Source organism: Siphateles boraxobius, unplaced genomic scaffold (assembly GCF_051911475.1).
Source record: "Siphateles boraxobius isolate OS27281-9 unplaced genomic scaffold, OSU_SipBor_1 8, whole genome shotgun sequence".
In the NCBI taxonomy this organism is placed as follows: Eukaryota; Metazoa; Chordata; class Actinopteri; order Cypriniformes; family Leuciscidae; genus Siphateles; species Siphateles boraxobius.
In genome coordinates, this window is record NW_027509208.1 from 21,211,281 (window position 1) to 21,283,369 (window position 72,089).

The 72,089-nt window shown below is 39.6% G+C and overlaps 2 protein-coding genes and 1 long non-coding RNA gene across 3 annotated transcripts in view; 1 reads left to right on the forward strand and 2 right to left on the reverse strand.

The window, feature by feature from the left end:
• Positions 1-7,040: 7,040 nt before the first annotated feature.
• Positions 7,041-7,874, reverse strand: LOC143729692 (uncharacterized). Its single transcript, XR_013200047.1, has 2 exons — positions 7,796-7,874; positions 7,041-7,156 (listed from the first exon to the last, which is right to left on the reverse strand). It is a non-coding gene; the product is annotated as an uncharacterized LOC143729692 (long non-coding RNA).
• A 15,131-nt stretch (positions 7,875-23,005) lies between these two features.
• LOC143728712 (B2 bradykinin receptor) lies at positions 23,006-25,143 on the forward strand. The gene is made up of 2 exons (XM_077219556.1): positions 23,006-23,109; positions 23,688-25,143. The coding sequence occupies exon 2, from the start codon at positions 23,695-23,697 to the stop codon at positions 24,757-24,759; it is 1,065 nt and encodes a 354-aa protein (XP_077075671.1). The 5' UTR covers positions 23,006-23,109; positions 23,688-23,694; the 3' UTR covers positions 24,760-25,143.
• Positions 25,144-52,289: 27,146 nt separating this feature from the next.
• The window catches only part of kcnk10a (potassium channel, subfamily K, member 10a), a 23,116-nt gene continuing 3,316 nt past the window's right edge, over positions 52,290-72,089 (reverse strand). Inside the window, exons 3-7 of the mRNA XM_077219559.1 lie at positions 64,373-64,490; positions 63,020-63,180; positions 60,225-60,417; positions 56,469-56,611; positions 52,290-54,889 (exon numbers count right to left, since the gene is read on the reverse strand). Of these exons, the coding sequence (XP_077075674.1) occupies positions 54,233-54,889; positions 56,469-56,611; positions 60,225-60,417; positions 63,020-63,180; positions 64,373-64,490 (1,272 nt within the window). The 3' untranslated portion in view covers positions 52,290-54,232. The remainder of the gene's footprint in view (positions 54,890-56,468; positions 56,612-60,224; positions 60,418-63,019; positions 63,181-64,372; positions 64,491-72,089) is intronic.

The window sequence follows — 72,089 nt, forward strand, 5'->3', positions numbered from 1 at the left end:
GTGACAGATAATCAACAGGCATTTTGAATCGCCGGTACACATGTTTCATCAGGATGAAAACCCTCCACTGTAACAGTATGGCTGGTTTGCCGGAAGCGACACTTGTCTTATATATTGAGATGCAAGCCAGCAGCTTCTTTCTAGTTATTGTGAGACAGCTTGAAATGCTTTGTCACGTAGAGTCATGTCATCTCTGTGGATGGTAATGTCACTCAGGTAATTTTTAACCCCTGACAAGCCAGTCAGGATTATGATCATCATCTTCTGAAATGCTGCAGGCACTAAAGCCAATCCGTGAGGAACACAATAAAAGTGGAAAAGTTCGTCATGAGTAATAAAGGCCATGAGGTCACGACTGTCCTCGTGCAGCGACACTTGGTAGTAGGGCTGTTACGATGTCAGATTTTTCACTACATGGTTACCGTGGCCAAAATAATTCACAATAACTGTATATCACAATATCTATTGAAATCTTCACAACATAAGCAAAAAATAACACTAAATAACTTATATCAGTCAAATAGAAATTAAAAATAAATAATATTATTTTTTAGTATTACATACAGTGATAAAGGCTATGTCGATTAGCATTGCATTATAAACATACATTATCCTTATGAAAACACCTGAGATGGCTTGAAGAACACAGATAAACCATAATGATTCCACACAATAATCTTCATGTTTAATCAGTCAAAATATCTCCATTTGCGTTTTATTCAGCTACAGTGACCACCAGATGTCTTTGTCCATATTAGGGATTTCCTGGAACGTATTACTTGTGAGTCTTACTAGTGGACTTTCTCAAGAGGGCGCCCTTCGGCGTCAAGTATGAATGAAACATAAATTACATGTGAGAGTTTAGCTCACTATCGTCCTATTTTGGGTAAAAATAGGGGAAAAAATACTGCTCTCTAAAGATATTTGAAGTAAAAATACAATAATCCATAAGTTTATATCTGATTGAGCACACATTTGGACTAAAAGTCCAAAGGGATGTAAATATAATACAACACAGAAAGGTGTCAACAGTTATCAGGTTAATGTTACATTTCCTATTTCGGGACTAGCAAAATAATGGCAACTTTCTCTCTGTACAGTGGCCAAATCTGCAAAAAAAAGGTGGGTGGGTGAACAGGTTTCTAGTATTGCTCCCTTTTGTCCCGAGTTAACTATCTTGGTGTGTGGGAAGAGTCTTGTCTGTCATAATTTTACGCGGCAGTAGCATCTACCCACTGGGTCTGCTTGTGTTTTATGACAGGCGTCAACCAGAATTAAGGTGCAATACCAACACCTATTGTATGTTGGGAAGTCAACCAGATACTAGCGCTGTATTATTTACGTACCATATTATCATACGTGTACTATTCGTTTTAAATATTACGGTTACCGCCAAGATATATTGCGACACCCATAATTAACAAGATAACGATATTTCATTTTCGAATTATTACGGTTATCGTCAATACCGGTATATATCACGACACCCCTACTTGGTGGTAATCCTTAGTCATGGTTGATGGTAGAGAAAACAGTAGAACCCTTTAGAGCAGAGAGTAGTTCATCCATGTGTGGTAATGGAAAAGAGTCCACGATCACTGCTTTCTTTGGCTCTCTGAGGTCAACGCATATCCTAACTTTGCCTGATTTAGTCCTGTGTAAGGTATTCCAGAGGCGTCGATGTGTTCTATCACCCCTTACAAGCGTTCCTCTGACACAGCTCTACAAACCAAGAGTGGCAGACAGCAAAGTTTTTGGAGTACAGGTGTGACTGTTTCATCCAGCTTTATGCAGTGTATAAAGTTTTTAGCTCATCCAGACTCAGTTGACTCAGCAACAGTGCACTAAAAGACTGGTACAGGAGAAGCAGGGACATGAAGGGCATTAGGAGGCAGGACTTGATTTTTTTTAATCCTCAAGTAAAGTGCAGACATTAGGTCCCTCCCCATTACTCCACCACCTGCTTGACATCATTAACCAACATGATTGAACGACAAATTTGCAACAGTACAGTTTCGGGAAACAGTCGTGTCTGGCTTGTTGATTTCTTTAATGATGTATTGTACTATGGTAGTTATGTAGCAAGTTACGTTGTTGTACGGGAAACGCACCACAGACTTGCTGTGGACAGACTTGTCCACAGACAAGTACTTTTCAGTGTTGTGTCAAGGGCCTTAGGGGAAGAAGACACCAATTACTGTATGTGGTTACCTGATGAGGAATTTCCATACAGTCAACACCCCCAACTTAGAACACTTGACCCTGAAGATCACAAAAACAAAACATGGACTGTTTAGGAAAAATAACTATTAGAATCAACCATTTTTAAATATTTAGAAATGACAAAATGTTTGAAGAATGATATAGACAAAATATAGTCTATTTTTAAAACTGCAAATGTTAGGCCACAAAGGAGAAATGATTGCATGGAATGGTTGTGGTAGGATCAAAACACTTTTTGCCTTTTAACCTTATATTTTCCGGATTTAGATCACCTTGGAGATTTTGTTCTCTTGAAAGGGTCTTAAAGTCGCCATGAAATTAAAATTGGCAGTTTTTACCTGTTTCAACCATCCAATCAATTTTTAATGGACAAAATCAAATCCCACCCTACTTTTGTCTTGTTCGAGTAGTCATTTCACTCGCAACCTCTGTTTCATGCCAACTTCATGTGTGCAAGGACAGAAGTGAAGCAGGGCATGCTGTCTTCCCCCTGACAGTGATATGAGGCAGTGGATTGTGCAGACTGACGGTGACCTAGAGCAGAACCCTGTTCCTGGAGGCACACCAACAGTGCATATTTTGGATGTCTCCCTTATCGGACCCATCAATTTCTGGTCTTGGAGTCTCTACTAATGAGCTGATGAGTTGAATCAGGTTTGTTTGATAAGGCAGAGTTGGAAAACGTGTAGTTTTGGTGTGCCTCCAGGAACAGAGTTGGGAAACACTGACCCTGGCTGAGTCTGAAATCTTAAAAAAAATCTGCTATCGGAGAATGCATGCCAAGGTAGGAGGGCATCAAGGTATGTCAAAATCCAATGTTAGCTTCACTTCCTGCCTCCCTTGGTACCTTCATCTGATTGAAGGCTATACGTTCGAAAGCTTAAAAATGTTCCATTCAGAAGGATGCATTCCCAGGTAGGAAGGCATCAAGGCAAGTTTGAATCCAGTGTTAGCTTCACTTTCTGTCTCCTGAGAGACCTTCATCTGCTCGATATTTAAAGGCAGCATAGATGTATCCTTGTATCCTTCACTGTTTTTGATATCACAGAATCCTGTACTTTCCATTATATGACAGTTGAGCTGAAAAATAAAGTTTGAATCTGAAAGTTGCTGTTGGTGGTCAGTTTACTTGAAAGTGAACTTTTTTGACCAACGTTGTACACTTCCGATGTTATTTCTAGCGAGATATTACTATTATAGTTATTAAATATCCACTTAGTTATCACCAAAGCTCACTTTATTTTGTTGTACAGGTAGATCATTAAACTGGTATGCTGCCTCAAAAGTCTGTCCGAAATCAGTTTCATGGGGTACCTTCATGTGCAAATGCTGCCTGTAAAGTCATTGCCTTGTAAGCGTAAGAAGTGTAAGCTGCGTCCGAAATCGCGTACTATGCGAGTAGGTACTACATTTAAATTAGAACGTACTTCTCAACCGTTAAAAAAGTACGTTCTATATAGTATGAATCCGGGTAGTATGAATGGAGTCCGGACGTACTACATGCGCCATGTTGAAATAGTCACGTGACATATCCTGTCATAACAGAGCGTCACGTGACAGACGCTGTCATAACAGCGCGAAAAATTAAAGAGCCCATTCCACTGACTGCACCAACTTCGCGCTATGTTTTTAGTTTTGCTGTCCGTTTTCATCGGCGTTTTTATGTCGTTTGAGCTTACAGTCCAGAGGCGGCGTAGGTCAGCTACTCGCAGATCACGCCTTCGTCGAGAGCTTCTCCGGAATTTCTCAAATAACGTAAGTATCATCATTTATTTAGCTAATACATTTTACCTCAGAAAAAACACACTCACAAAAACCTGTGAACAATGACAGATGTTGATTTTTGGCAAGGACAAAGTAATTTATTTTCTTGTGATATTACCATCGATGAATAAACATGAATGAATCAATGGAGATATTTTTTTATTTTATTTATTTTAATGGCAATAGGTTATTTACAGTGAAAAAAACTGAAAATAAATACACAAGCTTGATCAAAATTACAGATGGCACTTGGAGTCTTTTACATCTGAAGTCTTCATTATGTATATTTTTTTCCCACTGTAAATAACCTATTGCCATTAAATAAATAAAAATATCTCTATTGGTTCATTCATGATATACATATATATATATGTGTGTGTGTATGTATATATATATATATATAGTGTGTGTGTGTGTGTGTGTGTGTGTGTGTGTGTGTGCGTGCGTGCGTGCATGTATGTATGTGTATATATATATATATACACACACACACATATATAAATATATACATACACACACATATATACATATATATAAATATATATGCATGTATGTATGTGTTTACATGTGTATATATGTGTGTAAATGAGTATGTATATATTCAAATACATCATGCATAAGAAATGGATCATATACATATAAATACATTATATTTATAAATAAGTCAACACAGGAAACAAGTGATTTGTTGATTCAAATTGTATTCTACAATAAAACTATATACACTTTTACAGATTGTGAGCCCTTCAACCTACTGCCACCTGAATCCTGCTGTACCAATTCTTCGGCTATATTTTGAAGATGGAGCTGACCTCCGCCCCAACCTCCGACTTTCACGGCAGTCCATCCAGTCCCTGATTGCTGCTGTGAAACCTGCTTGCGACCATGGCTGGGAAAAGGACGTCGAGGTGCTGGTGTTCCTCTACTGGCTGGCCCATGCAGCATCATACCGGGTAGTGTCACTCGCCTTTGACATCCCAAAGTCTACTGTGCACGACATTGTGCACAAAGTGAGTAAGGCAGTCATCGGCATTTTGAGACAGGTTATCGCTTTCCCCAGCGCAGATGACCTGGAGGCAGTGGGAGCAGGTTTTGCCCAGCTGGCAGGGTCTCCGGCTTTCAGTATAGTAGCTGGTGCTATAGATGGGTGTCACATACGCATCAAACCACCATCAAGTGACGTCCAGTGCTATTTTAACCGGAAGCTTTACAATTCTGTCCAGCTGCAGGCCATCACTGACCACCAGGGGAAGTTCCTCGACATTTTCGTTGGGTATCCTGGGTCGGTGCACGATGCCAGGGTGCTGAAGAACAGCCCTGTGTACACTGGCCGCCTGTTTCCACCTGCAGGAAAGTGCATCCTTGGAGATGGTGGGTATCCTTGCCTGAGTACGCCCATCTGCCTCATGACCCCATACAGAGAGCCTGTACAGAATGCTGTACAGGGGAGGTACAACAGGAAGCATTCTCGAGCACGGAACATCGTCGAGAGGGCCTTCGGGATGCTGAAAACACGATGGCGTTCCATTTTTTTCAAGGCCCTGGAAGTCAGCCCTGCTTTTGTGCCAGATGTTGTTGCATGCTGCACAGTGCTCCACAATCTCTGTCTTCTCAACGGGGACATAGTTGATCCAGAAGTTGCGGAGGATAACGATGACCCACCTGAACCCGGCAACACAGAAGCCAACGCAGGAGACAATCTGCGGGACAATCTCGCTGCAGCGGTGTCTGCACCAGGCAACTGTGTGCCTGCTCTTCATGAGCATGATTACCTGTAAAGACACTTCAACAGGTTAAGACACTAAAAATCAGTTCTTGTTCTCAGATTGACAGAGTTCCAGTTTTGTCTATGTTAGTTATATTAGTTATGTAAATAGTTAGGTGTGTGTGTGTGGGCACAGCCCACAGGGTGCTGTGATGCGTACAGCGCAGTATTAGTAGTTAGAGAGGTGTGCATGGCTATCTGTGTGCATCCCTCTGGCTTACAGCTGCTGGACAAAGCCTCTCCATCACCAAGACTCCTGTCGGGCCTCCTCGCGGCTGCACATGGTAACTGGGGATAGTGCAGACCCAGGCTAATCGACAGGGGATCTCGGAGCTACAGTGGTCCCTAGAGGTGACACACCAACCACTGGCACACTGCCTTAGGCGGTGTGTAAATTTGTATACCAAATATTTCAAATTCTAGCTACATATCACATATTTGAGCTTAATGTTGTACAATTTTTTTACTTCAAGTGGAAATCCAAAAATTGCCCAAGGGGCATTGTACACATGTGTTGAAAGAAACATATTGAATTATTTTAAAGTGATGCCCTACAAATGAGATTGCTATTATCAAAGTCCCTTTAGATCTTTAAGATACCTGTGAAAGTTACCTTACTGAAGCTGCTGAAGTTCATTTTCTTCCATCATGATGACACTATAATAAAAATGTTTAAATACTTTTCCTTTTGGTGTTGCTTTAAGCTCTATAATACTACTTTATGCCAAAGTTATGTGATTTTGTTTTAAGCTTTGTATTCTGTATCCATTTAAAATTTAAATACACAAAAATAAAGTAAATACATTTCAAAGGTGTCTGGAGTGCGTGGGTATTTCTCTACAGTGTGGCACTCATATTCAGACAATATATTTTTCAGATATACCTGCAATTTGCCTGTTTCAAAAAACCATCTGGAATCTGCTACAAAATACACACACAAAACACTTTAAAAATATTAATTACTCAATGTCACACATTAAGGACTTTACAACTGACAATTAGCTACTGTAAATCCCTGGGAATTAAGTGTTTTGTAATAAAACTTGCTAAAACAGCACTACACAGTGAACTTACTAACAAAAAATGAAGAGAGAGTGTGTATCATTTAATTTCTTTATTACTATTATTTTTTTGCAATTATTGCTAATAGCTGAAGGAATCTTTCCTCTCTCTCTTTTGTCTCCCTATCTCTCTCTCTCACTTCTCGGTCTCTTCTTTCTTCTCTTTCTCTGGCCTCCTGTTCTGGCCTCTTCTCATGCTCTCGTCGCTCTCTTTCTTTTCTTTCCTCCTTTTCCTCCATCTCTCTCCATCGCCTCTCCTCCCTTTCAATGGCATCTTGTTCCCTTTCAGCTTCCCTCTCCTCCATCTCTCGGATCAGCTCCTCAACTTCTTTTCTTTTCCTCCCTACTCTTACACGCTTTGACCTCACTGAGGATGGAGAGGTAACAGCAACATCTGGACCAGATGAGGCAATAAGGGTGGGTGGTGTGATGGAGGGTCTGCCCCCTATTGCCTCATCCATGGTAGAATACCATTTCCAGGACGCTGCTGTTAAACCCCCATCCTCAGTGCTCACCCCAGTCTGTGGACATTTCAGATCCTACACATATTTGAAAACAGAATAAAGACAGTCAATTATATTGTAAAACATATCCTTCGTTAAATTATTGCATTACAGGGCCAAACATGAGCATGATTCAATCATGACAGAATTCTCATTTTGGGGTGAACTATAATAATAAAAAAATCTTACTTTATATTTCTGTTTAAGGTTTTCCCATTTTTTTTATCTGCGCAGCAGACATTTTGCGCTCTAGCCTCTGCTCTGTGATAAAAACTCTGCAATAAATGCACAGAAATCAAGCATATAAGGAATGCAGTAAGAGCTCGAGTAGAAATGTTTACATCTACAACTAACTTACCATTGAATCTACAGCACTTGAAAAAAAATTACATATTACATTTGTCTTGTATACTTACTCAAAACCTTTTATTGCAGCATTTCGCTTTCCAGTGAAGAGGGCTTCATTAGCCACTCTCCACTCAATCAGAACACGCGTGTGTTCATCAGCCCCTGCAACATCAACACAGGATTTAACATTAGTGATGAACCATGGTCAATCTATTAATGTTACATGGACAAGCTGAGGTACACTTGTTAACAGTAACTTAGCTTGCTATGTACAGTTAGCCAACAAATATTTCATAATAACAACACAGGTAAAGGAGAAATAAGATCGTTGTAAAATAAAAAATAAAAGTTTTGAACGTCTTTGTTGAAAACAGAGTTAACGTTAGCTAGCTGACAGGCATTAGCTCGTTCTGTTCGGTAATAATAATAATGATAAAATTGTCATTTTGCAGCCAATTCGGAAAATTGTACCAGCGATTTTCATTATTTAAACGTTTAACAAGTCAATAGTTTACTTAGATGATGTTAAACAAACACAATTTAACCACAAAGAAACAAAAAGTGTTTCACGAGTTCACACTTACATCAATTAAACAGAGTAAAGATTATGCGTATTTGGCGTGCTGTCCGGGGGGAGGGCTCCGAGCTCGGAATTTTGCCCGAACCCAGAGTACCCCCCCCATTGTTGTAAGAGTACTAGGACTATAAGTGAGGAGATGGGGTGGTGGAGGGATGCTGTTAAACTGTCAATGAACGGAGGTTAGTTTGCTGTATATATACACAGCGATTAACTCATTGATTAAGCACCACTCTTGTCTAATTAGGTTTGATTATTTAAATGTGCTCCACGTGTGTTTAATTAGGTTTAATTATCTGAACGTGCTCCTCCCGAACTTTGTTAATAAAACATCATTTCACGAGTTCACACTTACATCAATTAAACAGAGTAAAGATTATGCGTATTTGGCGTGCTGTCCGGGGGGAGGGCTCCGAGCTCGGAATTTTGCCCGAACCCAGAGTACTCCCCCAAAAGGCAAAAAGAGCAAAGGACAGCCGCCAGACTAAAGACCCCCCAAAACGCAGAGAATTTGGCGGGCTGGCGTTTTGAGAATAAGCCTGGTTGCTTGACCAGGAGGGCCTGCTGGCTCACGAACGGGGAGCAGTCGTAATTTGGAACAGTTGGGAAGGCTCGCACAGTTTCTCGACGGGAGCAGCTCACAGCGTCAGACAGGTGAGCTCTACCGGCCGATGAACAGCGTGATTTATGCCGCCTGACCAGGAGGGCCCATGTTGCTTCTGGCGGAAGCAGCTCACTGCGCTAGGCGGACGGGCCCTATTGGCTGACGAATGAGGAGCAGCAAGATTTGGGAATGACGGGTGATCTCTGCCGACCGATGGGCGGGGAGCAGCGAGATCTAAGATGGCCGACCGATAGGGCCCATGTAGATTCCGACGGGAGCAGCTCACAGCGTCGGACTGGTGGGCTCTACCGGCCGACGGCGGAGTGACAAATTTTGGAAGCCCGGCCGGGAGATTTCTTGCTGTGTCTGCTGGGAAATCAATACCTGCTGGATGGGAAAGAGGAAACATAGATGAATGATACGTCTGCTGGGAGACCAAAGCTTGCTGGACGGAGAAGGAAAAACAGATGCATGCTATGTCTGCTAGGAGACCAATGCTCGCTGGACAGAGGAAGAGGAAACCTAGATGCATGCCACGTTCGCTGGGAGACCAATGCTCGCTGGACAGAGAAAGAGGAAACATAGATGCATGCGACGTCCGCTGGGAGACCAATGCTCGCTGGACAGAGAAAGAGGAAACATAGATGCATGCAACGTCCGCTGGGAGACCCATGCTCGCTGGACAGAGAAAACATAGATGCATGCGACGTCCGCTGGGAGACCAATGCTCGCTGGACAGAGAAAGAGGAAACATAGATGCATGCGACGTCCGCTGGGAGACCAATGCTTGCTGGACATAGAAAGAGGAAACATAGATGCATGCTAAGTCCGCTGGGAGACCAATGCTCGCTGGACAGAGAAAGAGGAAACATAGATGCATGCAACGTCCGCTGGGAGACCAATGCTCGCTGGACAGAGAAAGAGGAAACATAGATGCATGCAACGTCCGCTGGGAGACCAATGCTCGCTGGACAGAGAAAGAGGAAACATAGATGCATGCGACGTCCGCTGGGAGACCAATGCTCGCTGGACGGAGAAAGAGGAAACAGATGCATGCAACGTCCGCTGGGAGACCAATGCTCGCTGGACAGAGAAAGAGGCATCACGTAGGGGTTTTAACAGGAATATTAATTCTGAATAGTGAGGTACTGGAGAGGAGACATCACTGCTGCGGCAGTGGAGAAAATAGCCAGAGAAACAGAGCTCATGCGGGAGCAGAGACATCACTGCAGCGGCAGTGGAGAAAATAGCCAGAGAAACAGAGCTCCTGCGGGAGCAGAGGAGACATCACTGCTGCGGCAGTGGAGAAAATAGCCAGAGAAACAGAGCTCCTGCGGGAGCAGAGGAGACATCACTGCTGCGGCAGTGGAGAAAATAGCCAGAGAAACAGAGCTCCTGCGGGAGCAGAGGAGACATCACTGCTGCGGAAGTGGAGAAAATAGCCAGGGAAACGGAGCTCCTGCGGGATCAGAGGAGACATCACTGCTGCGGCAGTGGAGAAAATAGCCAGGGAAACGGAGCTCCTGCGGGAGCAGAGGAGACATCACTGCTGCGGCAGTGGAGAAATTAGCCAGAGAGACAGAGCTCCTGCGGGAGCAGAGACATCACTGCTGCGGCAGTGGAGAAAATAGCCAGGGAAACGGAGCTCCTGCGGGAGCAGAGGAGACATCACTGCTGCGGCAGTGGAGAAAATAGCCAGAGAAACAGAGCTCCTGTGGGAACAGATGAGACGTCACTACTGTGGCAGTGGAGAAACTTACCTGGAGAAAAAAGAGCTCCTGCGGGAGCAGAGACATCACTGCTGCGACAGTGGAGAAAATAGCCAGAGAAACAGAGCTCCTGCGGGAGCAGAGGAGACATCACTGCTGCGGCAGTGGAGAAAATAGCCAGAGAAACAGAGCTCCTGTGGGAACAGATGAGACGTCACTACTGTGGCAGTGGAGAAACTTACCTGGAGAAAAAAGAGAGCTCCTGCGGGAGCAGAGGAGACATCACTGCTGCGGCAGTGGAGAAAATAGCCAGAGAAACAGAGCTCCTGCGGGAGCAGAGGAGACATCACTGCTGCGGCAGTGGAGAAAATAGCCAGAGAAACAGAGCTCCTGTGGGAACAGAGGAGACATCACTGCTGCGGCAGTGGAGAAAATAGCCAGAGAAACAGAGCTCCTGCGGGAGCAGAGGAGACATCACTGCAGCGGCAGTGGAGAAAATAGCCAGAGAAACAGATCAGATTATTTTATTTAATGCCATGTCGGCATTCAGAGCTATTTTCATGGCAAAAATTCAATCACAAAAATACAAATATCATATAAATACAATAAAAACAAAGCAAATATAAACAAGTCATATTATATAATATATATATATTTAAATTAACATGATAAAAAATCCAAAACCTTTTCAGGCATAATCTCATTAAATATGTCCTTCAATGAAGAAACTTCATAAAAGAGCATTCTGCTTGCATGAAGGGCAGAACAATCTAATAAAACATGTTTGACAGATAAGGGAATTTTACAAAACATACACAAAGTTGGGTCTTCAACTTTAAGCAAAAAGCATGGGTCAAACTTGTGTCCAGAGAAACAGAGCTCCTGCGGGAGCAGAAAACTTACCTGGAGAAATGAGCTCCTGCGGGAGCAGAGAAGACATCACTGCTGCGGCAGTGGAGAAATTTACCTGGACAAATTGAGTTCCTCTGGTGTGAGGCTGAGCAAAGGGAGGAGTAGGTTGGGGCCTGGTGGGCCGATGCTCGTCTTCTTGCGCGTTAATCAAAAACGCGAAGAGGTGGTGAGAGATTAAATCCTTGCAGGATTATGCGCATCTGAAGTTTAAGTGGCCGAGCAAAGATAGCAGTTCGCGTTTTAGAACAGTGGGAAGGTGGACGAGATCAAAAATATCCTATCGATTTTTTCTTGTGCAGTGAGGCCTGGAAAACAACTGTATCCAAGTTAATGCCCAGAATTCAAATGGACGAGGCTGAACCCATGGTTTTAACCTGTGCAATTGGAATCCCGAGCTCAGCAGAAACTGTGCGGGGCTGAGAGATCGATTATTAAACGTACGAAAATGTTCTTATTTTCTCCGTTTATTTTGATCATTTCTATGGGTCATATTCCCTGCCGATTTGTTCGTTCGTTCGCTACTTCAAAAAAATAAATAAAATAAAAATGCATTTATGCTATAACTTTTAAGTTTCTAAGCAATTTTTGTAAATAAATTGCAGGACAGTGTTAACGAAAGGTTCTTAATGATTCGGTGTGCAATCTGCACGTAATGTGCGACCTATTGTTTACGTGTGAGTTTACCAAAAGGAAGCATCGCGTTAATGAACGGCAAATCATTTGTACGGAAACTATTTAAAACGCGTGTTCCCCCGATCAAAATTAGTATCCAGATAGCATAACTTGCTCGTGATTCAACAACTGAAGTGATACGAAGTTCAATTAGGGACAGAAAACGAAAAGGTTTTGAGCCAAGCACTCACAGAGTTGACCCGGCAGATGTTGAGTGTGGACTGACCGGGACTGAATCTGCAGCGCGGCTTACTTAGGGCCTGCTGCGGCGGCCTGACGCTGGAGGAAGACCCGTTCCTTCGAATTAAGAGGGCGGCATTGCCTTATGACCATTTCTCTATGGCAGGAATTATTGAATGGGACAGTTTAAAGAAATACGCGGAAGTAGATTGCTGATGTTTCGCCCGCGGTGGCGAGGACCCATTTGTTTGGCCTGACGCCCACGAGATAATACCAGAGGATTGTGGCAAAGATTCCTAATCCTGAAGGACGAAAGATTCTTCATCAAACGGGAAGCGCTCGATTCGGACATGTTAGGAAGGTACTGCGGGGCCAAATGCTGTTAAACTGTCAATGAACGGAGGTTAGTTTGCTGTATATATACACAGCGATTAACTCATTGATTAAGCACCACTCTTGTCTAATTAGGTTTGATTATTTGAATGTGCTCCACGTGTGTTTAATTAGGTTTAATTATCTGAACGTGCTCCTCCCGAACTTTGTTAATAAAACATCATTTATAGTACTTACTCTTGAAAACAGCCTCGTCTCCGTTTTCCGCCATTTTTCAAATATAACGACAACAACTCCGCTCCCGTGGCATCATGGGATAGTAAAGTGTCCATCGTATGCGCACTTCAGAATCTCGGCGGAAGTAGTAGGTCATCCGGGTACTTTTCGCCTACTGTTTTTCTAATTCTATGATTTCGGACATACTACTCTGCTCGCGTACTGTTTTTCGCATACTATATAGTAGGGAAGTACGCGATTTCGGACGCAGCCTTAGACGCTTCATTTAGCCGTTGTCACGTGACGTGGGTGTTTTGAATCACGCTTCGGATCAGTGTTTCGAATCATCTTTGCTTCGGGATCTCGCAAAGCTTCGGAACGTCTGTTTCGCGCCAGCCATCCTTAATTAAAAGCTGCATCTGGATCTAAACTTTCTTGTCTCAGTTCGTGACACCAGCATTGACCAGTCAAAACTGCCGCTGATGTTTACAGTGCAATATTTGACTGGAATGGTTGTAGTGATTCAGTAGCGAAGTTATTTTATTAATAAAAGTTCCGGGGCAGCGTTGACATGTTTCTTAGTGTGTGTGCACCTCAATCTCCGGTCTCAGTGTGAGTGACAAATGGCACACTTCACTTATGCACTGTGAAATCAGATACTGTCTGAGTAGGTACTACTTTTGAATTTACTTCATGACCGTTAAAAAAAGTATGTTCTATGTTCTATATACTGTAATATGAATGTGGGTGGAGTGAAATTAGAATTGTACTAAATCTGCCATGTTGTGACTGTCACTTGACCAACCAGCGTCAGTTACCTTGCTTCACTGCCATTCAAAAATCCTCTCCCATGGCCTCATGGGATAGTATAAAGTTCATCAAAAGTGCACTTCAGAATCTCTGTGGAAGTAGTAGGTCATCCAGGGAATTTTCGAATAATGTTTTTCGATTACTATGTATTCGGACATCCTACGCTTTTGGCGAACTGCTTTTTACATACTATATACCTGTATATAGGGAAGCATCCGAACATGGTATAAATACAACGATAGTGATGATAATGTTACAGTTATGTTTAATTCTTCAGTTCATTGTGCATTCAGTTTGATTTTCCCTGTGCCCGTATGCCTGGGTTCTAATTCCTTGTTTGTTTCCGTTGTCAATTAGTTCTACACCTATTCGGTTTTCCATTGCTCCTAGGTGTATTTAAGTCCTTAGTTCAGCCAGTTTAATGTTCAGCATTGTTTACGTGAATGTGTTATTACTATATCTATATCCTAGTGTTTTCTCTAAGTATTTTTGATTAATCTTTTCTCGGGGGTGTCTAACACGTTACAGATAAAGAGAATCTGATGATTATTGACAATGATTTGAGAATACCTTTATTTGAAATATTAAATCATCAAAAGTTAAATGTATAATTATTAATCATATTTATTTTATAGTATTTTTGCAATTAAATAACAAAAATGAAACTCAAAAATTGGAAAAGGGTAACATGCAAAAAAAAAAGAAAACATACAAAGTATTAACTTGGTAGTTCTGAAAAAAATACACAGAGCACAATTGAACCTCACACAATCGATCTTCATATGTTGTTTCCCAGCAAGGTGTTCCCTCCTTGTTTTCCCAAGAAATTATGTTGAAATCGGGACTCAACCCAATATAATTAGACATGCCACACCAAGCCTAGATCTGCTTTATTTGTTTTATAGAAATTTCCAATGTTGCAGATATGTAATCTTATGCGCTCCTGCCCCATGTTTTCCATGTTCTGGACAGTAAGATTTGATGATTAGGAGTCTGTTAACTGTCTTGTGGACAGATTTTCCTGAACGGATATTGCTGGTCTGTGTGTAATATTATGGACATCAATTTACAGGGCTCATATATGTCAGCCTGTTCAGCTCTGTTTAGTTTGTCGCTTGGTTAAATAGCCTTCTGTTTCTCTAATTCAAACAGATGATGCCCAGAATATAAATGTTTTAAAACGGGCACACATCAATGATTGTATTTGTAATATTTAAATATTTTTACTTGAAATTATTTATTTGAATAATTTAGGTTAACTGTTTCTATATATATTTTTTTTATTTTGTCCTAAATCTTATTCAACAAATAGTCTCAAGATTCAGAAGGTCAAAAACAATTTGTTTAATATTACAGTTTTAACATTAATACACTTTATTCCGATGGTTCACTTTAGACTGCTACAGTAACTATAAGAAACTTTGCAACCACATGCCAACCACCAGTCATTATAGTATTATTAGACTGTCTGCTTAATATCTGCTAACACTTTATTTTCATGGTCGCCCAACAGATATTCTACTACATGTCACTAATTCAACTAACCCAAACCCGAACAGTCTACTACTACTCTAATGAGAGTTAGTTGACATGTAGTTGCAAAGTTACTTATAGTCAGAATGTCTAAAGTGAAACATCAAAATAAAGTGCAACCAATATAATATTAACAAATGATTAGCATATTAACAATTTAATGTAATAGCAAATATTGCTTAAATCACGCAATAAATTAGTCAAGAAGTAAAAATTATATAATTAAGAATTTAGACTGCTGATACACGTGCACTGCTTGATACAGCTGCAGCATTCTGTCTTCATTTATATAACACATGAAGCCTATTTAAAAGTGTTCAAGTCTCCAGTAAGAAAATTAAATAAATCCTTGCTTGAGAACAGGAAACCACAACCACATAACTCAGACAAGACAGTACCAAGAACTGAAAAAAACAGGGAGTATAAATAAAAACACTAAATGAGATAATTAATTGAACGACAGGTGAACTGAACGATTAATCAAAAGAATCAGCTGGAAACTAGGGCAAAGGGAACACAGGCAAACAGGATCGGAACTGAGGGTACATTTACTAGACAACGATATGCTTAAAACGGAGAAGTTTTTCATTTAGAGTTTTCTGCGTACAGACGACACCATTGTCAAAATTATTCCCATTCACACGGATCCGTGAAAACGATTGAAACGACGAAACACTATAGACTGAAAACGTAATAAGCATGTCATCGTCTTCAGAGATTCGTGTTTTTGTTGTTTACACGGAGACTGTTTTCAAAAGTATGCGTTTTACGGCACCCAAAATGCTGTTGTCGCGTAAACAAACGGCCAAAATGCATACATTTTTTTTACGTTTTTAGTTGAAAACGATGTTGTGTAAACAGCCCCTAAAATATAATGCAAATGAGCCAAAATAGAAAAAACATGGTATGTACCATGTATGTATGGTATGGTAACACTTTATTTTGATGGTCCCTTTTTAACATTCTGTTGACTATAAGTAACTTTGCAACTACATGTCAACTAACTCTCATTAGACTATTAGTAGACTGTCTGCTTAATATCTGCTATTATCCTATTTATTGTGTTGGTCCTCCAACAGAATTTCTACGGACTATAAGTAACTTTGCAAGTACATGTCAACTTATTCTAACCCTAACTCTACCAGTCTACCAATACTCTACTAATACTCTACTAATACTCTACTAACAACCTAATGGGAGTTAGCAGACATGTAGGTGCAATGTTACTTATAGTCAACAGAATGTGTTAAAGGTTCCATCAAAATAAAGTGAAACCCAGTATATTTGATATGATATATATTTATATTATTTATCTTGACTGTCAATTGTATATACTGTTAGAAAGATAAACTCTAACATTGCTTATATGTAGGCAGAGCAAGCAATTCAAATTAAGCAAAATAAATAAATACATAAATCAAAAATTAGGATATAATTTAACATAGTCCATTGAAGTGAAATTAAAGCATCTCAGTTACACATCAGTTTTCTGGAACATTGTTCGGGCCAGTAATAGACCGGAACTAGTAGTCATGTAATACTATGTCACGTTTCCATAGTAATATTGATTTGCAAAATAGCCCTTCTGTGGGCCTCATGCTATTCAGGTTCACCATTTCTTGCTGTCTGACGGTGCTGCGTTATCCACATACCAGACATACGACAATCGGCCATGACACTATCCAGTAACTCTCAGAAGATTGTTGAAAGCAGTAGGAAAATTTAAACAGCTGTAGGATTTTAACTTTGTGCTTAATCTTTAATCCAGTAATAGCTACAATATGAACTAGATTGTTCATGGCAAGAAATCAGTTTTAGTGTGGCTTTTGTTACTCTCATTCTCTCTTTTTCTCTTTTTGTTTATAAAGTGAAATCTTTCTTCAAGAGTTTGACATTTCATGATCTAAACAGCGCTGAAACGCCTCTCCTTCATAATTTCCTCTTAATGCACCAGCTCTATTTAGGTCATGAAATGTCATCTAGATTCTTGAAGAAAAAATATTTAACTTAATGAACTCTGCTTATTCACTGCTCGAGTGTATGCAAGAATGCAGACAGAAAAGCATAATTTTACTAGGACCTTCTACTGTTTGGAACTATAAAAAGTGGCGACTGCCTTGATGAGGGATCCAGATAACAGATACAGATGGCTTCATGCACACCCCCACCCATGACCTCCTCTGAGCCTCCCAACAAAGTCTTGCTGCCACCAGCTTTAATTAAGCAATCCATCTCAGGTGAGAGCGGGAAGTGCTGATCATGGCACGGACTGTCTGCGTGACCTGCTTTTATGAATAAAGTAAGCCTGCCATTTTGCAGCGCATTGATCCCCCCAAAAAGTAAATGATAATAATATTATTATGATGATGGTTGTCATTGTTATTGATGATAATAATAATAATTATAATAATAATAATAATAAGAAGAAGAAGAAGAAGAAGAAGTAATTTAAATATTTGCTCACTCAAGTGTTTAAAGGGATAGTTCACCCAAAAATGAAAAATCTGTCAGTATTTACTCACCCTCATGTTGTTCCAACCCCGTAAGACCTTCGTTCATCTTCGGAACACGAATTAAGATATTTTTGATGAAATCTGAGAGCTGGATCACTCCTCCATGGGCTTCTTCAGGGATTGAAACTTGCCAGCCCCGAAAAGTTATTAAAGACATCGTTAAAATAGTCCAAGTGACTACAGTGGCTCAATCTTAAAGTTCGGTATTTTACGCTTAAAGCCCTGTTTTAAGATCGTTTCTGATGAAATAGAACGGTTAAGATTGAAATTTGGACAAATGCTGCTGTCCCGAGAATTTTAGGTTTTTGTGTTAGCACTAGGGTTGGGTATCGGTTGGGTTTTATCCGATACCAGTACCTACTCGGTATTTTTTAAATGGTTCTTGAAACGGTACTTAAGAAAACCAAACTGCACACACTTTGTCAAAAAATAATACCATTTTATTTACAGGGCCATACTGGACACAATATTAACTTAAATCTTTAAACAATATAAATACAAGTAACATATGGTAATAATAAACCAATATAAAATAAAAATTTACATTTACATAATGTCTAAATAAAACAATATTGTATAAAACATGTGTATCAAAACCATGTTTTGTCAGCTTGAACCAGTCATGTAAGTTATCTGGTCATTGTACTAGTTACTGCAGCGCTTAGCTTGGCGAGTTTGGTGTTTCGTTCCCACTAAACTTCCCACGTTCTTCGCTACACAGCGTTAAGTGAACCTATGAAAGAGAACGTCTCTGGTTACTGGTGCAACCTATGTTCTCTGAATAGCGAACGAGACGCTGCGTTCACTGCCATGCTCCTCGCGCTGTCGACAAGCTTCCTTTTTCAGCAGAGAAATCTGAGGAGCACATGGCGCGCGCGCACTAATATAATATGACGACGTAAGAGCGTCGTGGCGGCGCCCGCGACATCACCTCCTGGATTGATGTGATTCTATATTGCTTCAGACAATCGGCAAACACAGAGGGCGTTCTGAGCGTAATTTTACACGTGAAATGCAGCCAAAACTTGGAGCGTTTTGTATTCGGTATCTTCATTAATCCCCTCGCCACCAGCAGACGTTTCGGGAGTCTTCAGCATATTGATAACGGCTCCCTGATGCCCGCAAATTAGTTAAAATCTCCCTCAATCTACAGCGAGCGAGCAAGAGCGCGCATGCGAGACAGAATAGACTGTGCTCCAAACCGTATAGTGCGCGCACGGCGGAGAGAGAGAGAGCGAGAGACCTTGCATGTGTGCGCCACATGACACAGAGAGTCAGGCACCGATTTCTCCGCTGCCGGAAACGGAAATGGGGTTGTTTGTATTCTTTCTGTAGTCTTCCAGTCGCGGTATCGTAGGCTACGCTATCCAAACATTGGCAAAGGTATATTATCGCCACCAACTGGGCTGGAGTGTCTATTATTCAAGCTCTCAACGGAAGAATGTCCGGTTGTGAGGCGTTTGGAAAAGTAGGTCCACAGTTTTACAACGAATGGTAAAACACCTGTTGGAAAGCATCTTTTGAAGCGATTTTTGTGTGAGCATATCAGAGAACACCCCAGACCACTCAGTGAGTTTCACGTTTTTGTAAACTCAAGTTTATTGTGTTTTATGAATGATATTGTTCCAGTGCCCCTATGAAACCATTGTGGAGATGGGGGGGTGCTAACACAGAAACCGAAAATTCTCGGGACGGCAGCATTTGTCCAAATTTCAATCTTAACCGTTCTATTTCATCAGAAACTATCTTAAAACGGGGCTTTAAGTGTAAAATACCGAACTTGTCCTTTAAGTTTATCAAACGACGAGAATACTTTTTGTGCACAAAAAAAAAAAAATAACAACTTTATTTCAACTATTAATTTCCTTTTCTGTGGGCTTCGACTCAGTTCACTAGTATAATAGCTTCTGTTGTTATACGTCACACGCTTCACACACATGACCAGCGTCGGCCAAAATAGTGAGCCTACGTGTGACGTAGCTCTACGCTATTACAATAAGTTAACTGACTAGAGGCCCAAAGAGAAGGAAATGAATAGTTGAAATAAAGTCATTATTTTTGTTTGTTTTTGCATACAAAAAGTATTCTCGTCACTTGATAAACTTAAGATTGAGCCACTGTAGTCACTTGGACTATTTTAACGATGTCTTTAATAACTTTTCGGGGCTGGCAAGTTTCAATCCCTGAAGAAGCCCATGGAGGAGTGATCCAGCTCTCAGATTTCATCAAAAATATCTTAATTCGTTTTCCGAAGATGAACGCAGATCTTACTGGGTTGGAAAAATATGAGGGTGAGTAAATACTGACAGATTTTTCATTTTTGGGTGAACTATCCCTTTAACAAAACTATATGTACAGATAATTTGTCTAATTTTAAAAAGTTAAATTTGTTTAATAACCTAATAATAATGAGATAGATAAATAATTAGACAGCTGTGTACTTAAGATATACAGTACAGTTCACAGTAATTTCTTTTTGAAGAAAAATACAATAATTTATTTTCCCCTACTCTGAGACCAATTTGACAGTTTTTACTACTAAATAATTACTTTATATGAAAATATCATTAACACTTTAACCGCCAGGGGTCAATGACTGGGATATTTTATTGAATATCTGTTATGTACTGTAAGACTGGAAAAACTGTAAGGACTTTAAGAGAGTGCCACTCTCTGAGAAAACAAAGGAAATTAACATTTGAACGCCCCCTCATGCACTATTGAGACGAAGGTCTCACCTCCCTCATCCTAATTCTACATTTCTCTCCCCCATTCTTCATCCTGGCAGAGTTTAGGAATAACTGGCACACAAAGGAATGTGGTCTCTAGGCACTCCCAAAGGTGTAAATTCATGAATGCTAATTTCCACTGTTCTTAGCAGATGGTCAACTTCTACCCCCAGTAATGGTGGGGGAATACAGTAAATTTCCACTAAACTCAAGTTTTACATATCAAATAAGGTCTGGCTATATAAGGAAAATGCAACGAGAGCTCAGGGCTGTTTTTCTGTATTCAGATTAGCCCGTGTGGTTGAGGGGCTCGCGACTCTCAGCTCACGTAGCCATACAGTGTTAGGTAAAGGATTTTACTCTTTGTTCTAGAACATTTGATTGTTTGCATTGATTATCTTTCAATTGATTATGGAATTGTAATAATGCATTTACCTGACATAATAAATTGTTATATTTGATTATTCGAACAGACTTTGACTTTATTTTCATTGGAGTTAAAAGTAATAGTCAAACATTAACGTATATTTAATGATGCACAGATATCATTGAAAAACCTTTTAATTTTATGGAGTCAGATGAAACGAGTTAATACATAAGATAAAATGTATTGCATTTAACCAAAAATACTTTGCCGCGAGAAAAGACAGTAACACACAAAGACCTTCACCGCTAATTCGAATTCCGCCATTGGATCGAGTTAGACGGCCTTACAGTACATTTGAATAACGGTCAATTCTACCCCTGGCGGTTCAATTAAATTATATGATACTTCACAGATTGGTAGCTACTGGGCCTTCAAATATACATTTAACCCTTAAATGCATTAATGTTTCACCAATCATTATTACATATTCGGGTCTTTGGGGACCCAGATCTATATCTATATCTGGATCTCTACCTGTCGCGACAATATAAAACTCTCCTGATGAAACAATTATTACAATTACATAATAAAGAATATTTTGTTACCTTTTGTTGCTTGGAAGGGTTCAGTTTGAACAAATGTTTTATACCAACATCACTGTCCTCACCAGAGCTAATTTCTCAGTACATGCAGCAGAAAACTATAATTTTCAACATTTTCAAAATCAATTGTTTGATTGCTGACAGTTTCTTCACCAGATCCACCATCAAGTGACAGTGACACTAATTTATGATTGTGTTCAGTACCTGGCTAGTGTTCAATCACTGAGCCATTTTAAGTTTTGCTGATGATACTTCCTATTCTTTTCTTTTCTGCCTGCAGTAACCATGAGTGAAACGTCACTTCATTATTGTGTATCAGATATTTTCCACCTTCTGGAATAAGATAATAATTCCACCTAATGAATTAATTGTGGAATACTAAGAAAGTTTATGTCTAACCTTAAAAAATTAATGAGGAGGAGTAGTGATGATGTCCGGGATCACTGTGTGTTTAAGTGTTAACAAAGTACAAATCCAAAAATGAAATTTGCTTCTGTTTAATATATTTTCGCTTTTGTTCATATTCGAATGGCATGAAAAAATATTAATGTAACATTATACTTAATTTTTAGTTTAGTTCCTCATGGACTCTAAGTGTGAGTTTACATGAGAATGATGTACTAATAACGGAAACGTTTTACCTTCGCTTTTTTTGTGCACGGGCGTAAACAATGTAAAAATGACCCCCTTTCACACATATCTGTAAAAAACGACTATAAACACTGTTCATTATTCATGGCAGGCCAGTAGATGGTGATGTCACTTTGTAAAGAAACTCTATGCGCCCATAGACTGAACATGTAATACGCATGAGCATGACGCATGACATCACTATCGTTTTCAAAAACTTCTGAAAACAAAAATCTTTATATATAGGCCCGCGTTTGAAGTGTGCATTGTCCAATCTCGTCAATGTTTAATGGTTGTTCTTTTGCTGCCTTTTTTTGTATTTTAATCTCTTGAGTTTATTTTGATTTGAGTGTTTATTAATTAACCGCTGCGTTTAGATCCAGCCTCTATATGATCCTTGCCTCAACCATTGCTGACAGTTAAGCTTTAATGTCATTTGTCTTCTGAGTTCATAGTGAACATTAGAATTGAGGGGAAAGGAGTAGAGACTGGAACCGTTCTTTATTTATTTTCAATACTCAAAATCTAATAGCAGTTTCCATGGATCAAGGAGAAACACTTTATATAGTTTGGCCTGTTGGGTTTTACAAGATTAATGTGTTGCCAACTTAACATTTGTGTTTATTTGGTTTACGAGAAATAATTCCGTAAAATGTAGTAAAAATGGACATACATCTGGAAGACATTTAATCCCATATTGTGAAATCGTTCTGGAATACCAGCATACTATCTGGTTTATCTACAGTTGCTGTGTCATGAGCTGAAGATTTGTTATAAAGGCAGCGTCACGCTTGAGTCACAATGTTTATCTTCATATCAGCTTCATAACAGTTATGTGTGCAAGTGTTTTACTCACACGAAAGGCAGCCAGAGCATGAAAAATGGAAAGGGAGAACAGATCCAGGCTTCCAGTGACGACAGCCTCATAACGCGTTTATAAGAGCGCCTGTCTGTTCACACCACTGTCTTGTTGGAGGAGATTCAGCCAGACAACACATCGGAAATGAACGGATAGTGGCTCTGGATCTGTAATCTGGAGCTGTCACTTAACATGAAAGGTAGGAGAGATTCTTACAAGTCACTGGGACTTTAATAATAATGGTTATTCAAACAAACTTCATCACTAATCACAGTAACGGGTTATTAGACTTTAAGAGACTTTGTTATTAAATAATTAAATTGAATTATCTGATATATGGATATGAGAGATCAACTATTTTAACACATTTTGCCAATATTCCGAAAATGTGTAAAAATGTAATATAGCCTACTGAAGATACTTGGAATGTCCAGGTTTTGCTCAGTTAGGTGGATCAGTTCCAATAAATGACTCCCCTTCATTCCTAGAATTTGATTAGTTCTTTTTTATTTTATTTTTTTCGCCAAACAGGAAGGAAACTTTAAACTTCACCAATTTAGGAATAAACAGCAGGTTTTTGTGATTGTCCTCAACATAAATTTACACTGTTGATTATTGTCATCCATTTTACAAGAAAATACCATTTTAGTCGTTCTACTTCAAAATGTCTTGTTTAGAAATTAGAATAGTTATACAAAGAAATGTATAAAAACAAACTAATTGAAAATGGTTTCAAAGTAAATCTTAAAAGTAAAAAAATATATATATTTTTCACAGTGTCTCAATGGAACTAAATTCATCGAACCTCCTCTGCAACGACACAGTTGCCTGGATATGGCTGTCTTCTCTCCAGCCTCCCTTTCTGGCTCTTATCAGTATCCTGGGAGTGGTGGGCAACAGTCTGGTCCTCTGCGTGTTCTACCTCCAGCGGAAGTCGTGCAGCGTAGCTGATGTGTATCTGGGCAACCTGGCAGCTGCAGACCTCATAATGGTCCTCTGTTTGCCCTTCTGGGCGGTCACCGTCTCCCAAGACTATCAGTGGGACTTTGGTCATCTGCTCTGCAAGGTGGTCAACACCGCCATCTCGATGAACTACTACTGCAGCGTGCTTTTCATAGTGCTGGTCAGCGTTGACCGCTACCTTGCCTTGGCCAAACCCATGAATCCCAGTAGGCTGAGATGCCCCAAATGGGCCAAGCGTATTTGTGCGATGATTTGGGCAGTTGGATTCACCCTCAGCCTCCCAGCCTTGCTTTTCCGAAGAGTAAATTTCATTCCATTCTTAGGGGTGGAAGCTTGCTACCTAGCGTACCCTCATCCGGCCTGGGTGCTCCAACGAAACCTTACGACCAACTTGATTGGATTCCTGGTTCCCCTTCCGATCATTTCACTTTGCACCTTTCACATAGTCAAGGCACTTAAAAATCGTGGCCTAGTGATTCGACCGAGGGTGCGGACGGAGAGGAAGGCCGCTCAGCTGGTTCTGACGGTCCTAGCGGTATTTTTCCTGTGCTGGACACCCTTTCAGCTGGTGCGGTTCCTAAACACTCTCGACTACTTTCAGCTCCTTCCTGGGTGCCTTTGGGAGGACATATTGCAAATAGGCAACCAGCTGGCTTCTTATATAGGGTATAGCAATAGCTCAATAAATCCTTTCTTGTACGTTATCGTAGGGAGTCATTTCCGAAAGAGCGCTCGAGGAGTTTTTTTGAGACTTTTGCATCCTGGATGGAAGAGCAAATCCTCAGTGCTCACAAACATTACAGTTATTAGCAAGTGCGGTGACAGTCCCAAAGACAACAGAATAACACCGCTGACACTGAGAGCTGTGCCCTCACACTTCATATAGTGTGTAGGTCACTATGAAGATACAAAGAAGCTCAAATGGAGGAGTGGGAAAGAAACATTATGCCCAAGGTTTGAATCCCATCCAGGAGAAAAATATATACAGTACCTCTGATTTGTTTGATTGTGCAATCTCATTTACCTTTCCTCACTTCCATTCTTTCCGACTTTCCGACAGCTAAGGTGTGGAAAGAATGAGATGCGAGGAGGGAGGAATTGGTGGAATATTCAAGTGTCACGTCAACAATGATTTTGCACTAAAATACTTTGAAAAAAACATTTGTAAAGGTATAACTGAACATACGTGGACTGACGTATGTTTGGTTTTAATATTATTAGTAAACTGAAAGAGCGTATTTTATTGTTGGTCATTTACTGTTGCTTACTGTAACATTTAATTTTCACTAAAGCAAATTTAATAACCACAAACCTTTATTTATTGTTTTTTAAAAGAAAACCAAGACGCATATTCAAAGCCAAAGCTGCCTTTGAATATATAATGTATATATTTAATGTATATTTATAATATCACTGTATTTGTCTTATATTCATATAAAATTATTCAAATACTGACTTTAAATACTGTAATAAAACATTGTACTACTTTGCTGTGCTGTTATGTTGATGTAGCCATGCAGACATTTTGAATAAAGGAAGATGTACTGCTGCTTTTTTTGGTCGATTCAATAAACCTGTTCAGTAATCCAGAAGTGTAAAGAATGATTTTGGACACATAAAAAAAGACTCCAGGGAAGGATACACCTATGTTTCCTAGTTGCCCAGTCTCCGCTGGAAGCTTCCTCGCCTTATAGTGCGTTTAGTAAATTGATATATCCTTCATGATGGTGCTCGATCGATATCCGGCTCATGGAGCACAGAGCAGTGTGGAACCAGGGAGTGTTTAGAAGCACATCACTTTGGAAAAAGTGCCTGCCATATACCCTTTTCAGACATTTCTCTGATAGGAACATTCATTTCTTCTTTTGAATGCTGTACTTTGAATGGTTATGGTTAAGAAATTGATTGTATGTTTCACTTAGTACAAATACAGTATAAGCATATATGTGTACGTGTCAGTGTGGGTTATGTCTATTGGCAAACATGTTCTATAAGACAGAATTCTCTGTGTGGAGATCAAATAATTTTAGGCTGCATGACAGGCCTTCTTCTTTTAAAATAAATAAATACACTATTACACTATACTATTCCCATTTTTGTTACTTTGTTGGCTCACGTTTTAATAAATATAAAATATGGATCCTGAAACAAATTCAGTTGAGAAGCGCTGGTGGTCTTTACAGAAGTGAGTCAATTGTTTCAGTGAATCACATAAACTGAAGCACAACGTTTCCTAATCTCCTCATTTGTCTGACTCAGCAGACTCAACATGTAAATATCTCATAGCCATATTAGGCAGTTATCATGAATGTTGCAGTTACTCACTTGTGACAAAGTAGTAGACTTTAGCATACTTTTAAAAAGAATAATTTGTTTTAAAAGATTTTAGATTTTAAAAGTATATAAGTGCAAATTAAATGTTTTCAGACCTTAAGTATGATTTATTTATAAATATAAGTATTTATTATAATAAACGTGACATTTGCAATTAAAGGAAAATGTATTATAGTTTACATTTATATTGAATGAAATTGAACTTCGGATATTTTTGACATATTTAAGTAGGACTTAAGTACATCTGTGTAATGTCATAATTACTTATAATGCCGGGTGTACTGACAATGCATGTATGGTATATCAAAATATAATTTAATGTAATTTCTATTGAAACATGTGTGATGTACTTACATTTATAATTACACTTGTGTAATGATGATGATTTACTGGAATATTAAATAACAGTTAAAATTCAAAATCAAATGCTTTACATGTGCTTTAGTATATTAGTCAGCTGAAAATAAGTGTACTTTAAAGCATGTCAAAAAAAACTTTTAATATGACATTATTACAAAGTGCACGTTGTGTACTTAAGTGTGTTAAGAAACAGCCATGAAAGTGAACTCTCTTTCAGTACACTTAAATGTTTTTTATTTAATTTATTAGGCTGTTATATATTATGTGTAAGGACAGTTTTTTTTAATACATATATACTTTTAACAAGATTTGATACATACTTCGAATGCACATTCAATACAATTAGGCAAACATCTTTTTCCCAAGAGCAGCTCTGAGATCAGTCTTGTGTGATGCTGTCGCAGCCACTGGGGAGTCTATAGCCTTTTCCAGTTGAGTTTGTGCTGTGAGTTGTGTACATTGATTACAGTAGTCAATGTGGTGAAAGCTATCTAGCCTCCAGTATGGAAAGGTCACTGAGTAATTATAGAGGTCCTTTCTGAATTCTAAGCTGAAAGGGCAACACTGTCCTTCTGCTTTAACCACTTCAGAGAGAGTGCAGTGCTTTATTCACAGTAAAACAACAGTGCCCACTAATTAGTTATTAACAAGCTATTCAGGAAAATAACAAAGTATTGGCATGCTTGTATACTCTTTTGTGTTAGCTGTTACTTTTAAAAGTTTTAGAGATGACACAAGACAAACGTTTGGATGAAAAATAAATGTTTGGCTATAAGCTTAATGCTAAATATCCATCTGTACAGTATCAACTATCAACAGGCCAAAAGGTCAGCAAACAAACCCGCAGATAGAGACTTTCTTTTTTCTGTATGATATGAATGCATGACACACATGAAGATGACTATTCCATCTAAACTGTGTTATATGAATTAGCAATCTCAGACTTCCTCATTAGCCGTTAGCACGTTAGACCTGCTGCTTTTCCCCCTGTCTGAAATCCCTTAGGACCTTAGGATAATGTCTTTTCAACTGTGTTACACTATGTTTGGAGGGGTAAATGACATCTGGATGGTTCAGTAATCAAGTTAAAACCTCACTCTGTTGTTTGTCATTTACTGCATGCTAATTACATTGCATTAATGAGTTACATTTAAAAGACAAACTTCCCACAGATGCATACTCTAGATTCTAGAATACTGAATTGACTATGATATCATATTAACATTGTCTGTTGATTTAAATGGTTTTAAACTGGAAAAAGAGGTGTGTGATGTTGACCACTAGAGGTCAGTGCAAGACAACACATTCTGTGTGACTTCTTCCCCTAGCAATAGGCCCACATAAACGTTTGATCCTTTAATGTTCATAAACTTACCTTTAAATGCCATCAGTGTTTCTTGAAAATGTTTTAGTTGTGTTAATGTTTATAGTGTGGCCTATAAATCTAAAACCACAAAAATCTATAATTAAAATGTAAATGCAGATGAATAAGTAATTGAGCAAATCTATAACTTTTCACTCAAATTGTTATTCTGATAATGTAATTTGTAATAAAATCAATGTATTTGGAAAATAGCCATTTCAGACTGAACTCAGATGAACTCAACTGTAGAATTCAAAAGGACATACTGTACAGTGATATTTTTTTTTTTTGCATCCAGACAATCAGTCAGTTATAATAAACATTTTAATGAAAAAAAATACACAATGGTATTTACATAATCATGGAGTATTATGCTTCTGTAGTTTGCAAAGTTGCTGAGACTAATTAGAAAATACTAACAGAGTTACGTCTTTCAAAAACATTACAAAATCGTATATGATCTGGAACACAAAGAAAGATTACCACAGACAATAACAAATCTCATAGACACTACACTCTCAGTTTTTACTTATTAGATTACCCAAGAATAGGAGTCTGAAATTACATCATAAAGCGAAATACATTAAATAGTTTTCAAAAGAACTCTAATGGGCAAGTTACCATTATAGCCTACCTGTAAACATGTAAGACAATCTGACTTCAAAACATGTGTAATGGCAGCTCCAAGTAACCAAATACATTACATTATATCCTGGTAAGGGAGGACAGAGCTCAAGCCGAGGGCTTATTACTTGAATTTACGCAACAGCACTTTTATCATCCAGTCACTGGTAAAAATGAGTCATTCATTAATGTGTGTGTCCACTGTATTTGTTAGAGGAAATACACCGCATAGAAATGCATCATGAACAATCAATCGTAACCCAATTTGGAAGTGATAGAAAGAACAGCAGTTGGCCCAGAGAAAGCGGCAGGCCACATCTATCGTCGTGAATCAGCCAAACGGTGTCAGATAATCTGTCCGACTCCAGTAGAGCCACTGACGTCATCCCATTTTCCTAGCATTCTTTCCTTTCTCCCTGTATCTTCGTAATCAAACACAGCCTGAGATAATGCCATCTATAGTGCTCATAAGGACATTTTGCGTTATTGCATCACATTTACATGGTGGTTATTATTCAATAGTTATGAAGTAGTAATTATACATGTTTTCTTGTATTAATTTAGCACTACTGCATTATCAGTTAGTTATTGTGGCAATAAGAAACACAACAAATAATAATTAGATAATCAAATACAGTACGCACTTTCAATGTACTTACAGTTACCACAAAAGTAAGTAAGTTGTAAGGTAACTACATGGGTTAAGTTAAGGTTTAGGGGTAGGTTCTTGGGTTACCTGGTTATTGTCATTACAACAATAAGTACATAGTATGTTCATGCGAAACATGACTGTAAAATAAGTGATATTGGTAGTTAATTGCATTTTATAATTAGGCCTATCACAGTTTTAACTAAATTAACATTTTACATTACATTACAAGTTTAATAGACAACAAGATTAGGAAGAAAAGACATTAGAGCAGACATTTTGTCTTGCAAATTCAGTCATTTCTGAGAAATGATTAATCTGTCTTGATGATTTACTGATTTGTACCGAGAAATAACACTGTAATAACACAATTGTGGTCAATGCATCATAGATGTTGGCCCAGATATTAAACTGAAAGACATTTTTCTTAAGCCAAGAGAAGAAAATGTCTGTTTACCAAAAGAATCACACTGCAAAACCTCACATCTGTAGTGTTTTCTAAATCACAGCCAATATTTGTTTTATTTTTTTAACAGGGACAATGCAGTCAAACATAGTAAAAATACAAATCCTGCAACTGATGCGCAGCATAGTTTATAGCTAATGATAATTTTCAACTCCTGTCCCTGGTTGGGCTTTTAAGTACATTATAAAAGAGATACATACAAGTATAAAACATTCAAATTTCTTCAAACATACACTCACTCACGCACTCACTCACTCACACACAAACAAACTGAAAAAAACAATATTTGAAAATGGCTACAGTTTTGGTTTGTCTTTAGCCACAACTTAAGCCTGGAAGTGAACTCTAAGTCAGATATGGTCTTAATGTCAGATAGTAAAGTGCATCATCAAGTCTGTGCATCATTATAGTCATATATATAGTCATCATTTATATGTGTAGCAAAGTTCAGGGAAGAAGGAGGCGGGAACCGGCGAACATTCAAAATACTTTATTAAAATAAAACAAACAAACCAAAAAAAAAAAACGACAGCAGCCCCTCACGGACGACTGCTGGCTACCGAAAATAAGGCCACGTCCACACGAAGCCAGAGCTTTCCCTATCCGATCTTTTTTTTCCTCGTTCTATTTCCTCGTTCTATAAAAAAAATCTGTAAACACGGCGCCGTCTCAAGAAATATCTGCGTACACACGAAACCACTGAAACCGACTGAAACCGATGTAGTATACATGCCAGACCAGTATGAGGCGCTGTATTTCTGACACAGATACACTAAAAACAGAGAAGAAGACTTGCGAATAAAACATGCGCGCTGTATACAATAATATTAGGAACAGTAGCTTCTTTTTTTTCTTTCTTTTTAACCAAGAACTTTATTGAACAATATGAAAAACCATAAATGGCCTGGTACAAAATAGGAATGAGTCACGATATTCGATTAGTTAGCAGACGCATAAAGCTTGCCACAAAGAACCGGCAAATAGCCTAATCATTATGAATGTGTCAAATTTAGCAAGGAGACAGTTTAATTATTTATTAATAAACTAGTGTTTTCTGTGACGATGCTGACTCGCCACCTTGGCAGTAGGTGAAGGTGCTTATAGGCTAGAGATAAATGCACACTTCATACGGATTATTAGAGAGTTGTCTGTTTCGTTTCGAATTGTTTTGTTTAAAAGTAGACATTTCAAGCTTAGATATATTTCTGAATGTCTGTTCATTTATGAGACAAGCTCCAGTTCACGTGGGATGCAAGTTATATCGCATCGGCGCCTCCCTGTCCTGATGGCTATTGTCTGCTATAGGCCTATTTGGTTCTTATTTATTAAATCCAGACAACTGGTTGATGAAACATTGATTAAAATTAAGATACAATTTGTACAAAACGAAATTCACTTTAAAGAAAGGCTTTATATAAAACAAACTTAATGAAGTGGTCAAAATGATGTGTCTCGATATTGCGCATCTTATGATTAGGCTACTCACGCTGTTCACTTTTCATATAATCAACATATATGAAATGGAAAAAATAACATATTATTTAAACATAAATATGAAACTAACTTTTCTTTAATGGCTACAACATGTAGGCCTACAGTACAGAGAAATGTAATGTCGGAGCGAACGCCGTGTTACCGGTGAGCATAAGGGGCAGAGGTGCGTTTTTTGAATAATAATCAAATAATTCCCAGCGATCGTCGAATATTATTTTTGCTTGAAATACCCATCCCTACAAAATACGAAATGTTTAATCAGACAAAATACAAGCAGCATAGCACAATAAAGAAACAGAAACAAATAAAGAAGTAAAATAAAGAAATAAAATAAAAATACATTAAAGTAGACCTAAATAATAAATAAAGAAATAAAAGAGGCTCAGTAGCTTCTGAAGCATGAACTCAAACAAGTAGTCGCAGTTGTTTTGTTACTGATTTAGCGCGTCTGACTAGTCGACACGTGGGGTGATGACATCATCGTTTCACAAAATATACGGATTGGGCGTACACACTAAGACGCAAGGGTGTCGTTTTCAGATTTATCCACCCTGGGACCCGGTTTCAAAAATTAGCGGTTTCAGTCTCCCAAAACGCCGGATCCGTCTGGACGAAACGGCGATCCGATAAAATTTTTTTTTACGTATACAGCTAAACGCATCTTTGTGTGGACAGGGCCTAAAACACAAATACAAAAACCAAACACAGGCCTGTTCCTCTCTCGATCATCAACGTCGTCGCTCCTCCTTTATGCTTCCGCTCCTCCGTGAGAGATCCGTGACCGGTGTGCTTCACAGGTGTTGCTCATTAGAAATCTCACCACCGGCCTCGCGCCGTTCCCTCACGTCCCTCGGTCGTCCTGTTCGCCACAATATGATTAGCCTACACTTGGCAATATTTGTTTCTGGATGGCCAAGAAAAGGTGTAAATTTAATCAACTTTCATTAACCAGGCAGTAATCAAAATGAAAGAATCCAACTTGCAATATTTACCATATGTACCTGCAAAGCATCCATTAGGTAAACGATGTGATCTGCCAAATCCACTAAACCCAGTAGAAACCAGCACAAGCATATTTTTAAATGGTATGACAAACCTGCACATGACAACGGTTAGCCGTTTTGTGTTTTACACTCCTCATTTACATAAAGTTACATTTACACATTTCTCAACATTTGGACACTCTCCAAAGCCAATGCGTTCCCCAGTCCACTGTCAATACCACACGCAAACGTGTTGCTCAGATCCCGTAGGAATGAACAGAAAATGCCAACTCTGCTCTGCATTTATATCTGCTGAAAAAAATATATAAATGCACCATTATATGACCATATCTTAAAAACAAAAAATTGCCACCTCAAACAGTTACAAAAAAGTTTTTTCCAATATATATATATATATATATATATATATATACACACACACACACACTCACACACACATTATTATATTGCAGTTTGCAGAACACAAGTTTACTGTGAAGTTTATTTGACTCATGTGTGTCCACAACTGCCAAGGCTCAGAACTGATCTAGACTCCAGCACGTTACCACGGTAACTACAGCCAAGACATTTATTGAATCAATGATGATAAACTGTATAATGTATCCCTCCATCTCTGAACATTTGCCTTTTTTGTGTGTGTATTATGCTGCCCTGAAATTACTCAAAAGTAAAAAAATCAATCACAGATTAACAGTGAAAAACAATCCTCTTGATTTCTATTTCTTTTCTCTTCACTTCCATTCATTACTCTCCACTTGACTGAGATGTTGTAGATGTTGAACTCTTATTCTTCCCCCAGGTACTGCATATCTAGGTTCATGCAAGGTTAATAATACTCATCCAATCAGCTCTCATTTCTGGCTTTTGTTTGTGTCACTGTCGCTGTTGCTGAGCGTGAGTCACATTTGGGAACTCGTGGAGCCCCCAAGCGACAGAGGCAGCTGGGAACATAAGCCTCTGGATGGAGCAAGAACAAGCAGAAAGAGAGAACATTCATAACCTCACAGCACTCACAGGGTAAATGGCTCTTAATCTTCCAGTAATAGGAATCATGCATCACAAACAGGGTGACAACAACAGCGCTAATGAAACATCATGTTCTCCAAAAGCATAATCAACACTGTGGATGTTCCTCTACAGAGGCAGCAGGGAATGTACAAGCTTGTTGATGTAACACTTAAATTAAACCTGAACAATGTATTCACATGATCGCTTGCTCTTACAAAAAGTTTGTCTATCAGTCCATTGATGCATCTGTAATCGCAAAATTTACATTTGCTTTGAGACTTATTTTTAAAAAGTATGTTCTATATACATTGGCTGACCAGAAAAGAAAAAAAAAGTCACTGTTTGAATTTAAATTGTGAATGTCTATGATTGGATCATTATTGGAGTGATTATTATGTTTCCAACATGTTAAATGTTTGGCAGTAGTTCTTCTCACCCTAATTGATGGAGTGTGTAGATTTTCATTTCTCAAACAACAAGTAGGAAGACACATCATGGCCATATTCCAGGATGATAATGTCAAGATTCATCAGGCTTAAATTGTGAAAGAATGGTTGGGAGGAAGCATGAAGAATCATTTTCACATTGGCATCATTGGCACCTCTGAGTCCAGACCTTATCTTATTGAAAGTGTTTGGGATGTGCTGGAGGAGACTTTACAGAATGCTGGCATTGTCAATACAAGATCTTGAACAAAAATTGATGCATCTGGCTACTTTTCTCTTATTGTTTTGAATCAATGATTGAATCATTTATCGATTATGTTGGTTGTTCCGTTCCAGTGTTCTATGCATTCTATGCTTTTTTTGTTTATAAATAAATATTTTACCTTGCTTCAACCACACGCGGACATTACTCTGCCTCTTTCAAATGAGTATGAATTTTCGACACACTCTCACGACAATTCATAACGTTTTGGCGAATTGGTGAGGCTTACACCCCAGTGTAGTTGTGTAGTGTAGTTGAACCTTTTGTTTTAAAATAAATATTAGCCTACCTCAAGGCACTGTTCTGAAACATGCAGTAGTGAATCCACTTCAGATCCTTATATTTTGGATAACTCACCCAATTTCAAAATTGCCATTTTTATCGAAAGTAATGAAAAAGGTCTTTCTCTTAAAACAAATTTTATGGTGCATTGTATGTTGTTTTTTGGGGTTTGGCAGTACTAGAGCTGTCTCGACATTCTGCAAAATCTCTCCTTTTGTGTTTCACGGATGTGATAGAACGACTTGAGTATGAGTATGTAAACTGATCCATTAATTCTGTACCAAATCTTTGAACTTCAATTCTATTTGTATATGAAAATGATTCTTTACCCCAAACAATACTCCCCAACATGCATATACGATGTTTAAAATCTGCAAACATATGACAATCATATCAAGTTTCTCAGAAAATACTGAATAATTCAACAGTTTTTCTTTAGTTGAGAAATTGATATGGACATTTTCCAAAATAATGATTTTAGGTTAAAATTTACATCTTTCTCTGTTTTTAGAAACTATGACTGGCCACCATTTATTTTAGATTTTCCACCATTTCCCAATGGAACTTTTTTAAAGAATAATATACTTCCTTATAGGACTGTATGCACAATAATTAGCCTATGATAAATGTGAAAATATTTATGCATTTGGCAAATGCTTTCATTCATTCATATACATTCATCTACTCCCCACTAGCATGTTTTTTATGATTTTCCACATCTGGCTCTGTCACTTTCATACAATCTACATCAAACTTGTGGCCAGAGAAGATGTTAGATGTTGTTCACATGTTCAATGTTCACATAGACAATTCATACTCTAGAACCAATTGTACTCTCTGCTGGCTCATACACCCCATTGCGTTCGGGCACTTGGCTCATTTGCAAAGTCCTCAACCTCCGTCTGTTCATCCTGCTGATGATGGCACTCTCCCCTTTTTTTCACTCTCCTCCCAAGATTTTTTCTCGTCTTTTTTTCTTTAAAACACACTCATTCTCCCTTGTTATTACACCTACTGTATTTTAAATGCTGTTTATTTGTCTGATTAAGCCAAGGAAAAATGCAATAAAACATCCACACGTTTACAGAATTGTTTTAATCTCCTTTTTAATGCAAATGAAAAGTGTGCATATAATGTAAATTGTAAATAGATAGTATTGACATTGGTGAAGTTGTTTGATTGCTCTTGATTGCTCAAATCATGTACTTTACTGCCATGTGTGTATGATAACAAAACTTTATTAAATAAACAAAGAAATGGCCACACAAGGCTGTTCTGGAATCAGCTACTAATGATGGAAGCCTTGAGTGTGACATAAGGAAAGAAGCAACTCCCTGTTAAACATCTTTATCTTTCTGTTTGGTCCGTACAAGGTTCATTGGCTGGAGAACGAGCCAATTCTCACTCAAACTAGCAGACAGCTCTGCATGTGCTTGTCTAGGTTTGCTAGAAGACTAATTCACTTCTAGTGTGCTGTTCCATATTTAGAATCTTTTTAGAGTCGAATGCAACCCAAGCTAATCAGAAATATGCTACATTTGTGCAAAACCTGAAATATGTTGCATTTTCACTGCACTTTTCAGATGACTCGTCCACAAGAGGCGCTATAAACACTTTACTTTTTTTCTCCATTGTAGATATGTGTCCTGACCCTACAACCCAGTGTTATGAAAAAAAAAATTTAGAACTTAGTGGTACATTTTTGCATTTCTTGTAGCTCACTTCACAGCAATTTCAAAGTGAAATGTCCAGTGACTGGTGCAAAATAGTGTGTTCAATTTTCTCCTAAACAGTTAAATGTGACTGTGGCAGCATTTTATATTGTTGGTTAATGCGGAAGTTTAGAAATGAAATGTCCGGTGATTGGTGCTAAAAGGGGTTAATGTTCTATCACGTTCAAAATTAACGTATGCCCTACAATAGAGGTTTTCAAAGTGTGGGGTGCACCTCTCCAAGGGGGCGCAGAGTGGTAAATAAATCAATAAATAAAAAATCATTTCAAATCAATAAATTATATCAAAAGCAACACTTAAAAAAGCAAAAAGCAGCAGGTTGTTGGATAAGAGACGTTGTGTTTCCGCTTTACAATCAGATCATTTTATACAGTAAAGTCCTGCAATGTTTTCAGTCCAAGAATCCAATAAGAGATTGCATTCAAACAGTTAGTCCAAAACGGCCTTGATGGAGAGAAAACCCATCCTATTTCATCGGAGATGGCGGACGGCATAGTGTATTTGGCTTCAAAGCACAAACTCTCTCCTATTCTGTGATTGTTTCAGAGCATCCCCAGCCATTTCTCATTATGCTGTGAAATACAGACTAAACAGCGATGCAAAACACCCAATTGCTGCATGAGCATATAATATGCAAACTACATCTCTCAGTTGGAGAAGGCAAACCAGTGTTGCACTAGTAAAGTTTTGATGGATGACGATTGTAGGCTCATCAAGGTAAAGACGATTACAGTAATATACAGGAGTCGTACATTATGCACACGAGAAGATAGTCCGCTAATATTGATGCGCTAACAAACCGTTTGTGTGTGGCTTTCTCGGTGCACTGATCAATATTCAAATTTAGAAAAAAAATGGGAGTTGGCCATGCCGTTTTATCTAACTTCTATAAGAGGCTTTTGATCTGTGAAGTGAAGTCTTGTGAACTGTGTTTTACAGGAATTGTACCCCAGCTCAATTTGCTCTGCATTGCATTTTGCAATGCCATACCAGGTGGGCTTCCGGGCAAGTTTACTATGTCCCAAAAGTCATACATATGGCGCTGTTTATGTGATGCAAACCCAAAAATCTATTAGTTTACTAATCATGCACTGTGCTAAAATTGTTTTGAGTTCATAACAATGTATTGTGTAGGAATCACATGAAAAATAAGATTTTATAAATCAGTAATCTGCCCCATAAATATAATTTGTGTGAAAAGGAACAAAAGTAGGGATGTCCCGAGCCGATCTCAAGGATTGGTATATATAGCATTCTTTTCAACTGATCATTATCAGCTATACTGAGCCTGATAGTTTATTTTTACTCAACTGTTATGCCTGTGTCATGCAGTAGGAGGCGGTATGCACCTTTAAGTAGGTTTTCCAAACGGGGACTGCCATTAAACGGAAAAGAAGAAGTTGAAATGTGGGTGCGTGACACTCGAGAACCAGTGAGGTCTGTTCTAGCTCGTCACATACACACGTTCAAGCTTCCGTGTTTAGCATATTTGATGTGCCCTTTTGTAAGGAATCACTCAGAAGTCCTTTATTTACTATTTATTTTTAACTTCCTTGCCATAACGCGCTGCTGTGGGTTGCATCTTGCTTCGGACTTGACTGGCAGACTGGCATTCTGATACCGCAAGAGTCAAGCTTTCAAACAATAAAGGGGATTGTGCTCATTTTTGTGCTCAAAAAGTCTCTGATGTCCCCCATTTCGCACGTGCATTTTAGCTCAAAATACCCCACAGATCATTTTTATAGGATGTTAAAATTGACACTTTTTATGTGTGTCTCTTTAAATTCAAATAAGCTAGTGCTCCCGGCCCCCTTTCAAGAAGAGGGTGGAGCTTCAAGAGCTAATGCTTTGGCATACCGGCAACAACAAAACAGTACAATCTCATGCACTGACAATGTCAGAAACTGTCAGAAGCGGTATGCAGCCCTATATATTCAGACATCTGTAATCTGACTGTACTGAGCATTAGAAATGCGCGTTTATGAATTACGTAGACGTTGAGCATGGTGGGACAAAAATAATGACATACTTTAGCTTTGGGCTTCTGGTGCCATCACGTGCTATCACAAATTTCATAATTCCCACTTCTGAAGTTGTGATTACAAGCTCGTCACATTCAAGTGGGCGACTTCAAAGGGGGTTTATGTGCTATTTTTATCTAAGAAACTCATATTTTCGATTAATTTTATAGCACGTAAAGGCAGCATCAGTGAAAACAAGACAATGGCAGCTTTAGCAACATTAGCCATACGGAGTGCCAACAAGCTTCAGAAAGTCAATTTGGAAGGACACAACTCAATGAGTGTGATACTTAGTCTGGATCTGAAGTTTGCACACAAAGCGCTGGTATTGATCCATCTTTCAGAATCAACCTTTTTGAAAATCCAGCGATGTAAAGACGGTGTAAGTTTGTTAAGCAGTCCGGCGCAAAAGGATTGTCACAAATGTATAAGACTTTAACGATTTTCTTCGGGACATTTCCTTTGAAAATGGATTTTAACCATAATGTCCTCAGTGACTCAGATGGAGGGAGTCTATGGAGATTCATTATTACATCCCAAAACAGAACACTTGTAATGTATCTTTGGCACAGACATTGTCCTACTAGTGTATAAAATGAGAACCAATGCATTAAGGAGAAAACGTAAAGTGATATTAACCTGAAAACTATTTATTTAAAATGCAGTGGATGTATGTAAATAAAGATTTATGCGAATGTGTGTGATATTTGAAGTAAGATTATGCTCCATTAACCGTGTATGATCTTGTACAAGTTTATTTATAACAGCAAACTAATTTGTCCCTAATTTATGTAATGTCATGGCAGTGTAAACATGTTTAAATCTATTCATAGCTCATTATGATACATTAACACATTAGCATTCAAGGAGCAGCAGCATAACTTAAGAGACATACAAATAAACATCTTGTGTGAAGAGCATTTCAGGTGGTGTTTATCGGCACTATGTGGTGTCTCGCACAAAGACTCCCTCTGTCTCTCTCTCTCTTTCTCTCAGTTGGCTGAAATTTACATGAGGGGATTTTCAAAGAGATAACAGTTACTATGACAACCCAACTGCATCACATCACACCTCTTTATTCTTCAGCAACTGATGTGCTCTGTGTTCAGTTTTGTGTGCTGCATTTTACTGGTTTACACAGGAGTTAAAGGGATAGCTCCCCCCAAAATGAAAATCCATCATCATTTTCTCACCCTCATGTCTTTTAAAACCTGCATGACTTTCCTTCTTTTGTTGAACACATACAGCTGCTCCGTCATCTAATGAGTAAATTGTGAACATGACTGCAAAACATGACTGTGTTTAAATCTTAAATAAAACCTGTACTTTCAGATAATATTTTAATGAAATAAATGACCATAACAGAGCTGGAAAACCCAAAACTCTAGTCGGGCCAATCACATTGTGTATAGAGTCGGTGTGCCGGCTTAACATAATGATGGCAGATTTGCGACGGTTCTGTGTGAATTCCTAGCTTCTTGAAAACAAAGAAGATGACTGCTGCTCCTGGCGAACAGTGGTCTTTTAGATCGGCTTTGGTCGCGACTCTGGAAGACTTGGAGAAAAGAATAAAGAACGGCACTAAAGTCCGTCGCTCTGACTACGTCACATCTTGCTCTAAGAACTACACTTATTTTGATGTATTGATTGACATACTGCATGTAAAGTCCTAGACTATTATTTTAAATGCAGTTTGTGTTATATTACAATTAAAGTTAATATATTGTAAATGTCCTGAATTGCAACATCATTATTACAAGTGTGTGCTTAAGTTTCCTTTTTTTTTCACAAGACTTGGAATATAGTGCACAAGGACTACTTTTATGATGTTTCTGATGGCAGCTCCCTGGTGTAACGTTTAATATCCAAAGATGATGAAGATATGCAAGGTAGTTCCAATTAGCAGCAAGGTTGGTTATATAGAGACAAACAAAGATCCAAAAGTGTTCAAACACAACTCAAAGAGCATACTAAGCACAAACAATAACAGCCCCTAACAGAAGGCAATGCAAATTTAAATACTCAATGATAATGAACACAAATCCAAACAGGTGTGATGATGAAATGAATTACCATGGAAACTAAGGACTGGTTGGAAAAGAGGAACAAATAAAAAGAGGTAACTAAGGAAAACAAACCAAAAATCCATGAAAGCGAAAGTAGACACAGACAGAACGTAACACCTGAAGCCTGTTGCATGAAGCAAGTTGAACAAACTAGTTTCAGAGTAGGTATAGAGTTGACAAATCCATATAAATTCAACTTGGTTTTATTTAATCCAATTTTAACAGGCTCACAAAGTTGAAAGTGTGTCCCATGCAGCAAAGCTTGCATTTATATATATTTATATTTATTTAAAAGCAAAGTTTTTTATTAATTGTACATTTATATAATAATTACATGAATATATTTCATGAATTATGCATAGTTACAGTTCATATAGTATAAATAAAATAAATTATTCACAGCAAAAGATGGGAACTTCTGTCTGCTTTAATTTGGAGTGAGAGATATAGGGAGAGTGGCTTCATTGCTTCAGATATATATATATATATATATATATATATATATATATATATATATATATATATATATATATATATATATATATATATATATATATATATATATCACTTTGCTCACAGCTTATTGGTCCAGTTTTGGTCTGCGATCTGTAAAGTTCATATAATCATGCACTATTCTTCTTAATTTTATGCCATAGCTCTTCTAACATGCTTACATTACATTTCAATGTTTAATTACAGGACCTCAACTGTAGATTATAAAGTAGCTGCATTATAGCACATTTAATATTAATATTTAATATATAGGCTAGTGATTATTGGTGAAATCCAGGTTGGCTTGCCTTGTAGTGTTTGCTTTCAGATCTGCTGCAGTCAAAAACTGTGAATATGAACAACTTGCCCCAGGACTGATACAAAAGATGAAGGAAAATCAGAAGAGTGCATTCAGTGCATAAAAGCAACAAGAACAAGCAAACCGACATGAATCTCAGCTGACCACCACCCTCATTCAAGCAGAACTTTTCTTTCCTGCCTCTCTGACCCCAATCCGTCCAAAAAGCATCTGCACTGTCAGTTCAATTATTTATTTGTTGGAAGAATTTATGTTTTAGACAGGAAAATGCACTGTAAAAATGGGATGTCTGAGGGAAAAGCTTTCCTGAGATGAATCATCTACTGTATGTTCTTGACTCAATTTAAAATGTTACACTTAGAATCTTGCAAAAACAGATTTTGCCATGTAACAATGACCTAATGTGGATTATAGCAAATTGTTATTTTCATTTACATATCTATCAACTGCTCAATATTATGTTTTTCTTTTCATATTTCTTTTAAACCAGTTTTTTTGAGGTACAAATGGAATACACCATCACCCCAAACAAGGATGCTGTGTCCCAGAAGATGCTTTGGGGAACGCCTTCAGCGTGACGTGTAAATAGTCCAATCTTGCTGTGTCACCTCGTGGTGTGTGCAGGTGTAACCGGCAGAATAGTTACTGTCTGCGTGAAGTTTGTCCCTCTGCAGCTACGGTAGCCCCCTGACGTCACGATGCCCAGCTAGCCGCTGAGTGGCTAACTATTCATTGGCGGCTAGGCCAGTTTCTATAAAACAGTGTTCACTGTCGGGCTAAGAGCGATTCCCTGGTGTCCAGATAAGTTTACAGTCTTGTTGTTTGGATATGTGGTTCGTTCCCCTGTGCAACCAAGGTATGTGTAAACGTTTATATGATGTAGTAAGCTGAGCATTTAGTATTGTTTATCTAATTCTGGGCTATTGGAAAATAGGTGTTAGACTGATTGCCAGACGCTTCCAGGTTGTCTTGCTGTGTATAACCAAAGGTATTTTTGTGCATCTCATTGAGTCATAATGTAGTTGTCATTGTTGGGACATGATATGTATTTTAATGAGCACATTTGCACATAAGTTTTGGGCAAGGTACCCGCTGGGTAACTGTACCGCAATTGAGACGCAACATCTAAAATGTTTATTGTGTTACGGGTAGAACCAGTGTGTTAGGACCAATAGCCTTGAACACATGCTAAATGAGTCTGTGTGTCCTGACGTAATGCATGGCTGTGTTAATCGTCAACCCTTAATAGAAATGTATTTAATGAATATGCTGTGTGTAACAACTGTTATGCAGGATTGTGAAGACTGGGGCGAGGGCTGTTTTCCACTTTGTCATTTTGTATTTCACATTGAGGTAAAAGAAAATAGAATGTTTGTTATGAAATGTTTGTTCCCTTTCGTTGTCACTCCGAGTTACGTCGGATGACGACGAATGGGGTTTCGCTTAGAAAGCCTATCAACTTCGAGTATTACAAAACGAGCCAATGGCAAAGAAATGCCATGGGTCTGCGGAATTTGCATGGCGTAACTCCGCCCCACCTCGTCGATATAAAAGGAGGAAGCCGGCAGCAAGCAGATATGTTTTCGCTTCGGAGCCAAGTGTATTCTTCTCTCCACAAGCCATCTCTGAATTGTCAGCTTTACAAACGAGTACCTCGAGTGTTGGTGTGACGGCGATCTACGGCGAGAGCGTGCTTCCTGCTGATCTGTTGCAGTGGTCTGCCAGTCGGTGCGTTTCTCCCCGGGTGCTTCAACACTTGAGTTTTCTCTCACTAAAAGAGCTTACACGTGGCACGTCTTTTTAAAGATGTCTCGCCCGTGTACTTCTGGTTGCGGCAGATTGGTATCGGACTCTGATGGGCACGAGCGTTGCATAGTATGTTTGGGCATTGATCATGCTAGAGCAGCGCTCGTGGATGACTCATGTTCTCTCTGTGGGAACATGACCATCGCGTCATTACGGTCGAGACTCGGTGAACTCGCAAGAGTGAGAGTCCCCTCATCCACCCCCCGTCCTGCGGCTGGTGGCCAGGGTAATCTGAGGGTTACGGTCTGGAACAAGGCGCCGACTATGTGTCCGCGACCCCAGCCCCCCTCTTCAATGACGGTGCCCGCTAGTGAACTGCTGATTCCCGCGGGTCTACCCTCTGGTGGCCCGCGTGCTTCAGTTGAAGCTACAGAGGAAGATGCCATGTCTGTTGCAGCATCACTTGGCGGGTTTGACTCTTCTGGAAGTGAGGGCTCGTCACAGCTGCCACCTTCCGGTGTGCATACGGCTGTGCTCGAGTCTGATCCGGAGATGACGGCCATGCTTTCCCGGGCAGCCGCGAGCATCAGACTTGAGTGGAGGCCTCCACCCTGTCCTGAGCGCTCGCGGCTGGACGATTGGTTTTTGGGTAAGGCCGCCGACCCTCGTCCTCGGCAAACCCCAATACCTTTCTTCCCGGATGTGCATGATGAGATCTCGAAGTCCTGGAAGACCCCCCTGTCTTCTCGGGACCGCTCGCTGGTCTCATCCGCCTTTCCTCCCCTTGATGAGGCAGCTGCCCGTGGGTACACTGGGCTTCCCCCGGTTGAACGCTCTGTTGCCATGCAACTATGTCCTCAGAGTGCTTCTTCTCGGGGCGAGCCTAAGCACCCATCCAAAGCCTGTAGATTTTCGTCGACCCTGGTGGCGAAGTCTTACAGAGCGGCGGGACAGGCGGCTGCTTCACTGCATGCTATGGCCACTCTGCAGGTCTACCAGGCCCAGATGCTCAGAGACATGCACGAGGGTAGGACAAACCCAGGGCTCTTTGATGAGCTGCGCGCCGCGACCGACCTTGCTCTCCGGGCGACGAAGGTTACCGCGCGCTCCCTGGGTTTGGTGATGTCCACAGCTGTGGTCCAGGAGCGACATCTGTGGCTGAACCTGGCTGACATGCGGGACGCTGAGCGGACCCGTCTGCTTAACGCCCCCTTGTCCCAGGCCGGCCTCTTCGGCGGTGCAGTTGAAGACTTTGCCCAACAGTTTTCAACTGCCCAGAAACAGACCGAGGCCATCAAACACATTCTGCCCCGCCGGCCCGCTGCTGCCTCCACCTTGCCGGCCGGGCAGACGCCTCGACCTGTTTCCCGCCGAGGGCGCCCTCCTGCGGCTCCCGCCCCTCCCGCCCGGACCACGCAGCAGCCTCCACCCAGGGCCGGTCGCGGAGGAAGCCGTAAGAAGGCGCCACAGCCCTCTCCTGCCCCGCCCCCCGCTAAACGCCGGGCCAAGCGGCGCTCCTGAGACGGGCTGCTCAGGGATGATGATTGTTTCTCAGGAGGTGGTAGCAGGACCACTCCTTCCCCCGGTGGAGGGCCGGGGGAGAATCTTTTGTTCTCCACTCCCCGCTGCTCACCCACGGGTGGGCAGCACCCTAATGTGGTTAAAGACAGAAACAATCCCCTCTTCCCTGAGCTCACAGAGTTCTCGGGCGACACAGAGCGCCGCCCACAAGCCGTGCTCTCCTCGCCCCCCTCTGTCCCAGAGGCGGTTGACACGGCGTGCCGTCCACGGACCGCTTCGCCCCTGTCCCTGGCAGAGCAGGCCCCCGCGGGACGACCAGCCTGGTCCTCCCCTGGCCCCCTCTGCCAGGGTGCGGTTGCTAACTGTGCCCCCTCTCCGGGCCGCTATGCCGTCCACATCTGGGCCAGTTACTCCGCCTCGCTGCCCCTCCGGGGGGACGCCTGTGGCTCGCATGATCCCGTTGGTTCAGTTCCTGGGAGCCTGGCTAGAGCTTCCCCGTCTGTCCCACTGGATCGCGCGTACCGTCAGGCTCGGCTATGCGATTCAGTTCGCACGGTCTCCTCCCCGCTTCAGGGGAGTCCGCTCCACTTTGGTCGGTGGCAATGCCCCTATCATGAGAGCAGAGATTGCCACCCTGCTGGCGAAGGGTGCAATCGAGACTGTCCCTCCAGCCGAGATGAGGTCCGGCTTCTACAGCCCCTACTTCATTGTCCCCAAGAAAACCGGTGGGTTACGGCCAATCCTGGACTTGCGCGTGCTGAACCGCTCCCTTCACCGGATGCCGTTCAAGATGCTCACCGCCAAACGCGTTTTCGAATGCATACGGCCCCAGGATTGGTTTGCAGCGATCGACCTGAAGGACGCCTACTTTCATGTCTCCATTCTTCCTCGACACAGACCGTTCCTCCGGTTTGCTTTCGAGGGGCAGGCATACCAGTACGCGGTTCTCCCTTTTGGGCTAGCCCTGTCTCCTCGCATCTTCACGAAGGTCGTCGAGGCGGCCCTTGTTCCCCTTCGAGAGCAAGGGGTTCGCATCCTGAGTTATATCGACGACTGGCTGATCCTAGCTCACTCTCGAGATCAGGTTTGCGAACACAGGGACCTAGTGCTCCGGCACCTAGCCCGTCTGGGCCTTCGGGTCAACTGGGAGAAGAGCAAACTTTGCCCCGTGCAGAGGATCTCTTTTCTCGGTATGGACATCGACTCGGTCGCCATGTCCGCGCAGCTTACGAGCGAGCGCGCGCAGTCACTGCTGACTTGCCTAAGACAATTCGAGGGCAAGAGTGCGGTTCCACTGAAACTTTTTCAGAGGCTCCTGGGGCATATGGCATCTGCAGCCGCGGTCACGCCGCTCGGATTGCTTCATATGAGACCGCTTCAGCTTTGGCTTCGCGACCGAGTCCCGAGGTGGGCATGGCAACACGGCACGTTCCGAGTACCAGTTACTCCGACCTGCCGTCAGTTCTTCACCCCGTGGTCGAACCTCGATTTTCTCAGGGCCGGTGTCCCCCTGGCACGAGCTTCCCGGCATGTTGTTGTCTCAACAGATGCCTCCACCACGGGCTGGGGCGCCATGTGCAATGGACATGCTGCTGCGGGCTCCTGGACAGGACCCCAGCGGCTGTGGCATGTCAATTGCCTCGAGTTGTTGGCAGTACGCCTTGCCCTGCACCGCTTCCGGGCGTTGCTCAGGGGTCAACACGTACTAGTCCGCTCAGACAATACCGCCACTGTAGCGTACATCAACCATCAAGGTGGTCTACGCTCCCGCCTTATGTCACAACTCGCTCGCCACCTCCTCCTATGGAGTCAGAAGCATCTGAGGTCGCTTCGAGCCATCTTCATTCCCGGAGCGCTGAACTGTGCAGCCGACGAGCTCTCACGGCTTCAGACCCTCCCTGGAGAATGGCGACTCCATCCCCAGTCGGTTCAGCTGATTTGGGACCAGTTCGGGGACGCGCAGATAGATCTGTTTGCCTCTCACGACTCGACCCATTGCGCCCAGTTCTATTCCCTGACCGAGGGCACGCTCGGCACGGATGCTCTGGCGCACAGCTGGCCGCAGGGCCGCAAGTATGCGTTTCCCCCAGTGAGCCTTCTTGCGCACACTTTGCGCAAGGTCAGGGAGGACGAGGAGCAGGTCATTCTGGTTGCCCCTTACTGGCCCAACCGGACCTGGTTCCCCGAACTAGTACTCCTCGCGACAGCACCTCCCTGGCCGATCCCTCTGAGGAAGAACCTTCTTTCTCAGGGACGGGGCACCCTATGGCACCCTCGTCCCGATCTTTGGAACCTCCACGTGTGGCTCCTGGATGGGACGAGGCAGGTTTGAGTACCCTACCACCAGCGGTGGTGGCTACCATCACTTCCGCTAGAGCGTCGTCCACGAGACACGTCTATGCGTTGAAGTGGAACCTCTTCGTCAACTGGTGCTCTTCTCACCGAGAAGACCCCCGGAGATGCTCGATCAGTGTTTTGCTTTCCTTCCTTCAACAGGGGCTGGAGCGAAGGCTGTCTCCCTCCACCCTGAAGGTCTATGTTGCCGCCATTGCCGCACATCATGACCTCATCGAAGGTAAGTCGGTAGGGAAGCACGACCTGATCATCAGGTTCCTGAGAGGAGCGAGGAGACTAAATCCTCCTCGTCCTCCTCTCATTCCCTCTTGGGACCTCTCAGTGGTTCTAACTGCCCTGAAGAGTGCTCCCTTTGAGCCCCTGCAATCAGTCGAGCTTAAGTTCCTGTCTATGAAGACAGCGCTCCTGGTTGCACTGGCCTCCATCAAGAGGGTTGGGGACCTGCACGCATTCTCCGTTGACGAAGCGTGCCTGGAATTTGGGCCGGCTTCCTCTCACGTGATCCTGAGACCCCGGCCTGGATATGTGCCCAAGGTTCCTACCACTCCCTTTCGGGACCAGGTGGTGAACCTGCAAGCGCTGCCCTCGGAGGAGGCAGACCCAGCCTTGGCACTGCTCTGTCCAGTACGCGCTCTCCGCGCCTATGTAGACAGAACGCAGTGTTTCAGGACCTCAGACCAGCTCTTTGTCTGTTATGGTGGGAAGCTGAAGGGAAAGGCTCTCTCCAAGCAAAGGTTGTCTCACTGGATAGTGGACACCATTGCTTTGGCTTACCAGCAGCAAGGTCGACCGTGCCCCCTTGGTGTGACTGCCCACTCCACCCGGAGTGTGGCGTCCTCTTGGGCTCTAGCGCATGGCGCCTCGCTAACAGACATCTGCAGAGCTGCAGGCTGGGCGACACCTAACACATTCGCCAGATTCTATAATCTCCGAGTGGAGCCTGTGTCCTCGCGTGTACTCGCTTCAACCAGCTAGTACCGGACCCGCTCAGGTGTCTTCGCTTGCTCGCCATTCCACTCCACGGACTGGATACGTGCGATACTTTCCTCAGGTGAGCTTCTCCGAAAGCCCTGAGCTCCTCCAGCACTCCTGACGTCGGCGCCAGTGTCTATTGCCTGTGCGTCGGCTAGGTGCCTCCCGTGTGCATGGTCCCTCCTCTGAGCGACCCCCACATGTGTATTTCCACTGTAAGCCTCTCTGAGCGTGTGTCTTTCCCTTGGCAAGCCACCTTGCCACCCCTGGGGTTGAAATATTCCACCTGCGGCTGGACACCCCAGTGTTTTCCATATGCTTCCTTCGGGTCATATGTGTATTCTCTAAGTCCCCCCCCTCCGGGCTGGCATTAATTGCATACTTCCCCTAAGCTTGGGATATGCTTCCCAGTGTACCTTGGTATTCCTGTGTTATATGGAGTCCTTTGTCCAGGCTGACAGGGATCTCGATTTACGCAGGGCACTGGAAGACAGCTGAGAAGGTGGCGTGATTAGACTGGTAACCCCATTCGTCGTCATCCGACGTAACTCGGAGTGACAACGAAAGGGAACGTCTACGGTTACGTATGTAACCCTCGTTCCCTGAGTAGGGAACGGAGACGTTACGTCTGCCTGCCACTTTCCGCTGTACCGCGGGGATCGCCTGAGCTCAGTCTTGGCTCCTCAGCGAAGAAACATATCTGCTTGCTGCCGGCTTCCTCCTTTTATACCCACGAGGTGGGGCGGAGTTACGCCATGCAAATTCCGCAGACCCACGGCATTTCTTTGCCATTGGCTCGTTTTGTAATACTCGAAGTTGATAGGCTTTCTAAGCGAAACCCCATTCGACGTCATCCGACGTCGAATTCCGTTCCCTACTCAGGGAACGAGGGTTACATACGTAACCGTAGACGTTATCCTACGTGCACTATTTTCTGTGCATGTGTATATCAAGCACTAGTTTTAATGATTGTGTGTCTGCAGGCAGATTGCTCCTGCTGCTTTGCTTTGCCTAAATTAAGTGTATTGATAGTTTTGCCTTTCTTTATATTTTCTTCTTTTCTTTCTGTTATTTGGTTATGTTGCCGTGGCCTCCGCATAGTGCCACCATCTGACTGAAGTGGTATTGGCTGTTCCAGTAGTTTATATAGTCCTGTTAAAATTTTGCCCAGCTGTATATTCTATTCATCCTGCTAGTGATGATAACCTCTTTGTCCTTGTCTCCCTCCTCCAGAGTACTAGGGTAGCTGCTCACAGGAGAGGTCCCTGGGTCCGTCTTTGCGCACTGCACCGCGTATTTTAGTGGTAAACTGCACCTCACAATATTGATTGAATCACTTGCTTGCAGTGGCTGTGCCTATGTGTGTGTGTGTTTTGTGTGTATGCATTTGACTGTAGGCACCAGAATTCAGAGCACGGTTGGTGAACTTCACGTTTATCCCGGATAGGTAACCTACCTTGACAGCGAATCAGTATTGTCTTGTTAATTGCTAATTATATTGTCCTTAGTAACAGCCAATACCAGTCCTGGTCTCTCCCTTTAGGCCAAGCATTTTCGTTTGTATCTACTGTGCCTCTATCATGACTGTGTGGCTCTTTTAATTATACTATTGATTAATAAAGTATTGTTATTTTTTACTGTAAGCACATCTCTGTCTAGTCCATCTTGGGTGTATTTCTATGAACCTGCTTGCCTTAGATTAGGTATTTAGCAGTTAATATGCAAAGTATATCTTGGTGTGAGAGGCACCAGGTGGCGTAGTCAAGAACCTTTAAGCCTAGATTTGGTCAAAGTTTTATAAGGTCACAGGCATAATGCAAAAGCTATAAAGGGAAGCTGGCAATACAACAGCATTAGCTTTTGATTGGCTGAAGCAAGCCACTCCCAGGCATGCAGGAATTATGGCAAGAGGACGCAGCGTCTCATTCACCTTTCAGGGAACTATGGTTATATGCTTAAACTGAGATGTTCCCTTTCGAGGGAACTTGTGCTGTGCCCCAGATGACGCTTTGGGAAATGAAATAACCACTACGTCATGCTGATTAATTCCTGTAAAAATAGCTTGAGACCCTGGAGTGACCGGAAGGTCCAGGCTGTAAAACCTTATAAATGTGTGAGGAGAGGACCACCCTGCAGCCTCACAAACTTCCTGGAGGGATACCCCTGACAATAACTCTCTGAAGAAAGCAATACTCTGAGTGGAATGTGCCCTGACTTGAAGAGGTGAAGGGAGAAAAGCACAACTCATAAGCCATAGAAATAGCCTCCACAATCAACCTGCTGATTATTTGTTTAGTGGCAACCCTGGCAACTCCAACCCTGAAGGCAACCCAGCCCAAAGCATACCAGCAGTTGGTCAGATTTCCTCCAACGAGAGGTCTTACGAATGTAGACCTTGACAGCTCTGACAGGGCAAGGTGAATTTAGCTTCTCCTGCTCTGCCAACACATGATGAGTAGGATGAAAGGCCTGAAGGACTGTTGACCCGGTCGCATTAGTGGGTACCTTAGGCACATAACCCGGCCTCGAGTAGAGAATATTTTTGATCCTGCCTGGGGCAAACTCTAAGCAGGAGGAGGCAACTGACAGGGCCTGCAGATATCCTAATTTCTTGAGTGATGTAATAGCTAATAGAAACAACATATTTAAAGCAATGCATTTATCAAATGACAAGTCCAAGGGATTGAAGTGTGCCAAGGACAACCCTTGTCGAGTCTTCCAACCCATCCAATGTCACGTCTAGATACCAAGTCGGGCTTCTAACTTGAGCCACGAGCTTCATCCTCAGAGAACCATGAAGAAAAAATTTTACCAAGTGGTGCTTCCCCAGAGATCCACCACTTAATAGTGTGTGGAAAGCCGCAATGGTTGTGGATCCGTTGTGGATTTACGTAAGCGTTTATTAATGTGCACGGTCCCTGTAACTTTAAAGTGATTAAATAAAATAAAAAATCCAAAAGTGTGGATGGAGAAAGACTTGCAGAAAAAGGATGGTCTTGAAGGAACTCCAGCACTGAAACCACTGGGCAGTAACTGGGTCTAACCTTCGTTGGCTGCACCATAAAGTTAATACTCTCCACTTTAAGGTGTAGTTTCCTCATGGAGGGATCTCTAGAATTGAGGTTTCCACATCTCTGGCCTGGTGTGATATACAGTCGCCTGTGATAAAAGGTCAATCCTGGCTGGAAACTCCCACAGGAGACCGTTTAGGAGGGCTGATGGTCTGAAAACCATACTCGGGTCGGCCAAATAGGTGTTACATGAAGAAAACGAACGCCATCCTGGTGAACACTTTCTACTTGAGCTGCAAAACTCTCGTTTTGTTGTTGCCTATACAAGGAGCCAGGCACATATGTCACCCTTGAATGATCCTTTGCCCCACATGGGCCAACAAGTCAGGACATGCCACTAGTCATAAGCAATAAACATATAATCTCGCTGCTGTCATGTGTGGAGTTACTGCAGTACAGAATCATTTGGTAAGTTTTGAACACTTTTTAATTACATTGTGGTGTAGAGATGTTCTTGTGAGTGTGAGAAACTATTTGAAACTGTTGCTTGTGAGAAAATAGAAAGGATGTGGAGAGGTGTAAAGCTGTAGAAATTTGTGTTGTACAAAATGCAATCTTAAGAGGAAGGTTAATAAAATAGTTTTAATGCACTTAAATTAAGTGGGACAAGTGTACTGGAAGATTTAAATGAGTGAGCTTAAAGTTGATGATCATATTTTTATTTACACACAATTATTCTAAAGTTGTCTAAATCATCAATTTGAGGAGCAACAACTTGCATTCATTTATGGTTATGGTTTACATGGTCATAATGTAAATTGAGAAATTGGGTATAATTTTATATAGAAAAGGTTGGTTAGTGATCACACTACAGTCTTGCCAACACTTCTTTTTTAAGTGAAAAAGGCAAAGAATTTGATTCACTATTTATATATATTCTGGTGGTGTACAGTTTCCGTATACTCTCATTATAAGTGTATTCTTGTAACGATATACATGTTTTGGTATTTTTTCTTAAAACCGAGGGATGTCAGTAAATGTGTATTATGTTAAAATGCTTTTTTAAATTTACCACTCCACCTTCCAGATAATGACAAGGAGAATTCAGATAAATACAGTAATTTTGTGAAATTAACATTTTATTCATCCATTTCCACATAATTATCTTGATTGATTGATTGATTGATTATTGAAACAGAACAAATATAGAAAAATGTTCTCAAATGTATTATGCAATTTATAGTTTAAGTGTTGCTTTAGTTTATGGACTACTATTAACTGAAAAAAAATGTGATAATGTTTGAACCTCAGCCCTGATGCACATTAATGGAGCCAAACACACACACAAAACCTTCAAGATGTTCCCAGAGGAGATTACTTCTACATTTACCTCCATTTACAGCTTCTTCACTATTATTGACTCAGATGTCGAGGTCGGTAATGTTGAGAAGAGCTACTACACATAGCTCAATAATGTAAGCGGCGGTCTGCAATCAAATTGAAACTTCTCTTGCAATGACAGCAAGATAGCAATGACAGCAGTGCGAACAATTTAGCCAATTATTTTTTTTTTTTTTTCATTTACCTGTTATTGAGCATTTAGATCAATGTCTGTTGTAGTCTGGCTAATTTTCATTCAAGACCTATTATAAGACACATCTATTCCCAATCTAGGTTGCACAATATTTGCTATTGTAATACAGAATGATTTTACACCTGGAACACATTTGAAAGTGAATGCCACAATGTCACACATTGAGTGTTCTTTCATTTGTTGATGTTTTTTTGTGAGTTTCAAGTTTCAAGCTGACCTTTGAGTGAAGAAACTATATATATTTGATAATAACACTGCCTCAGGGCATTTAGAAAACAGCAAACCGACCGTTGATTTGTGTTCATCTGTGTTTATTTCCAAAAGGCACTCACTACATTGAATGTAATGGTTGCACAAGATACTGCAGATACTGCGAACAGCAATTCACTAGCATGTGCAGCCTGAAGAAGAGCTCAAACTTGGACATTTCAAAGTCTCAAGAAGCATGTTTGTGGTACAATCAATACCATAGCATGATAACATATTAGCACAATAGCATGCTTTAGGGATCCATGTCTCTAAATTGTATTGAATGCTTTAAAATATTGTACATTTTCATAGTTTTTTTCTTATCACAAATATTCAGTCCGTCACTGCATTCGCTCTAGACTATTGCAAACATGAAAAGATTAATTAACATTATCTTAACAACAACAAGCATTTAGCTGCAGCTGTAGATGTTTGTATGTGTGCGTTTACGAGTTGGTGGGAATGAGGTACTGATACGTGTCTCTGCCGAAGAGAGTTTTCATTAATACAGTCAGCAAGACAACAATCACATCAGACGAAGCGGTATTTGGTTTAAACGCAAAAACACACGCAAATATGTCGGAGGCTCCCAGGCGATTAGCGCAAAATTAATTAGTGGTGCATCAAAAGTCTAGTCCAGAAATATTCTGGAAAAGAAGAGACGAAAATTGTACACCATAGAAAGAAACTTGTAAAAAGTGCAAAATTTGAAAACCTTGTGAAACATGTACAGTTAGTATTTAAACAAAGGGTTTCTTGCAAAAATAAATTAAAATAAATAGTAATAATTATAATATTGTCCTGTCAATGGAACAGCGTCCCAAACTTTTATAAAGCTAAAACAGAAGAAAGCCGTAAATGTCTTTCATCCACATATTGAAAGTCTAGTCGAATTAAATTCAAACAAGTTATTTAAAATGCTATTATTTAACATTGTGGATATGTTAATGTTGTGGAATCGCCACTGTCAGACAACTAATAAAGTGGCAAGACAACGGCTTGAAGGGATAGTTCACCCAAAAATATCAACATCCAATGTTGTGTTGGATCCCATTGACTTTCTTGTGTGGACAAAAAACGTTTGAAACATTGACGATATCTTCATTTGGGTTCTGCAAAACAAAGAAAGTCATGCAGATTTAGAGTAATTTTTTGGGTAAAATAACATATTATATTAAATAAAATGGATATTGATTGAATGAATAAACAATTCATTGGTTTGTGATTAAACTCTATTAGACATTCTTTTTTTTTACGTAATGTTTTCATGTCTACTTTATGGCTTCTCTTACGCCCCATTCAAATAATTAAAACAGTACTGTGTAGCAACAGCATTAGCAGGAAATTGTATGTCAGACATACCGTACAATTGAACAACTACAGTAGGACTATAAGCCCTGAGATTTTATAGGTTAACTTCATAAATCTGGATCACATATTGGTGCACTTGTATTACAGGACAGTAGAGCTCCGTGCATATACAACGTCAAGAATTTAACATGTTTTTTTAATCTTCGAAGATATTTTTCGTCTTTGATCTTGGGGGATTCAAGACTCAAGATCAGTTTCTCCATTTAGAATGGGTGGGAAATGTTGACGAACATAGTTTTTTTTTTAAGCAATTATGTTTCTGGGTAAATGACCTTGAATTACAGTCTGGCAGAGAGAACATTGAAAGTGCAGCCCTTTTAGTTACACTTCAAAGAACTGCCATTGTAGCTTGCTACAGACTTTTCATTCGTTGTCCAGGACTTTTGAAGAGATTCTTTCCAACTAATTCAAGCATTACTCAGCGGTCTGAAGAAGAGGACTAAGGGTCTTCCAGTGCTACACTCGCCATTTTTCCATTATCAAGTTATCAGGACACAGTGAACAGTTAAATGAACAGCAGAAATTGAGATTCTCACATCTCAGATCAGGGTAAGGGCTAAACAAGGCACTTTAGGCATGTGTTATTTATTTAAATTCCTTAAATAAAGCGGTTCCTTCTAGGGCTCCATCTGCAAATGGAACTCTTTGTCTTCAAGTTTTGTCTCGTTTTCTTCCTCTTTGGTCTGTGGCGGTAGAGGCATGAATCCGTTTTGTTTATTGGGGCTCTCCACAAAGAGAGGTAAGTTGGTCAGACTGGTGTTGACCTCTTTCTCAAGCTCCTCGTCCTCTGCCTCTTTCTTCTCCTCATCCATTGTGGAAGTATAACAACTGAAGGAATCTAAAGCTTTCCGACCGTCGTCTGGGATGTTCTTCCTCAACTCTTTGTTCTTGCTCCTCTTGGCTAGTTTTGTGACTGAACCAAGGCGGTTGAAAATGTTATCTTCAGAGTACGCCTGGCTTGGGTCGCTCAGTCGATGCTCATTCTGCTCAATTCGTAGACGTAGGTTGTTGAGTTTTGTGTCGATGCTCTCCTGGGAGGATGTCTTGAAATTGGTGGCATCCAGGCTATTGAAGGCAGCTCGTCGTTCAGGGGACAGCATGTCTAGGGAATGGGCCCGCTGGTCGAAACCCAGCTGTCTACGCTCCATGCTGCGAATGGTGGCGGCCCTCTGCAGTTTGTCGTGAACTTCCACACTGAGTCGGCGTCTGGTCTCACGGAGCTCTGCTCGAACGTTGGCCTTCCACTCTGCGGCGTGAGCTTTAATTTCACCCACCTTGAACAAGATAACAATGGTAAATAAACCTGTGAGACTTTAGTTTTCCATGCAAATAATTGTTTGAGGTTTTTATGGGTCAATGACATACTAGTGTCCGTGATAAAGAAAAAGAAAAAACGCATGCCAATTTTTTAGATATGTACTCTTAGTTATTCATGTTGGTTTCATATAGTTTTGAGAAAAATCTGAGATTTCTCATGTTAAGCCTGGTTCACACAGCAGGATAATTAGGCCGATTTTAGCCCCGATTTACCCCTTCCGACAATCTTAAGTATGCTCCGATTATGGTAAAATAATCTGATCAGATATTCCTGCCGTGTGTGGTGTGTTAAGAGTGATCTCGTCTGCTCGGAAGGACGTTGGGACCGCTCCGATCTCAAATCGGGGATATCCAACATGTTGGATTTTTTTGGCCAGATTTCTCCTCGTGTGGGGTGCCCCCCGGGGACAAACCGGGAAACACAATCAAAACAGCCGTCCATACTCGTGTTGTCTCCACTTCTTTGACCATCGCCTTTTCTTTTGATAACGTTTTTTTTTTTTTTTTCGGTTAAAAACACTACAACTACAACTACAAACTATTGCACTGCATCCTCTTCGTCCGCCATGATTGTTTACTCTGAAGTCACGTTTGATCTCGAGGGATTTTGCGAGATTTTCAATCTGACCTGGGAATGCTCGGGAGTCAAATCGGTTTGTGTGTGATCTGTTGATTTTGCCGTGTGGCTGCGCACCAAACACACTGTACGACTAAAACTGTTAGGCCCGTGATTTTTTTATTGCCGTGTGTGGGGTCTCTCAGGTTTGGAAAATCGGCCGACAATTTTAAAATCGTCCCGTGTGAACCAGGCTTAATGTAACAATTAATGTTAAAAGTAATATTTTCCTTAAACACATGAGTGTACACATCTTAATAATTATTTTCAAACATGTCTTTTTAAAAAAAAATTATTAAAGAAATTTTTGTTTTACAAATATCATAATTTTTTTATTTATATACATCAGCGTCTTTGATGGGTTGCAGAACATGACATGTTGTCAGCCAGCCTTGTGATTTAAAAACATAAGATTATTGAATATTAAGAGTCTTATTGACCTTGACCTCTGAAGGTCCGCTCTATGATATAATCTATGATATCTGGGTTTTTTATGGGTTTTTTTCCTGCCATGTTTCTGCATGTTCCTGCAGAAGACTTTGTTTTTCTCAAAAAATCAAACGTTCATATATATATTATTAAGAAGCAGTGACGTAGTTTTGCTATTATTATTAAGAAAAAAATCATATTATGCATTATTTTTATTTATTTATAATGATATCAGGAAAGTTGTATCACCCTGATATGTTTGCCTTTATGCTCCTAAACATACCAAAATGAATTATAATACAGAAATTAAAAACATGTTAATTATATAAGAGCCGTATTTGAGTAATTGTGTATATAAATTGCATTTGCATTGTATTTTCTAGTATAAATGAAGCTATAAGAATCACAACATTAACTATTACCTAATACAGGGAAGTAGAAAAGCTTAGCTGGAATACTCAATGTAAATGCAATGCTACTATAAGTCTCACCTCCATTTTTGTCTTTTTAGAAAGCACCCTCAGCCAGTCTCCAATCATGCTTAGAACTGCAGCAAAGTAAGCCAGTCCAACTAGGATCCAGAACCACACCAGCGGCCTGTACCATTTACGGTACTCTATTCTTCTATTGCCTCCTGGAAGAGATGCATAAATGACACTTTCAATTCAGAGATGCAAGCATTCGATTGTCTTTTAAACCTACAAGGATGCTTTTTGAGACATGCATCAAAACCTCCTGCCAAATTCATGTAAGCTATTTTCCTGACAACAGCAATCAGGCAAGCTCAGTTTCTTGACAATTCATGGTGTCTGGAAGTACAAATACTTTGAAAAAGACAATAAACTGTTTTTATATGGTGTGTGCTTTATTCAGGTAGTAAATGAAACAAAGTCTATAATGGAATTGAATAAAACTGAATAAGTAAAGTTATTTTATCCATCCATTTTTGCCAACCAAAGCAAACCAAAAAGCCATTGCAACTGTCCCTTCACAGGGATCTAAATAAGAAAAATTGTGATTTAAATATGTATTTAAAATAAGTTCAAAATCATATTTAAGTGTTTAACTTATTTTTGTCCCAAAAGGTTGATTTATTTATCAAAATATTAATTTATTAATAAAAGAAAAAATAATTTAATCATTTAGACAATTAGGGTAGTGTTTAATTTAAACTTACCAAATCAAAGTCTATTTTTATTATGCCTTCCCCATTTGCTAATACCCACATGGCCAGTATAGATTTTGTTTTATGCCTGGTACACATTGTACGATTTTGGCTGTCCCAGATGAAAGATGACAAATTAGGTTGATTTTTGTGGTTGTGGCTCCTAAATTGTGGTCGTACTACGTACAATGAGAGGTTAAAAATTGTCACGGTCTTGCGACCAAAGATAGCCTGCGTTAATTGACTGACATTGTCAGAAATGTAATGATAATCTCACAGTGTGTTTGGTACTCAACCAGAATAATACTTTTGCGGGTCTGTATTTGCTGCCTTTTACCGCTAAGAGGCGCTACAATCACAGACTTTAAAAAGTGTCAGTTTATTCTCTCTATTGCGTAATCTGCCGCCACGCCGGGGCTCATTCAGAGCGATTGAAAGCTGGTAGCAGATGAATTCAAGTGAAAGATCGTAGTTAAACGAATTCATAATCACAATACTGAAATTACTGGAATTAAATTGAATAAATTGAATAATGAAAACATTTAAACATTTAAACATAAAACACTGCATATCATTAAATGTGATTACAAACATAAATCATAAAATAATTTTGCCTTCGCATGCTCATCAGGCTGGCTATCCGACAATCTCCTTATGAAAGATGGAACATTAACACCTATTGTCCTGCACCTATTGCCCCCCCGCAAAAAACTATGGTGTAGCCTAACAGAGTTTTAGAACTAGACAAATCTCTCTGCATTAATAATAGGCTATAAAATGCATTAATAGGCTAATATAACTTTTACATTAGTCCATGTTTGTTCGGGATTTGAACCAGTATCATTTAAATGATCGAAACGTAGGCTTAGTTCTACCACTCGGCCATGAATCACTGAGAAATGCCCAAGCGTTCATTTCTCCAGTGTGTGTTCGCTTATGAGCGAGAAGCGCTCTTCATTCGTCTCAGTCATTACTCATTCCACCTAATTTATTTTTGTTTGTTATTTCTGTTATTAATTTGTTTTTGTTTTTGTTATTGCGCTGCTAGGAATAGGCTTATGTCGCCCACTGACGTCTAGGCCTACAATATGAAATATAGGCTAGGCTATTGTTCTCGTCTCTATTCTTAACTTTTCATTCTATTTTTCTATCCTAAAAAATATATATATTCTTTTTACCATAGCTGTAGTATTTCATCCTTGCTGTTAATTGACAGTAACCTCACTTACATTTCAAAATGCGGCAATTGCTGCTGTTTTGCACAATATCCCTTTACGCCACCTGGGGGTCATTTCGCGAATGACTTTGAAATGTGACTGGTTTATTTTACCGGCTGGCGCGGCTCTGGTTGACTACCTACTGTAACCTACTTCTACTGACTAGCCAATAAAACGTGACATGGCACTAAAATTTACCACAACTTACCTCAAGTTACACATGCAAAATTGGTATGCTAAATTTGCCCCTTTCCCTAGCCATATTCTCCTCTTTCGCTTCCTCCTCTTTTTTCAGTGCACAAAAAAAAAAACACAATTGCCAAAGTGCGATTCATCTTGCTCTATTTTGTTTACCTCTAAGTGCATCCTGATGATGTTTTCTTTTTCTGCAGATTGCGTTAATATTTTAATATTTAACTTGAATATTTATTGCGTGATTTCTATATAACAAAAAAGGTTAGGACTATCCATCATTTGTGGTGTGGTTTTCAGTATAGATTTTGTTCAAAATTTGGTTTACTTAGTTACCAAAGAGACAAAATGTGAAGGGCATGGATGAAATGTATTTACTTTGCTTATATATCACACAATAACAAAATATTATTATGCGTCATTTCCAATCAAAGACACTGAAAATGCAAGCTAACAGTGTTGTGCAAGTTACTTCCAAACTGTAATACATTATAGATGACTTGTTACTGTTATTTAAAAGTATTTTTATAGCGGACAATATTACTTTCTCGGAATTGTAATGTGCTCCATTACTCCCGTATTACTTTTGAGTTACTTTCACCAGAATAACTACAAAAGTAGAACTTAATATTCTAAAATTACAAAATGTACTACATAGCATTTGAAGAGCAAAGTGAAGGCTCAAGACAATGCAAGAAAGGATGACAGACAGAATCACAAACGATCCATGTCTGTTAAAAGTATGGTAGAGGTAAAGTGATTATCTGGCAAGCTCTTGGAATAGCTTGGGTATATACATATTAGATACAACAGAACTTTATGTAAAATCTAATTTCGCGACGTCGATAGTTCTTTCGGTATTAGACAAATGTTGCATTTGACTATTACGTTCTTCTTGTCCTTATGTCTGACAAACTCGAAGTAATACGCATACATCCATCTTGAGAATGTACAGTCTTCTTCTGCCATCTTCACCCATTAGCCGCTTTTCCACTAGCCAGCTCCAGCACAGAGGCCGCAATCATGCCTCGCGGCACTCCTGTAAAACCCGCCCTAAACACGACTTCACTGTCACACAATACAAAGGTACACCAGCAAGAGGGAGATGAATGAAATAAATCGCTGTACAAATATATCAGTCTTTATTTATGAACTTGGACAGCACACGCAGCTATGACAGGTAATAACTTACTTGCAATTTTCATTCGCGGTCTTGCTGGGTTTTTTTTTATTTTTTATAATTAGATTTTGGGCTAAGAGTGTGTTGTAACGCAAGCGTTGCTGAACATGTACAGAGTAAATTACTGAAAATTGATTAGTAATGCCTTACATTATTGCGTTACAGCAAAAAGTAATACGTTACTGTAATGCATTACTTTTGTAACGCGTTACTCCCAACACTGCTAGCTAATAAATTAGCCTTAGCAAGACAAGGGAATCTGCCATTTTATTATTTAAATGTTAAAAAAGTAATTTCCTTCACAGAATGCCGTTAAGGACAATACATCATTTCAGGTGTACTGGAAATAAAACCATGGTAAGAAGTTACAAGACTTTCAGAAACAAAAATGACAGAAACCTACATATGTTAGACATTATTGGTGCACAAATTAAATAAACACGTGCGAGAAGTGTTTTTTTTCACATTCATTTAAAGTAAATTTTGCTTGTACCTGCAACATAATCTCCGATCCCAACAGTCGTCAGGGTGATGACCACAAAATAGATTGCATCCAGCCCGGTCCATCCTTCTATGTGCTTGAAGATGACGGCTGGTATGGTGACGAAGAGGATGCAGCCAGCCAGGATGAAGAGCAACGTAGAGGCCACTCGGATCTTGGTCTGGCTTATTTGATTGTGTTTACGCTGGGAGGGGTGAAATAAACAAAAAGCAATATCAACATGAAGCAACATAGTACAAGAGCCATTCTTAGTCAAGCAAACAGCAGTTCTTCATTGCCAGCAGCGGCCACATGTGGCACGAGAAGACATTGCGTGACTTTGTGAAGGTGACGTGTTCATTAGCTCTCTAGGGTCTAATGATGATCTGAAGGAGATTGATTAGCTTTAATGAGGTGTGATCTCAATCCGTACTGCAGATGCTGGAGCCTGCTGGCATCAGGAGCTACAGTTCTCTGTTTATTTACTAGGCCTTTACCTCTGTTGTGCAAGCACTTACTAACCTAACACAATCAAGAGCCACCATAGTCCTGACTAACGCCTCCCAGGAAGTGATGATTCCTTTCTATTTTAAAATGATAAACATAACACTTGACGTGCTAATTGTCAAGGTAAATTATTATTAAGTATATTTTATATTAGAACATAAAAATACATTGTTAGATTAATTTGCTTGAAATCATCACCGTAGTACGGTGGCTCAGTAGTGCACAACAAAACGGAATTTATAAAGCAAACATAAGTTCACAACACAACGAAATTTAGCCACAACACAATGTCATAAATATCGAATATATATCGACATAAAATATGACTTCAAAATCACCTACATGAATTATAGCTGCGTATTTATACTCGAGAATGCTTTGATCTGCTACCGCTGCTACCACAGCGCATGATCCCTAAGGGAACGTCTGGCAAATCCATTAAGTGGTTAAAACGTATAATTTATTATAATATAATTTGATAAATAAAAATAAAAAACATTCGGTGAATTGAAGAATTACAGGAAGGTATTGGCACAATTTCACCTGTAATAAGTCAGTCCGGTCACTAAGAGCCTACCACAAGCTTTAGGACATGAAAAAAAAAAAGCCTTTAGGTGACTCCCACTAGGCTATGTTTTTATATATAAATAAAAAAATGTGTACTGTCTTACAAGAGTGAAATTGAGCTATTGGAAAAATTGCATCTGTTGTAAGTCAGTCTGGTTATTAGGAACTACAACCTTTGAAACATTATAAAAGAAAAAAAAAACTTTAACTGACATTTCCTGAAACATAATTGTTTAGCCTACTGTAAATACATGAAGGGAGGTATTAGAAAAAAGTCACCTGTAGTAAGTCTACTATAAATACAACCAAGCTTTGGATTTTGAACATGTCTGCTTTTGAATGTTAAAAGTAATTTTAATTACTACAAATTATACGTTTTAACATCTTGGAGGAATTGGCAGACATTCCCTTAGGGATAATGCCCCATGGAGCGTGTAATGCATTCTAGAGTATGGTGATTTTGCACGTTGGTGATTTTGAATTAATAAATGTTGATACACAATGGTTAGCTACATACAGTTAAAACTATTTGTGGTGTTGATATATTTTTTAGACGGCTGACTCTATAGAACAATGGCAAGGAAAACTAACTTTATCGCGCTCCGAGAGCCCTCTAATGGTCGGGAGCATTTCCGTTGTGTTGAAGCTTTATTTCGTTGTGTTGTACATTTTCCTTTGTGTTGTGGCTTATTTCCGTTGTGTTGTGGCTCATTTCTGTTGTGTTGTACATTTTCCGTTGTGTTGTGGCTCATTTCCGTTGTGTTTTGGATTCATTTTAGTTGTGTTGTGGCTTAATTTCGTTGTGTTGTGAACGTATGTTTGCTTTTTAAATTGTGTTGTGTTGTGCACTACTGGGCCACCGTACTTTAGTGTTTTGCAGGTATGCAAAAAATTGATCAAAAGGCTTATACTGACCAATCAAAAGTAAATATAATTACAGTTCAAGAATAACTGTTTTAATATATTTAAATGTGTAATTTATATGTGATGAAAAGCTGAATTTCCAGCATCATTACTCCAAGTCTTCAGTGTCACATGATCCTTCAGAAATTATTCTGCATGCATTGTCTTGTGGATACAGTGATATAGAAATTAAAAGATGAATGTATAATTTGTATATGTGAATCTTTGATTGTCCTTGCTAAATAAAAGTATACATTTCTTAAAAGTATTATTTAATTATTTTCTATATAGCCCCCAGACATATGTGTAAATGCAATTCTGAGAATAAAAGTCAGAATTGCGAGATGAAAACTTGCAACTGAATTGTGAGATAAAAAGTCGCAAATATTTTTATTTTTTTATTCTATGGCGGAAACGAGGTTCTAAAGTTTTCTACCTTGTGGTAACAAAGAAAAATAAAAGTCATTTAGCTATGCAAAATGGCTCAAAATATCAAATATCATGCAAATACTGTATAGCATATTTGATGTCCTCCTACTGGATGGAATCCTAGTCTGAAGCCAAAAAAATCTGCGCCCATCATTCATTTTCTGTTAAGCTCCTAGTGACACTTTTGGTAAGTAGCGATGTCTCGTCTTGATTGCAAATCGGGAAAAAATCTGGGCAAAATTTGTGTATTGTTTCCAAGCCTTCAGACATGTGCCTTACACACAGTCCATTGAACAGACTGTACGTCTATCCAATTAATTTAACTTAACTTAACCTAACTTAACCTTGTTTTCGGTAACCAAGGTAAGAAACACTAGTTTTGTGCACAACAATTCACTTACCCTGAACATTTTCTCCACTTTAGCGATGCTCTTCACAAAAATAGTCCCTAGCTGATCACCAACACCAGCTAGCAGAAAGCCAAAGAGTGGGATGCCAAATATTGCATAAAGGATGCAGAAAATCTTCCCACCCTCTGTGCTTGGAGCGATGTTACCATAACCTTAAAAAGACCAGAGAGTAATGCTGTAAATTAAGACGCAGCTGAAGAGGACAGTAGCATTAGGATGTCAAGTTAGGTTAAGTATATTCAATATGACATTTGAAGGATGTAGTGCAATACAAATTGTCATATAATGGTAGGGGGTTCACAGAAATAGGAATTTATTGACTAATTAGATGGATATTTAGTTCAAAGCGTCTGCAAACTACACAAAATCAAATAAAAGACTCATAAACGTCTTCTTAATACGGCATATTATGGCACTCCAAATCAGTCTGTTAATTCCAGTCTGTTAATTTAATACTTTTTAGGTTTAACGTGCATTATAGGAAATAACCTCCTATGGTCCCCATGGATCAAAATGTGTCTACTGAGAGCATCTTTGAAGGTTTAGCAACTGAAGTGTAAAAACGAATCTTGTTTATGCCTTTGTCCATTGCCCACTGGATGGCTGAGCCAATGAGAAATGACATTGAGAGTCATGTCAGCATTTAAATACTCACCTGCATTGCACAACAGCTTCTTTAAGTAATCAATCACAGGCTCTGGCAGGTAACACAGCGAGCAGCTTATGGACTTCAAGTGTATTACTTTAGACCTTCAGTGGAGTGCAAATGGTGAAACACTGCCTCCCTTTGCATTCCTGTCTATCCATTTTTAAAAATGCACATGCATTGTGGTGTTTCATGTATGTATTATTTACAGATTTTCCACCAATTTATTTGATCTCATTGGACTATAAATGTATGACATGAGCAAATGCCTTGTATTTGGCTTGAGCTATGCTTATTAATGTGGTTTGTAGAAGTCTTGTTCCTTAGCGTAGCCATTTGGTTTTCACTTTATTTTGATGGTCCCTTTAACACATTCTGTTTACTATAAGTAACGCTGTATGTATGTCTACTAACTCTCATTAAAGGGTTAGTAGAGTATTAGTAGACTGTTAGGGTTAGAATAAGTTGACATGTACTTGCAAAGTTACTTATAGTCAGTAGAAAGTCTGTTGGGGAGCATCCCAATCAAGAGTTATCAGATATTAAGCAGACAGTCTACTAATACTCTAATGAGAGTTTGTTGACATGTAGTTGCAAAGTTACTTATAGTCAACAGAATGTTAAAAAGGGACCATCAAAATAAAGTGTTATCGCAGTTTGAAATGCATTTGTAATAAACATGTATGTCTAGGTGTTACCTATTGTTGTTATCACAGTTCCAGCGAAGAAAAAGGAACTCCCCAAGTCCCAGTGACTGGAGTTGTACGACGTGTCTCCGATAGGACTGACTCCAGCGTTCACTGCATCTACAGAGTGCTGGGAAGAGATAAGACTGGAGTTAAGGTCATTGCATGAGCAGCACGCCTTTCAAATGATTAATAGTCCATTCCAGTGACAGATCATTTCATGTGGTAATGAAAATCAAAATTGGTATCAGGCCAGAATAAACAAATAATTTCAACATCTAAATGGACTGAAACTCTAAAATCCATACTGATATTGAATGCATTTTTAAGGAATTATAAAATATTTACTTGAAAATGGCAAAACACTGTAAGGCTTTCAAAGGTTTTTTGTTCAATTTATAAACCAATATCTCAAAAATAATATTTCTTACATTTACAGAGACAGCTCTCTCACAGTTGTCAAAAAGACTTAAGGTCCTTGCACACAGTCCGACATTTTCGTATGCGTTTTTTCGTGAATCTGGCAACATTTTATTACGTTGGTATCACGCATGTTGTTTGACCTTGGCAGTTTGGAAATTACATGTGAGGTGATAAAATGTGATGCTAACACAACCATGTCATTTTGGCTTGCTTCTACAAGTCTTTGAGCTCTTTTATCGAGACTTGTGTTTCACAAGACTTGTACCCAGAGCGATCCGACTCTCAAGTGCAACACTTTTATCAGGTGAGCTACCGAGGAAGTTTACAACAGCACGTACAGAAAGTCAAACATATGTTTATGTGATGCAAACATAAAAAAAAAAAATTATTCGTTTACAAATCTACTATGGTAAAAGTGTTTTAAGGTCATTACATTGTATGGTGCATGGAATTGTGTGGAAATACATTTTTGAATTGTAATGTATGTAGGTAGAGGTAGTATTTTTCCAAAAAGCCCATAAATCAAATAGTATAATGCATAATACATGTTGCCTCAGACATTCTAGTGATGTCTGGAAGAATTTCACAGAACAAACAAATAAATCCTCCTTTGTCACACAAACTGCAGTTTTCCACATAGTTTGTCATGGCCAAGGCATCCTACTGAGGAGATGATTCAAATGAGCCGTATAGCATTAATGAGCCTATGATGATCAGATGTATCATTAACAGAGAGAACTGAGAGGGCGGATCAGAAAACGGTCACTCAGCCCAACAGGAAGCCTGGAGAGCAGATGGAAGAACTATACTGAGATCAACAGGAAGCGGCTCAGGTGTGAGAAACGAGCGTGCGGGCAGATGAAGGGCAGGTACACAAGGGCAGATTCAGAATCTCTCAGTCTAGACTAGATGAGTAATACCAAGTTTGAGCCAAAAGCAGAGCCTCATGCAAGAGACAATAACGGAAATTTACCAAATTTGCTGATCAAAATTATTTTACAGAACTAAGTTGCACTCTTTATGAATAATAAAGAATAGTAATCAATCAGCTTGAGATTTTATCTCAGTCCAACAATGGAAACTGCTGTCCCATGGATGGATGCTATTCGAAGAGATCAATTTTCTCTTATAATGGAATTTTCTCGACCGTTTACCACAAATGGGTTTTACCTCAACACAGACTGCTAGAAAGCACAAATTTGCATTCAATCTGTCTGTGCAAAACCAACTCTTCTTCAAATTCACTGAACTGATCTGAATATAATTTTATTCCATCTGCTTGCAAGGGTGACTTTTTTTTGTCTGTGTGCCCTACATGGATATGTTATACCACTTGTATGGTGGTAAAAACATGATTTCAAAGAAACATAAATGCATCTTTACAGCAGACAACAGGTGCTCAGATGATAGTGTATGGAAGCTTTCAATCTCACCACGAGTCGTTGTGACAGAAGTAAACTATCTATATATATTAGCTGTAAATACTGACCTGAGTATCATGAGCAATCTATTTTTTCTAGCTATAAGATTCTGCTTTAAACTCAGCCAAATTAATCAGGCAAGCACAACTTTACTAATCACTGTGGCACTGTGTCCTGATTCCAAAATAAATTTATACAGAAAGCATGTTTAAAAAAAAAAAGAGTCAGATATTGTTTGATGTATGCAGATTTGCCATATACTGTAGTACTCTTTCCAAAATGACAAAATCACTCACCCTCATGGTAACCGGTTACAGTCACACAGTGGTTGCCATATGCATGATCTTTTGCAACTGATTGAAAATATAGTTTTATATCTTATACCCTTTGTGATTATATTAGCAAATCAGCTGAAACATACAATTCAAACTGTGTTCATTGTCAACAGGGCTTATACGGGTCCCAGATGTAAAACATAGTTACAAAAAAAAGCCTAATTTAGCCAGATTTAAAATGATCTTTTCAAATATCTCTTTCAAATATATTAATGTTTTTTCTTCTGATTTGTGTGGTAAAATATGACGTGGACATCATGAGGTTCACTAAGGGTATTATTTAAGATATTTTACCCCAAAAGTAAAGAAAAAAAAGAAAATCCAGTTCTCATAACTCTAAAAAAAATCTCATTCTCGAGTCTCATTCTCAAGTATTTATATTTTAAAAATTATGTATTTTTTTATGTTTTATTTTATTTGTTTGTTATTATTTTAATTATTTTGGTTTTAGGGGGAAATGTAGCCTGTTACAGTAAATTTCTTAAAAAGTTCTGTGAGTATTTCCCTTCCAAATCGTTCCTATACATAATTTATATGTTTATATTGTTTGTTTAATTCTAGTAGTGAACAATTTCAAGCCATTTGGATAAAATATGTAACCCTGTTTTTTTGTTTGTTTGTTTTTGTCAGTATCAGAGATGTAAGTATATAGGAGAAATAACCGTATAAAGGCAAATGTAATTTAATATTTTCTTTCATTTTCTTTACATAAAGTAGAGTTATGTAACTGGATGTGAGGAATCTGAGCATATTCCAAAGCAATTTCTAGAGCTGCAGACCAGACAGAGAACATACAGTCCACCAATGCTTGAACATTTCCTGGCCATTTTAGCTGAAAACACCTTTTCAGTGATCATGCTCTGTCTGATGCACAGCTCGAATAAGTGCTTTGGCATTTCTTCAAATTCTTCACCTCCAGTTACATCACTGCCAGATTGCAGTACATATGCACAGCTCGCAGCCCGAGCAGAGCGAAAGCAACAGCTTAACTTCAGCTAATCCACACGCCGCTAGCCTGAATCATCGACGCTTTGCAGCATTCATAATCAGCAAAACCACAAGTTACATCTCTTGCTGCATATCTGTTTTCCATGTTCTTTGTCTTCCAGCGTTCCAACAACATTCAACAGCAGAAACCGCTGTCATATACGCCTCTCTCATTCTCTTCTGGAGTCAGCTGAGCAATTCTGAAAGGGTGCTTTGTTTCAAAGCTTTCAAATGCTGCTGGTTCTAGATTAAATTAGGGTTTCAGGTTATTGATTCAATTATGGTTTTTAACCTCCCCGCCTCAGTCGTTTTAAGGGAGCATTGCGATTGGCTTGACGTTTTCCCCTTCCCATACTCCGGATGGAGCCCCATTAGCGCAAAAAGAATCAAGATTCCCCAACAGATGCTTTTAAGACTTGATTGTTCTTTATCTGAGAAGCTGGATGAATATTATCACTCATCTATCAAAGAAGCTTCTGGTCCTTTAATTTGCCTTCTCCTCTCAAGGACATCTAGAGCAAAAAAAAAAAAAATACTTAGCATTTTAGAGCCAAAATCAGACCAGACCACAACTGCACAACAACATTGGCTACTCAAGACAATCAGAATTCCTGAATTTAGAATGTGTACTTAAACAAATGGTCTTCCAGTGGGAGCACTTTATTTTACAGTCAGTGTTGGTATCGTAATGGTGAACGTGATTTCACCAAGTACCACATGTTCCTGGATCAACATCTTTGTTGATCCTGGAACAACTTTCCAATCAACCAATCAGATTTGAGGGACAAGTTTACAGTGTATGTCAAATTTAGGCTTAGAACCAGGGTAATGTGCTTTAACATCAGTGCTATTCACCTATCATTTCCCTCTGATTTTAGGGACAAGTTATGGGTAGGGTTAGGTTTAGGGGTAGGGACAGGGTAAGGACTAAATTTTGGGACAGGAATGTTATTCCAGGATCAACAAAATATGTTGATCCAGGAACGTGTCTTACTTGGCAAAGTCACGGTGACCGTATCATAACCCATGAAGTGAATAATGAAAGTGGCAGAATAGTTAAACATTGACAGAGTATTGCAGCTACTTGTATCGTGAACATTGTTTCGGATGCTGATCTGAATTGTATGAAAATATCGGAAAATAACATTAAAAATAACACTTTAGTCTAGGGTCCAATTCTCACTTTTAACTAGTTGGTTATTAGAATGCATATTACTAGCCTTTTGGCTGTTTATTAGTTCTTATAAAGCACATATCAATGCCTTATTCTGCATGACTCATTCTACATCCCTTAATCCTGCCCAATACCTAAACTCAACAACTACTTTACTAACTATTAATAAGCCATTATTAGGAGTTTATTGAGGCAAAAGTCATAGTTAATAGTTTGTTAATAGTGAGAACTGGACCCTAATCTAAAGTGTGACCAAAATATCTCAGGACTTTGTTAATGGATTCCAGTAAATCAGATAATGTATTTAAGATTTTTGTTTTGGGGGTTGTACAATCCAAATGCTAACTTGATGAGCTAGTTTTTAAATATGTTTACCATGTAGAATACAAGAAAAGTAGTATACCTTAAATCAGTTTTGCGCTCTATTGGCTCATTGGAAAAATGTCTACCATTTTTCAAAACTCCAAAAACATACATTCAATTCATTGCAGTTTCCAGCTGAAATGAACACCCGTGTGAGTAAAACACCACAATTTTTTTTTCCTTCCACATAAATTATGGTTACAGGGGCAGATTGTCAATTAATAAAGACGTATTTCCCGGCAGTTATTTGCACCTTATCTGCAAGTTATGACCTCAAAACACATTTAGCACAGTGCATGATTAAACTAATAAATGTTGACATTTGTCTCACATAAACAGCTCCATATGTATGACGTATCTGATGTACTAAACTTGTTTGGTACCTCACCTGGTACAACTCATTGTTTTTCACCTCAAGCTAAAATGGCATGGTTGCTTCAGCAAGTGTGTTTTTTATCTCATGTATGCTTTTGTTAACACTATCGGTAAGTTTTTACAATAGGGTTTAGTGAAAATGGTACATTATGTTCAAAAACGATAGAGCATTAATCTTTTAACGCAACTCACCGGACATTTTGGCGCTGATTATAGCAGCCATGGTAGCATCTTGTTACCGAAGCACATTCCTTGTGTGTGAAAGCACTACTTGGTAATAAAATGATTCTGATTCTGACATTTAATTATTAATTAATTGCCAGGAAGAATGTATCCTTTAGAACAGCCTTTCCTTTGTGAGGTTGCCTATGATGCCTTACAATGCTGTCTATGTAGGCAGTTCACTTGGTATTGGAACAGAACCAGAGTCAATATCTGGAAGGTCTCTGAACTTGGGCGTCACTTTCCCTGTTTTATGAGGAGCAGTGTGAGCACTGGTCCCTGAAAACCTCAGGACTAGCAAAAGGTGACGCATTGTAAGACAAATAAACTGTTTCTGTCAAGCATGGGCAAAACCTGATCCTTGTAAACAGGCTATAAACAGATTACATGGCCAAGAATTTAAATATAAATGTAAATACAAATGTAAATATTTTATGAGTTTACAATTTTATTGTATGAGTTTGCAATTACTTATAAATGAGTACTAAAAAAAAAAAAAAACTAAAAATCAAGGTCAAGCCCTAATCTTATACCTAAACCTAACATTCATTGGAGTGTGAGCAGATCGTAGCAACATACAAATGAGATTGTATGAATTTGCCAAAACTTTGCCAAAATATTCATGAACTGTCATGAGAGTGTGTTGGGTCTTCAGAAGGCATATAATAGCTTTGCTTAAATAAATTTTGGTTTCGTTTTCACTGTGTTCTGTCCCTGTTTTGCCTGCTTGTGTTCCCTAGTTAGTTTCTTTTTTGTTAATTAGTTCCACACACTCATTAGCCTCCCTGAGTCAATGCCTTGAGCTCTTTCTGTACATTGTTCGGTGTTGCTAATTCTCCTGAATATTCTTGTTCTGGATTGTTGGATTTTGGTCATATGCTAGTCATGCGCTACACTGCAGGAATGCGTGACAAAAGTTTGACCAAAATTAATTTATTCACCCTCATTTCATTCTAAAACTGTATGGCTTTATTTTTTTCTGTGGAACAGAAGAAGACAGTTTGAGAAATGTGTGTGTGATATAGTTTGGTAACACTTTATTTTAAAGTGTCCTTGTTACATATGTTACATGTACTTACCATAGTAATAACAGTAAATTATGCATAATTACATGGAACTAACCCTCAACCAAATCCTAATCCTAACCTAACCCTATAGTAAGTACATGTAGTTAATTAATATTACACTGTACTTAAATATATAATTACATTGTAACAATGACACCTTAAAATAAAGTGTAACCTATAGTTTTTATTTATTTATTTATATATATATTTTTTGTCCATATAATAGAAGTCAATATAGGCTCAATGTTGTTTGGTTTACAACAAAATTAATTTGTTTGTGTTCCACAGAAGAAAGAAATGCATACAGACTGGGCTGCTGAAAAGGAAGAACAACTTGACCTTTTGTCCTGAGCCCATGGCTTGGGGAGACCAGGTGGGGTGATCATGATTTCACTGCAGATCCGGAATGTAATTTCAAAGTGATAGTGTGGAGTCTTTGATGAACGTTTTGCACCAGGTCCAACAATTGCTTACTGAGGCACAACATGAAAATGAGTAAAGGATGACAGAATTGTTTGGGTGAACTGTCCCTTGATCTTCCCTACTGACACAGCAATCAAATTTTATTTGCATATTCAATCTTGCCAGGTTTGACATCAATGACAACATTTTTGTTTTTGTGTGTCTCTTAACTTAAGTGACAACGGTCACAATCATATGTCACCAGAAGACTTGAAATAAGGCACAGAACTTTTAAAGCCCCCCTGTAGTCATTATTTGTATCCCTTAAAACTCATCTTTGATCACCAAAATGACATATTTAAATGTTTTTTTTCCTTGAAAAAGAATTGTTATGCCTTAAGATAGCTTGATTGTAACTGTACACCCTTGCCTCATTTAGTATATGCGGTTCTATGAATATGCAAATTAGCCCCGCCTCCACTCGCTCACACCAGCTCAGAGATCCACACGTTGACGTGACATGGTAGTTTGTGACATCAGAAACACCAGCGATTTCAAACAGTATTTTTTAGACTGTCTTTGGTTCACTGCAGTTTTAAGGAGAAAATACTCAGCAATGGTGTTGACTTATGAACATGGTTTGACTTAAACCATATTAAAAACAACACATAGACATAAACAACATTAAAAGCTAGATTTTCACCACAGGGGACTTTAAGGACTACTTTTAAGGAGCTTTTCTCCATCCTAAGCTGTGATGTTAAAAACAGCAGACAGGGATAATAGTTTTAAGAGATTCTGAAAAAGAAACAGACTGGTAAATAATAAATATTAACATTAATTAAATATTAATAAAGATTTGCAATTTAAATACTACTTGAAATTTTTTTTTTTGGTTAGAATACTTGGACTAAGGAGAAAGATGCTCTTTCCAGCCAAGGGGATGTAGTTACATCATCT

Coding starts and splice junctions, on each gene's coding strand:
- LOC143728712 (XM_077219556.1), top strand. CDS start 23,695: ATGGAACTAAATTCATCGAACCTCCTCTGCAACGACACAGTTGCCTGG.